Source organism: Tachyglossus aculeatus, chromosome 19 (genome assembly GCF_015852505.1).
Source record: "Tachyglossus aculeatus isolate mTacAcu1 chromosome 19, mTacAcu1.pri, whole genome shotgun sequence".
Lineage (NCBI taxonomy): Eukaryota > Metazoa > Chordata > Mammalia > Monotremata > Tachyglossidae > Tachyglossus > Tachyglossus aculeatus.
Window position 1 is genome coordinate 422,355 of NC_052084.1, and position 54,432 is coordinate 476,786.

At 50.6% G+C, this 54,432-nt stretch overlaps 2 protein-coding genes across 2 annotated transcripts; one reads left to right on the forward strand and one right to left on the reverse strand.

Annotated features, from left to right (window-relative positions):
- The first annotated feature begins 1,679 nt into the window (after window positions 1-1,679).
- Window positions 1,680-10,663, forward strand: LOC119940855 (centriole, cilia and spindle associated protein). Its single transcript, XM_038761206.1, has 3 exons — window positions 1,680-1,881; window positions 7,645-7,910; window positions 10,037-10,663. The coding sequence occupies exons 1-3, from the start codon at window positions 1,680-1,682 to the stop codon at window positions 10,214-10,216; spliced, it is 648 nt and encodes a 215-aa protein (XP_038617134.1). The 3' UTR covers window positions 10,217-10,663.
- Window positions 10,664-15,325: 4,662 nt separating this feature from the next.
- On the reverse strand, window positions 15,326-31,214 carry RAB4A (RAB4A, member RAS oncogene family). The gene is made up of 8 exons (XM_038761060.1): window positions 31,062-31,214; window positions 25,930-26,010; window positions 24,881-24,995; window positions 22,670-22,732; window positions 20,904-21,058; window positions 18,311-18,406; window positions 16,858-16,999; window positions 15,326-15,904 (listed from the first exon to the last, which is right to left on the reverse strand). Exons 1-7 carry the CDS (start codon window positions 31,090-31,092, stop codon window positions 16,884-16,886), a joined length of 657 nt encoding a protein of 218 aa, XP_038616988.1. The 5' UTR covers window positions 31,093-31,214; the 3' UTR covers window positions 15,326-15,904; window positions 16,858-16,883.
- Between the last annotated feature and the right edge of the window lie 23,218 nt (window positions 31,215-54,432).

A 54,432-nucleotide genomic window follows, 5' to 3' on the forward strand; every position in this document is an offset into this window, starting at 1 on the left:
TAGAACAGTGCTTGGCACATACTAGGCGCTTAGCAAATACCATCTTATTATTATTATTATTATTGCCCTGTATCTACCCCAGTGCTTAGAGCGATGCTTAGCACATAGTAAGCACTTAATAAATACCATCATTATTCTTATTATGACCCTGTATCTACCCCAGTGTTTAGAATGGTTCTTGGCACATATTAAGCGCTTAACAAATACCGTCCTAATTCTTATTACGACCTTGTATCCATCCCATCGCCTAGAATGGTGGTTGGCACATAGTAAGCGCTTAAAAAATACCGTCATTATTCCTATTATTATCCTGTATCTGCCCCGGCGCTTAGAACGGTGCTTGGCACATAGTAAGCGCTTAACAAATACCATCTTATTATTATTACTGCCCTGTATCTACCCCAGTGCTTACAGCGATGCTTAGCACATAGTAAGCACTTAACAAATACCATCATTATTCTTATTATTACCCTGTATCTACCCCAGCGCTTAGAACGGTTCTTGGCACATATTAAGCGCTTAACAAATACCGTCATAATTCTTATTACTACCTTGTATCCGTCCCAGCGCCTAGAATGGTGGTTGGCACATAGTAAGTGCCTAACAAATACCGTCATTATTCTTATTATTACCTTGTATCTGTCCTGGCGCTTAGAAAGGTGCTTGGCACATAGTAAGCGCTTAACAAATACTATGATTAGCAGAAGCAACGTGGCTTAGTGGAAAGAGCGCGGGCTTGGGAGTCAGAGGTCATGGGTTCGAATCCTGACTCCACCACTTGTCAGCTGTGTGACCTTGGGCAAGCCACTTAGCTTCTCTGTGCCCTGGTTACCTCATCTGTCAAAGGGGGGTGAAGACTGTGAGCCCCAAGTGGGACAACCTGATCATTTTGTATCCTCCCCAGTGCTTAGAACAGTGCTTTGTACATAGTAAGCGCTTAACAAATGCCATCATTATTATTATTATTGTCACGACTTCTCTGTGCCTCAGTTCCCTCACCTGTAAAATGGGGATGAAGACTGAGCCCCAAGTGGGACAACCTCATCACCTTGTATCCCCCCCCCAGCGCTTAGAACAGTGCTTTGCACATAGTAAGCGCTTAACCAATGCCATCATCATTATTATTAAGTCACTTGACTTCTCTGGGCCTCAGTTCCGTCATCTGTCAAATGGGGATGAAGACTGTGAGCCCCAAGTGGGACCTGATCATTTTGTATCCTCCGCGCTTAGAACAGTGCTTAGAACGTAAATACGACTGATGATGAACAGTGCTTCGCACGTAGTAAACGCTTAACCAATGCCATCATCATTATTATTATTAAGTCACTTGGCTTCTCTGGGCCTCAGTTCCGTCATCTGTCAAACGGGGATGAAGACTGTGAGCCCCAAGTGGGACAACCTCATCACCCTGCATCCCCCCCCCCCACTCCAGCGTTTAGAACAGTGCTTGGCACATAGTAAGCGCTTAACAGATGCCACCATTATTACTTATTACGATCAGAATAAAGGGACTGAGGTTATGATTATGATGCTGTTAACGTTGTGGTGTGGCAGGGAGGGCCCGGCCCCGCCGTCCCTCCCCTGGGGAGGGGCGCCCCGCCCGCCCCGCCCGTCCCGCCCCTGGCCCCGGGTGTCGTCGTGTGGGGGTTATTTGTTGGGTGGTGGTGGTGGCGGCGGAGATGGGCCCGGGGCGTCGTGTACGCAGCGAGTACATGAAGCGTTTCCAGGCCCCGCCGTGGGAGGCCTGCGGGCCCCGCTACCGGGAGCTGCTCCGCTACCGGCGGGCCCGGAGGCTGCTGGAGCAGGCCCACTGGCCCTGGCCCGCCGCGGGACCCCCGGAGCCTCCCCCGGGACCCCGAGGACCCGAACCCCAACCCAAAGGTACGGCAGACCCCACCCCCGGTTGTCGCCCCCCTCATCCGCCCCAGCGCTCAGTACAGTGCCGGCCGCATACGAGGCGCTCAGCAAATACCGTTATTATTGTAATGACTCTCTCCGGTCCCGCTAGAGCGGGGGAGTGGGAGGCCGCCGCCGCTGGCCTTCTCCTCCGCCTCTTCTTCCTCCTCCTCCTCCTCCTCCTCCTCCTCCGTGGGAGCCGTCAGAGAAGGGGGTGCGTGGGCGCTTGGGAGGGTGGGAGGGGGCTGCGCTCAGCCTCTGTTGCCTTGGTTCCCGGGAAAGGTTGCTGCTGCTTTTTATTTTCCCCCACCGCCCTCCCTTGCTTGGCCGTCTCTCCTCTCCCCTGCCTGTCTCTGTTTACCCTCCTACCTCCCCCATCCCTCCTCTGTCCGCCCGTCTCCCTCCCTCCTTCCCCTGCCTGGCTGTCTGTCTTCCTCCCTCCCCTGTCTATCATCTGTCTTCCTCCCTCCCTTTCTGTCCACCTGTCTTCCTTCCTTGCCGGCCTCCCTGCCTCTTATTGGCACAGAAAGTGAGGCCCAGACTGTCTTTCAGTTTCCCTTCCTGCCTCCCCCATCCCTCCCCTGTCTGTCTGTCTGTCTTCCTCCCTCCCCTGTCTATCATCTGTCTTCCTCCCTCCTTTTCTGTCCTCCCGTCTTCCTTCCTTGCCGGCCTTCCTGCCTCCCACCAACCCTTCCCTCCCTCCCTGCCTTTTATTAGCACAGAAAGTGAGGCCCAGACTGTCTTTGTGTTTCCCTTTCTGCTCCCCCATCCCTCCTCTGTCCGCCTGTCTTCCTCCCTCCCCTGTCTGTCTGTCTTCCCCCTTCCCCTGTCCACCGATCTTCCTCCCTCCCTCCCTTTCCGTCCCCCTGTCTTCCTTCCTTGCCGGCCTTCCTGCCTCCCACCAACCCGTCCCTCCCTCCCTGCCACTTATTAGCACAGAAAGTGAGGCCCAAACTGTCTTTCTGTTTCTCTTCCTGCCTCCCCCATCCCTCCTCTGTCCGCCCGTCTTCCTCCCTCCCCTGTCCACCCATCTTCCTCCCTCCCCTGTCCACCTGTCTTCCTTCCTTGCCGGCCTTCCTAGCTCTTATTAGCGCAGAAAGTGAGGCCCAGACTGTCTTTGTGTTTCCCTTCCTGCTCCCCCATCCCTCCTCTGTCCACCCGTCTTCCTCCCTCCCTCCCCTGTCCACCCATCTTCCTCCCTCCCCTGTCCACCTGTCTTCCTTCCTTGCCAGCCTCCCTGCCTCTTATTAGCGCAGAAAGTGAGGCCCAGACTGTCTTTGTGTTTCCCTTCCTGCTCCCCCATCCCTCTTCTGTCCACCCATCTTCCTCCCTCCCCTGTCTGTCTGTCTTCCTCCCTCCCCTGTCCACCCGTCTTTCTCCCTTCCTTGCCGGCCTTCCTACCTCCCTTTCCTGTCTCCCACCAATCCATCCCTCTCTCCCTTATTAGCTCAGAAAGTGAGGCCCAGCCTGTCTTTCTGCTTCCCTTCTGGCCTCCCCCATTTTTTTTTAAATTGGCATTTATTAAGCGCTTACTATGTGCAAAGCACTGTTCTAAGCGCTGGGGAGTTTACAAGGTGATCCAGTTGTCCCACGGGGGGCTCACAGTCTTAATCCCCATTTTACAGATGTGGGTACTGAGGCCCAGAAAAGTTAAGTGACTTGCCCAGTCACACAGCTGACAAGTGGAGGAGCTGGGATTTGAACCCCTGACCTCTGACTCCAAAGCCCGGGCTCTTTCCACTGAGCCACGCTGCTTCCCCATTCCTCTCCTGTCCACCTGTCTTCCTCCCTCTCCTGTCCACCCATCTTCCTTCCTTCCTTGCCGCCCTTCCTGCTTCCCATTCCTGTCTCCCACCAACCCCTTTTCCCTCCCTGCCTCTTATTAGCACAGAAAGTGAGGCCCAGCTCTTGCTCTGTTAACAATGCTGTGGTTGTTTAGACTGAGAGAAGCAGGGCATTCATTCAATCATATTTGAGCGCTTACTGTGTGCAGAGCATTGTACTAAGCGCTTGGAAAGTACAGTACAGCAATGGACAGTGACATTCCCTGCCCACAATGGGCTCACAGTCCAGAGAAGGGGACAGAAATCAGAACAAGTGAATAGGAATCAATATAAATACAATTTTATATAATGTGGGGATGAGAGGGAGGAAGAGCAAAGGGAGTGATTCTTGGTGATGCGGAAGGGAGTGGGAGGCGTGCGTGTGTGTAATATTGATTGTAGTGTTGTGTGTGCACATATTTATATGTGGGCATAATGCCGATTGTGGTGTTGTGTGTGCACATATTTATATGTGGGCATAATGCCGATTGTGGTGTTGTGTGTGCACATATTTATATGTGGGCATAATGCCGATTGTGGTGTTGTGTGTGTGCATATTTATATGTGGGCATAATGCTGATTGTGGTGTGTGTGTGTGCGTATTTATATGTAGGCATAATGCCGATTGTGATATTGTGTGTGTGCCTATTTATATGTGGACATAATGCCAATAGTGGTGTGCGTGTGCATGTTTATATGTGGGCATAATGCTGTTTGTGGTGTCATGTGTGTGCATGTTTATATGTGGGCATAATGCTAATTGTGGTGTCGTGTGCATGCATGTTTATATGTGGGCATAATACCGATTGTGGTATTAGGTGTTGACTATGTGCCAAGCACTGTGCTAAATCTTGGGGTAGATACGATCAGATCAGATTGGCACAGTCCCCTGTCCCTCAAAGGGTGAGGGAGAGGAGGGATCTGATCCTCATGTTACAGATGAGAAGCCTGAGGCCCAGAGAAGTTTAGGGACTTGCCTGAGGTCACCCAGCAGGCAAGTGGATGACCTGGGATTGGAACCCAGGTCTCCTGACCCCCAGGCCCTTGCCCTCAATGATTGCATTTATTAAGCGCTTACTACATGCAAAGCACTGTTCTAAGCGCTAGGGAGGTTACAAGGTGATCAGGTTGTCCCACGGGGGCCTCACAGTCATCATTCCCATTTTACAGATGAGGTAACTGAGGCTCAGAGAAGTGAAGCTCCCTTCCCCACAGCACCTGTATATATGTATATATGTTTGTACATATTTATTACTCTATTTTATTTCACTTATACATATCTATTCTATTGATTTTATTTTGTTAGTCTGTTTGGTTTTGTTCTCTGTCTCCCCCTTTTAGACTGTGAGCCCAATGTTGGGTAGGGACTGTCTCTATATGTTGCCAACTTGTATTTCCCAAGCGCTTAGTACAGTGCTCTGCACACAGTAAGCGCTCAATAAATACGATTGATGATGATGATGATGATGATGGAGGTAGGCTGAGGTCTAGCACAGTTGAAAATACTGCAGGGAGGAGCCGGGCAGAGGTCTCTAAGGAAGAACAGGACTCGTTTCCCAGCTGACGGAGACAGAGACCGAGAGCATCGTCACGCTCAGTCCAGTGCTCTCCACACAGAGTAAGCGTTCAATGAATACCATTGATTGATCGATCAATCACTGTGTGTGTGTCTGAGTGTCTATAGAGAGAGGCATCTTGGAAGAGGAGGAATCACCTTCCTTGTTGGGACAGGGCGGCCTGGCTGACATAATCTGATGCACGGTGACCTGAGCTCGACCAGAGTTGCCGGGAGGAGGAGGATTCAGTTGTATTTATTGAAGGCTTGCTGTGTGCAGAGCACTGTACTAAGCTCCTTGGGGGAGTACACTATAACAATAAATAGACACTTTCCCTGCCCACCACGAGCTTACAGTGTGCAGCAGGAGACAGACATTTATAAAAGTTAATTAATGACAGATATGGAGAGAAGTGCTGTGGGGCTGGGAGGGGCAATCAGGTCATGTTACTGAGAACACTTCTAGTGACAAATTTCTTTTGGGACAGATCTTAGTGGGTCTGCAAGGAGGCAAAGATGGTAGGGGTGTGAGTGCCAACTTCCCGGGTTGTGGGGCCTTCCAGTCAATCAATCAATCGGATTTATTGAGCACTTACTGTGTGCAGAGCACTGTACTAAGCGCTTGGGAAGTACAGGTTGGCAACATATAGAGACGGTGCCTACCCAACAGTGGGCTCACAGTCTAGAAGGGGGAGACAGAGAACAGAACAAAACATATTAACAAAATAAAATAAATAGGATATCAATCAATCAATCGTATTTATTGAGCACTTACTGTGTGCAGAGCACTGTACTAAGCGCTTGGGAAGTACAAGTCGGCAACATATAGAGACAGTCCCTACCCAACAGTGGGCTCACAGTCTAAAAATGTGTACAAGATTGTACACAAGATTCCAGATTCCCAGTTGTAAGGTTGATGGTAGCCATGGCTCCCCGATTCTCAGTGTTGGGGTGATGGAGAGGACGCTGGATTCCCAGCTGTGGGGGCCGTCATTGTCTCTCCCAGGGGGGTCTGAGTCTCTGACCGGCCTGTGACCCGCTGATGCTTCTCTGGGGCCCCCAGGGATGATGAGACAGACCCAGAGCTCTGTCTTCTTTGGTAGAACTGCTTGGACTTTATTCCTGCTGCGAGAAGCCGCAGCGTCAGGGGCAGCCCTGGGGGTGGTCCACCTCACCCCCCTGGAGCGAGCGGGTCTGGGCCCTGCTGGGACTGCGTGTCTCCTTATTTGTACATATTTATTACTCTATATATTTATTTTACTTGTACATATCTATTCTATTTATTTTATTTTGTTAGTATGTTTGGTTTTGTTCTCCGTCTCCCCCTTTTAGACTGTGAGCCCGCTGTTGGGTAGGGACTGTCTCTATATGTTGCCAACTTGTACTTCCCAAGAGCTTAGTACAGTGCTCTGCACATAGTAAGTGCTCAATAAATACGATTGATGATGATGATGATGACCGGCCTGTGACCCGCTGATTCTTCTCTGGGGCCACCAGGGATGATGAGACAGACCCAGAGCTCTGTCTTCTTTGGTAGAACTGCTTGGACTTTATTCCTGCTGCGAGAAGCTGCAGCGTCAGGGGCAGCCCTGGGGGTGGTCCACCTCACCCCCCTGGAACGAGCGGGTCTGGGCCCTGCTGGGACCGCGTGTCTCCTTATTTGTACATATTTATTACTCTATTTATTTATTTATTTTACTTGTACATATCTATTCTATTTATTTTATTTTGTTGGTATGTTTGGTTTTGTTCTCCGTCTCCCCCTTTTAGACCGTGAGCCCACTGTTGGGTAGGGACTGTCTCTAGATGTTGCCAACTTGGACTTCCCAAGCGCTTAGTACAGTGCTCTGCACATAGTAAGTGCTCAATAAATACGATTGATGATGATGATGATGACCGGCCTGTGACCCGCTGATTCTTCTCTGGGGCCACCAGGGATGATGAGACAGACCCAGAGCTCTGTCTTCTTTGGTAGAACTGCTTGGACTTTATTCCTGCTGCGAGAAGCCGCAGCGTCAGGGGCAGCCCTGGGGGTGGTCCACCTCACCCCCCTGGAACGAGCGGGTCTGGGCCCTGCTGGGACCGCGAGTCTCCTTATTTGTACATATTTATTACTCTATTTATTTATTTATTTTACTTGTACATATCTATTCTATTTATTTTATTTTGTTGGTATGTTTGGTTTTGTTCTCCGTCTCCCCCTTTTAGACCGTGAGCCCACTGTTGGGTAGGGACTGTCTCTAGATGTTGCCAATTTGTACTTCCCAAGAGCTTAGTACAGTGCTCTGCACATAGTAAGCGCTCAATAAATACGATTGATGATGATGATGATGATAACCTGTTCCTCTCTCCTCCCACCCCCTCCTAAAGAGTCTCTGGAACCGGGTGAGCAGCGCCAGTCTGAGGAGCCAGCCGAGAAGAATGAAGTCGACAAGCAGATGGGTCCCAGGGGAGCCCCCCGCCGCCCCAGTGCCTTGCCCGACCGAGGGGACCAGAAGCCTCCGGGCAGCCCCCAGAGAGCCGCCAGGGTCAGAGAGAACAAGCACCCTTTCGCTCTATACGGCTGGGGAGAAAAGCAGACTGACACGGGGGCTCAGAAGACACACAACGTCTGCGCTTCGGCCTCCACCCGCGAGGTGAGTTTCTCCGATAACTTGCGGGACCGAGGGGCTAGCACCTCGGGGTGTGCGCCGGCTGCCTGGGCGCTGCCTCTCGGCTTCCACCCCTTTGCCAGATTTGCTAAGATGTGGTTAATACTCATTGTGGTATTTAAGCGCCTACTATGTGCCGAGCATCGAACTAAGCGCCGGGTCACCTTCGGGCTTAGCGATCATCATCATCAATCGTATTTATTGAGCGCTTACTGTGTGCAGAGCACCGTACTAAGCCCTTGGGAAGTACAAATTGGCAACATATACAGTCCCTGCCCAACAGCGGGCTCACAGTCTAAAAGGGGGAGACGGAGAACAAAACCAAACATACTGACAAAATAAAATAAATAGAATAGATATGTACAAGTAAAATAAATAGAGTAATAAATATGTGCAAACATATATACATATATACATACATATATACATATATATATATAAACATATATACATGCGGAGAGGCAGCGTGACTCAGTGGAAAGAGCCCGGGCTTTGGAGTCAGAGGTCATGGGTTCAAATCCCAACTCCGCCAATTGCCAGCTGTGTGACTTTGGGCAAGTCACTTAACTTCTCCGTGCCTTAGTGACCTCATCTTTAAAATGGGGATGAAGACTGTGAGCCCCACATGGGGCAACCTGATCACCTTGTATCCCTCCAGCGCTTAGAACAGTGCTTTGCACATAGTAAGCACTTAACAAATACCATCATCATCATATACATATATACAGGTGCTGTGGGGAAGGGAAGGAGGTAAGATGGAGGTAAGGAGGTAAGAGGAGATGCCACCGCTGATGGCAGAGCTCGCCCGTGGGGGTATGTTAGACGGGAAGGGCTGGCGCCAGATCTGCAGTCCTGGCCTTCCCTAGAGAAGCAGCGTGGCTCAGTGGAAAAGAGCACGGGCTCTGGAGTCATGGGTCATGGGTTCAAATCCCGGCTCCACCGATTGTCAGCTGTGTGACTTTGGGGACGTCACTTAACTTCTCTGTGCCTCAGTTACCTCATCTGTAAAACGGGGATTAAGACTGTGAGCCCCCCGTGGGGCAACCTGATCACCTTGTAACCTCCCCAGTGCTTAGAGCACATAGTAAGCGCTTAATAAATGCCATCATTATTATTATTATTATTATGTGCACACGCCCGTGGGGGTATGTGAGACTGGAAGGGCTAGCGCCAGAACTGCAATCCTGGCCTTCCCTAGAGAAGCAGCGTGGCTCCGTGGAAAGAGCCCGGGCTTTGGAGTCAGAGGTCGTGGGTTCAAATGCCGGCTCTGCCACTTGTCAGCTGTGTGACTTTGGGCAAGTCACGTCACTTCTCTGGGCCTCAGTTCCCTCATCTGGAAAATGGGGATGAAGACTGTGAGCCCCTCGTGGGACAACCTGATTGCCTTGTATCTACCCCAGCGCTTAGAACAGTGCTTTGCACATAGTAAGCGCTTAACAAATACCAACATTATTATTATTATTATTATTATTGTTATGAATATACACACACAAAATCTGCCCCTTGCGGGGCTTTTGGGTTGCCTCTTGGCACCACGTTCACCTCCATTTCTCTGTCTCCCGACGAGCTTCGGTTCCCTGCTCAGCAGGAGCCACTCCTGCCCGGTCACAGCCCGTCGGGCTGGTCCACCCATGTCCGGCATCTCCCAGCTCCCGGCCGTGCCGCCGCTGGGGCTGGGCCTGCGTTGTCCGGGTCTTGGCCGCGTTGGTTTCTTCGGTCTCCTTGTTATCAGTCGCCCCATTTCAGTTCACCGCTCAGCAGCCGGTGGGGTTTCCTGTTGTCCATTTGTTCACGTGCCCCCACCGTGAAATAATTACAAATTGATCGTCCATTAGCTTCATTAGCATCGGTGGGTAGGTTTAAAATGCACCCAGTAGGCCACCAATATCCGAGTTTGGTGGGAGCAGGGCGTGGAGTTGCCGAGGCTGGGAAGGCGCCCAGATCTTCGCTCCGTATAGCGTCGGGGCTCTGGCCTGGGCAAGAAAAGATTCTAGAATAAAATCAGCAGTGTGCCTCGTTCCTGAACTGACTCCATCAACTGTTCTTAAAAATCTGTGGTGTGTTTATTTTTTTTTATTTGGTTTTGTTCGTGTGGGCGTGTGTGTTGGTAGATTCATGCTTCGGCAATCCGAGCAAAGAACCGAAATCAGGCGGAGAAGAGGAAAATGGGCAACGAGCGGCAGCGAAACCCTGCGGAGGACGGGGAGAAGCCCAGGAGGGCGAAGCCGCCGTCGGCCGAGAGCCCCTGGGTGACCGAGTACATGCGCTGCTACTCTGCTCGAGTGCGGTGATGGGCCGGGAGCGGGGCCAGCCTTGCGGGTTTTCCGGGGGCTCCGCAGGGTCGCCCAGGGGCAGGTGGTCCAAGGGCAGGTCGCTCGGCCTAGGTCCGGCTCGCTGGTTTGGCCGGCCCAAGCTGTGCGCTTGAGGCTGGTCCGGAGGGCTGCCCTCAACCTCGGCGGCTCGGCCTGCCGAGAAGAAGTCGAGGCCACCGGCCGGCCTTTTGGGCTGGCCTTCCGGGACCCCGCAGAGGCTAGCTGGCGCCAGGCCATCGGAGATCCTTAGGTAGGCTGGATCCTGCCGCGGGCCACTCCCTGTCCCTCAGCAGGAGCTGCGTCTGTGGCGTGCCGGAGGTACTGGGACGGGGAAAACTGCTCTCCGTCCAGCGCGTTGCATGGTTCGGGGGGTGGGCAGTGTGCCCTGCGCTGCATCGTCAGGGGTGGGGTGGCGTCCACCTGTATGGGAGGGGCACCGTCTGTGGCCTGTGGGGAGGGCACGCGGTTTGAGCTGAGCTTCAGATATTGCGGCGGCCGCGAGCGGCTGCAAGTAAGCAGTGTCGAGGGTCCTGTCTGGAGTCCGTGTTCCGGGCCCGGGCCACCTCGATTGTGTCTCTGGGTCCTTGGACCCCCCTGAGGTTTTCCCAGGAGCCGGGTTGGCTCCAGGACTGAGGGAAAGTGGGAAAGGGACACCGTTGCAAGCCATCCCTCCCCTGGCCTTGACCAAACCCCAAATCCAGCTTAGTGACCTGCCGGCCCACATTTTCCTACTTTCAATTTGATAAGTGACCAATGTTTCTTGTGCAGAGCAGAATGAAAGAGTGTGTGTGTGTGTGTGTGTGTGTGTGTGTGTGTGTACACACATATGTACACACAAGCGAGTACAATCTTCCTAAATTTAACAATTAGGGGATTTCTCCCTCCCAAATGAAGGATTTTATTTGGGAGGAAGAGCCAGGCAGAAACCTTCTTGTCCTCAGGGCCCACGTGTAGCGGGGGCCGGCCCAGCGGCCGGGAAGATCCTACCACGAACCTGGGGCACCGACTCCGCTGCGGGAGGGAGTGGGCCACGGGGCGAGGAGCGGCGGAAAAATCTCTCCATCTCAGGCCCTCGGGGGAGATGGTCAGCGCCGGCTTCTTGAGTAAGGGTTTCAGAAGCTGAGGCCCCAAGTTAGCCCACGGGGCTCACCCTGTGGATGGTTTGGACCACAATCACTATTGCACAGCGTGGCACAATCGGGTAGTGAGAAACTTTGGACTTCACTGCTCTTTCTAGGGACAGAGGGTGTCAACGGTAGGCCGTTGGATGGGGTTTCTTTGTCGTGACTGTGAAACCCCAGGAACACCCAGAGCCCCAGCTGGGGCCAGACACCAGCAACGGAGGCCTACAGTGGCACAGCTGTTTCCTCAAAGTGGTTCCCGCTGGGATCGGGGATGTTTCTCTGTTCCTGCGTCTTTGAGCACTGTGGTCACTTTAAATGTTGGGGGGGTGGGGAGGGGGAAATTGGGTGACAGAGCTTAGGTGAACACAGTCTTAAACTGACCACTGCCATTTCAGTCAGGTTTTTTACCCAACAGTCTGGGATTTTTTTTTAACCTTCTGTATCTTGATGTGCTGTGACCAAACCTACAAATGTGAATAAAATAGCTGAAAGCCAAATGTGAAGGGGCTTCTGTTCTTGTGGAAAATCCCGCTGGGTTTCGAGAGAGGGGAGAGTGTTCAGGGAGGCCCCGTCCCGCTAGCGTCCCACAGCAGGGCGTCAGCAGGAGACACCGCTGACACTTTCTGCAACGCTTTCTGCACCGCAGCAATGGCCTGTGGGCCCCTCCCCATCCCACCCCCACCACTGGTCCAGCATCAGCTCAGCCTTAGGGACCGGAGTGGGGCCTTCCCTGGATTTTCCCCGCTGCCTTCAGCCCTAGGCCCCAGTCCACGCTGAAGAACCGACTCTCTCGCTCCTTCCCGTCCGCCACGGAGGCCTAGGCATCGCCGGGGCCTGGCGTGGACCGAGCGGTGGCGGAGGGGAAGGCCAAGGTGGCCAGCTCCCAGGAGGCCAAAGCCCAATTGTGTGGGTGAGTACAATATTTTGTCTTTCCTGCTCCTATTGGCGTGTCTCTGCTCTTGGGACAGTGAGTGCTCACGAGGTCGAAGATGAGGGGTGGTGCCCAATAGGCCGGGCGGGTGTTTGCTAGCCCTAGTTCAACAACACGGCTCTGACGACACTCTCTGTATTTTGTTGTTGTGAAAGCGAAGGTCAAGATGGGAGTTAAAGGTTAAAATAGAAATGTCCTATAATAATAATTACAATGGTGGTACTTGTTAAAGCACTCATTATGTGCCGGGCATTGTACTAAGTGCTGGGGTAAATACAAGCTAATAGGGTGGAATGCAGTCCCTGTCCCACATAGGGCTCACAGTCTTAATCCCCATTTTACAGGTGAGGCAACTGAGGCCCAGAAAAGTGAGTTGCTCAAGGTACCAGGGCAGACACGTGGCGGTGCCGGGATTAGAACCTGGGGCCCTGATTCCCAGGCGCATGCTCTTTCCACACGGCCGCGCTGCTTCTATAAAACATACGATACTTATACCGCGTAGCTGTGGTGGAATAAATAAATAATAAATAAATAATGATGGCATTTGTTAAGCGCTTACTATGTGCAGAGCACTGTTCTAAGCGCTGGATATAAGAAGTGCTGAAATTTGAAGGGCAAGCTTAGTGTCAAAAGTTTCCATGTATGATGGGGAGAAGAAAGGGAGGTGACTTTCAAATACCTTCCTAGAGTTACCCCAATTTCTAGAGTTGTGGCCTGAAAAGTTATTTTAAAACTTCACCGTTACCTAATACGTTCTAAATGTTCTAATGTTCTGTAATCATCAGCTTCACCATTATCTAATATGTTTTAGACTGTGAGCCCACTATTGGGTAGGGACTGTCTCTATATGTTGCCAACTTGTACTTCCCAAGCGCTTAGTACAGTGCTCTGCACACAGTAAGCGCTCAATAAATGCGATTGATGATGATGATGTTCTAAAACGGCATTTGGCCAGGCCCTGGCCCGCTTGGGGGGATGGGGGTGGGAGGAGGATGGACGGGGCCACTTAGTCGACGCCCAGGCGGGACTGCAAGCCTCGTCATCAGTTTCCCCCTGCTCGGGGGCTCCGTCTGGCATTGGGGATGTTCCCTTAAAAGGAGCGAGAGGCTCGGCTGCTCAGGTCTCGCTCATTTCATTCATTCATTCAATCGTATTTATTGAGCGCTGACTGTGTGCAGAACACTGTACTAAGCGCTTGGGAAGTACACGTTGGCAACAGATAGAGACGGTCCCTACCCAACAGCGGGCTCACAGTCTGGAAGGGGGAGACAGACAACAAAACTTATTAACAAAATAAAATAAATAGAATAAATATGTACAAGTAAAATAGAGAAATATGTACAAACATATATACATATACAGGTGCTGTGGGGAGGTGAAGGAGGTAAGGCAAAGGGGAGGAGGGGGAGAGGAAAGGGGGGGGATGCTTTTTTATTTTTGCATTTCTTTTTTAATGGTACTTAGCTGTTGGGGAGGGACCATCTCTGTATGTTGCTAACTTGTACTTCCCAAGCGCTTAGTACGGTGCTCTGCACACAGTAAGCGCTCAGTAAATATGACAATGAATGAATGATGACATTCGTTAAGTGCTTAGCTTACTATGTGCATGAATGAATGATGGCACTTGTTAAACACTATGTGCAAAACACTGTTCTAGGTGCTGGAATAATAATAATAATTTAGTCTAGTGATCTTGTTTTATGCCTACTGGGTGCCTAGAGCGGGAGCAGAGGCACGGGGGGGAAGAGCGGGTGGCCCTGGGTCTCCCAGCAGGCAAAGGGTGGGACCACCACCCCGGGGCACTTGCCTGCCGTCTGGGCCCTGCCCCCCCACCACCTGGAGGCTAGGAAAGCCCCCAACTGTTCCCAGACCAGCTTGTTTGCCAAGGGGGTTCAACTGCGAAGGGTCATGGCAGATCGACTGCGGTTTCTGGCGTCCCTCCCCCATCGGCTCGGGTAAGCACTGAGCTGCAGCGACCACCCTCTAATAGGGTGGCGACAAGCAGCAGGAGGGCCGGCATGGGGCCTGGGGCCAGGTCTCTGCTAGGGCACAATTTCCTCCTTCCTCCTAGGGGGAAGAATAATAATGATGGTATTTGTTAAGCGCTTACTAGGTGCCAAGCACTGGTCTAACTCGCTAGGAAAGATACAAGGTTATCAAGTTGTCCCACTTGGGGCTCAGTCTTCATCCTCATTTTCCAGATGAGGTAACTGAGGCCCAGAGAAGTGAAGTGACTTGCCCCAAGTCACACAGCTGACAAGTGGCGGAGCCGGGATTAGAACCCACGACCACTGACTCCCAAACCCGTGCTCTTTCCACTAAGCCATGCTGCTTCTCCCCCAGAAGGCCCCCAATGCCTACTTGTACATATCGATTCTATTTATTTTATTTTGTTAGTATGTTTGGTTTTGTTCTCTGTCTCCCCCTTTTAGGCTGTGAGCCCACTGTTGGGTACGGACTGTCTCTAGATGTTGCCAATTTGTACTTCCCAAGCGCTTAGTACAGTGCTCTGCACACAGTAAGCGCTCAATAAATACGATTGATGATGAGGGTGACCGCTTACCTTTCTGAAATGCTTGCGGGCCTGGGGGAATTGCTGGCCGCTTAGAGAAAATGCAGTGGGCTCGTGAAAGGGTAAGAGGGGCACGGAGCGCTGCCCCCATATAACCTGCAGCAGCAGCAGATGGGTGCAATCCTCCCGTGGCCTGCCGTTGCTTCCCCGTTGGCTGCTTCATTTTTAAGGTCAGAGCAGTTCCTGGCTATTGGATACGGGCGACTGTAGGAGGGCACGAGTTCGAGTGCCCCTGGCTCCACCTCAGGGAGGGTCCAGGCCCGGCCACGATCACCCCGGGAGCACAGCCCAAATCCCAGCCAGGGGCCCGAGCGTCGGAGCGTCGGGAACTCACGATCAGAGGTCAGTGATGAGTCCATCACACCCGATTTACAACGGCTCACGAGAGTTTCACCAGGCAAGGGGGAACTGGAGTTTTTAAATAGCGGAAGACGGGACCGATTCATCTTCAATTGAAAAACAAAAATCATTTTCCACTTTATTTTTCCCACATTAATCACCGACTCCATCGCTGAGGCTTCAGCACAGGGCCGGGCCCGGCCCGGCTCGACACACCCAGAGACGCGCGGCGGGGGGGTGGCCGGGGTGGGGAGGGGACGGGGCCGCGGGCCGTCGGCTTTACCGGCCGCTCGGAACGAGCGCCCCGCGGGCAATGAACACACAGAGGGGAAGGACTGAGCCCACTTCACGATCAACAAGTTTTAGTCCATAGGATTAAAAAAAATAAAATATTAAACTGCATTTAGTGCAACATTCTCTTTCCGTCCATCAGGTATCATGCGCTGGCCCCTGACGCTGGGTGCTGCGCTACAGGTACAGGACGCAGCAGCGTCTGAAAGGCGAGGGGAGGGGGAAGACACGGGATGGGAGGTTTGTACATACATGAGTCTCGTCTTTCGGCGGCGTCCGGCGGGTGAGCTCGGTCTGCCCAGCCGGGGGAGGCCCCTCAGCTTTGCCAGCCACGGCTGAGTCTGGTCACGGCAGTGGAGAGGTGATGGCAAACCCGCAGGGCCGCCGGCCTGTCCCGGGTGGGCGTCCGGCTGCAAGACAGCGAAGCCCCCCCCACCCCATCACTACTGGCGCAGGGATCGAAGCTTCTGGGCCTCTCCTCCATCGCTGCCCCGCTGGCTCTGAGACAGGCAGGTATCACTGCTTAAGGCCCCACGCCCAGCCTGAGGTCCAGGCCGCCAGGTCCACCACCCCCTCCGCCCTGACCCAGGTCACTTGACAGGAAGACTGCTGCAAGCCGGGGAATGTTTTCGATGGACTGTCCCTTTTTGACTCAGTTTCCCCACCCTAGGGCTCACGGGAGCCCAGAGGGCCTGTAGCTTGGGGATGCTCGGCCACGTGACACCAGCCAGAGAGCTTCTCCAGGCCTCTTGGAACACAGATAATAATAATAATAATAATAATAATGGCATTTATTAAGCGCTTGCTATGTGCAAAGCACCGTTCTAAGCGCTGGGGAGGTTACAAGGTGATCAGGTTGTCCCACGGGGGGCTCACAGTCTTCACCCCCATTTTACAGAGGAGGGAACTGAGGCCCAGAGAAGTGAAGCGACTTGCCCAAAGTCGCACAGCCGACAAGTGGCGGAGCCGGGATTTGAACCCATGACCTCTGACTCCAAAGCCCGGGCTCTTTCCACTGAACCACGCTGCTTCCCCTAAGGGAAGATAAGGGAAGATAAGGACCACGGGCCTGCCTGGCCTCTCGCTCCCTTTCCTCAGAACCCACACATCGTGCCCGTGGCCAAGCCAGGGCAGAACCAGTCGGGGAAGGAGGTTTGTCGCCCGGCTCACGGCCTCGGTTTTCCCAGATGCACCAGGCCGCCAGGCCAGGAGTGAAGCCCATGTGTTCGGGGACCCACGGTCACCGTTTTCTCCCTGGCTCCGTAGTCCGGCTACAGAGAACTGGAATGGGCGGACTAGTTCCCAGCCCGGGCCGCCGGAGACGGGTCCGCGGGGCCAAGGGCTGCACGGGCGCCGTAGTTACCTCGGGTTTCCGTGGAGCCGGCGCCTCTAGCAGCCACAGTCCTGAACGCTCTGGGCCTGTGCTCGACGCGGGGACCTGAGCTGTCGCAGGGCAGCATCTCCGTACTGAATCCCGGAGCCCATTCGTTCTGGATCCAGCTCCCCTGGGGAGGAAAAAAGCCTCCTTTTCACTAGATGCCTCCACCACGAGTGGGGTGTCCTTGGAGAGCTCTCCCCGCCCCTTCCCCAGCTCCCTGGACTCCTTGCTCTCCCACCCCTCTGACCTTTCACCTGCCTGACCTTTCACCATCTTTACTCCAGAAACAGGATGGGCCACGGCCCAGCTGCAGAGGTCTTCCCCTAGACAACCCCAGACCACAGAATACAGCGATGTTCACAAGGCATGCCCGCAACAATCCCCTTCCTCTCACAGATGCTTAGAAAAGTCAGCTTTGAAAGTCTTTAATCACCAACTTTCAACCAAGAATGTTCAAGCGCCACAGACTGGTACTGCCCTTTGGTTAAATAATTCTGGTCGCTGCTCAACAGAGGTTTGAAAATAAAGCAACAGAATCAGAGGCATAGTTTTGATGGGTTTAGGGGTTAAGGCCTGGGTTCTTTCAATCAATCAATCAATCAATCAATCGTATTTATTGAGCGCTTACTGTGTGCAGAGCACTGTACTAAGCGCTTGGGAAGTACAAGCTGGCAACATATAGAGACAGTCCCTACCCAACAGTGGGCTCACAGTCTAGAAGGGGGAGACAGAGAACAAAACTAAACATACTAACAAAATAAAATAAATAGAATAGATAGGTACAAGTAAAATAAATAAATAAAAAAATAGAGTAATAAATCTGTCAGACATAGTTCCTTGTGTCCTTCGAATGACAACCTGAGCATCCCCCCCGCCCCCATCCGATTGGGAATCTTGCTTCCAATGTGATTTTTTTGGGCTGCCAAACGGAGGATCAGCTTTGGAGTCTACAACGTGGGAAAATGGACCACCCACAGTGCTTGGAAGTTGCCTCCAGGGCTAGTGCCCGCTGCCACCCCTCAGCTCCAGGTGACAACTTGGGCCAGAGAATCACTCAGACAGCGGGGGCGGGAGGGAGAGGGACCCGAGTCTGCTTCTGTTCACAGATCCAGAAAAGGCTGTGGCTTGCAGACGCGGGTTTTCCGTCACCACCCTGGCTCTCTCTTCTCCTCGGCCTACCCTCCGGGGGCTGCACAAGCAAGCGACACCAGGAGGGTGGAGGAGGAGGAGACGGGGGCTTCCGTTACGGTGCAGCCAATGCTCACGTTTCACATTTGGCAAAACACATCTCCCCAGAAGGCACAGGTTGTGCTGCCTAAGCCTCGGTGCCTGCCTGCCCTGTGGGCAACTAAAGAATCCGTTGGCCTCAGCCCCTGTGGCCCCTAACCCACACGTGGCAAAACTGCAAACTCTCTGGGCAAAGGGAAAACTTTCTTACCTGACTCAATTTTATTGAGTATTTTTCTTGCACACTGAACGAAGGCTTCTTCAACGTTTTCCCCCGTCAGCGCACTGGTTTCCAAGAACATGAGCTCTGAGTTTGGTGCCCGAAAGAAAAGAGTGCACAATTAGAACCCGGCATTTCAGAACCATCACGGACAATCCCTGGAGAAACTGTTTGCTTCTCTCACAGGGGCATGATGATAACTGGAGCCTTGGGGTCTCTTCTGGGATAGATACGAGTGAATCCCCGTCAGAGTCCTTGTCCCACATGAGGCTCCCAGTCTAAAGGAGAGGGAGAAGAGGGAGACCAGGTATTGAAACCCTATTTTAGAGATGAAGAAACAGGCTCAGAAATGTTAGGTGACTCCTCCAAGGTCATAGAGTGGGCAAACGCCAGAGCTGGGTTTAGAACCCAGGTTCCCAGACTCCCAGGCGTGGGTTCTTTCCACCTGACCACAGTGCTTTGAGGTCAAGTAAGTTAATGCCACGCTTGGCCTGAAACTTGGCTCCACACCTGACCCGGAAGAAGCTTCTGGCAGCCTGGGAGCCCAGCTTCAGGCTGGCTACCTCGAGTGGAACTAGTCTGACCCGTTTAACCGTCCATCTTGCTGACATCCGCCCCCCCACCTCCCCGCCCCCACGCCACCGCAGCCACAGACAGTGACAGACTCCAAGTCGCTTCACTGGGCCCGTCGTCACCAGAATAGAGAGAAATTTTCTCCAAGCCTCCTAAGGGTGGGAGCACTTTGTGGGACAGGAATGTGCATGTGTTTCTGCTGGACTTGCCCCAGTGCTCAGTGCGGTACATCACACTGCACCCTGCGGGTGTGCCGTCACCCCTTCTAAGCCTTCCAGAACCCGGATTTTAACAAATGCTTTTCTGAGCCGAAGCCGGAGTCCTTCTCCAGGAATGCAGCGGATCTACAGAACATTCAGTGGTGCCCCTGGCTCCCCTTCCGGTGGGCAGGCTGCGGGCCGCAGCTCTGGGAACCGTCGGGGAGACCCATAGAGATAGGTGCCTTGTTGGGATGCTCCTTGTGAGCACTGGGGAAGTTGTCCCTGGCTTATTCTGAGCTTCCCGAGCACCTAAGACACCGCACCGCACAACACCACACCAAGTGAGGGCTAAATAAACACGGCTACTGTGTGCTGTACCCACTGGCCAAGCTTTCAATCCTTTCCAAAGTACAGCTGGAACCAATGAGTCCTGCATATGCCCATGTGGGCTTTTGCTCCCAGGGGAGATAGATCCGGGGATTGGCGGGGTGCACTGTCACCATTCTCCAGGTTCCTCTTCCCACCCAACACACCTGCCCATGTCGCTCCCCTCAGCTCTCCATAAGGCTAAAAAATAACCATTTTCCACTGAGAACTAATTCTGGATCTGGGATTGATGGGTTGCCCATTTCAGCTTAATCCCAGAGGGCCGATTATCCCAACACTGGTAGGCGCTTAGTACGGTGCTCTGTGCACAGTAAGTGCTCAATAAATACGACTGAATGAATTTGACTCCTCAGGCTGAGCTTTAACCCCCACGGCCCCTGTTCCTCACCCGACTGGCTGAAAGGGCAGAAAGATACTGCCTTCAGCACAGTCCACACTTCATTCATTCCATCGTTTTTACTGTGCGCTTCCTGTGTGCAAATCACTGTACTAAGCGGTTGGGAGAGTACAACAGAACAATAAACAGACACATTCCCTGCCCACAATGAGCTTAGGGTTGCTGAGGTCTTGGACAGTTGGGTGGCTGATTCAGGCAGCTCCTGGCCCCTTCTCCTGCCTGGGCCTCTTCTCCCAGTGCCCCCCAGCAGCCCGCAAGTCCACCACAGTGACAACAAGAGAGTTGGAATGTGTCCTCTGGGAACAGGGAAGGGGGCTGGAATGACCAAGGTGCTCTCCACACACGCGCCACTTCCACAGGCAGCCGGGGCCCAGAGGCTTGGGAGAGTACAATCCAATAGGCTTGGTAGACCCTATCCCTGCCTCCAAGGAGCTTGCAATCCAGTGGGGGTGCTGGACATTAACATAAATGATAGGGGAAACGGCAGAGTAAAAGGATAAGGACATAAGTGCCTTGGGGTCTCAGAGTGCTTAACCAGATCCAAATCCCACTGGAAAAATCTCACACAAACCGGGTCTCTCCCCAGCTCCTACCAACCCCCACTGCTCACCTTCCCACTGTCCCTCCCTCCACCTTGACTCTCTGCCTCCCAGTCTTACTACTACTAATAATGATGATATTTGTTAAGCACTTACTATATGCCGACTACAAGATCTGACCGTCTGCCTGCCTCTCTTCCTCCCTTTCAGACTGTAAACTCCCTGGGGGGAAGGGGGGAAATGTTGTGTTTTGCTTCTGAGGCATTCTCCCGAGCCCTCGGTTTAGTGTTCTATGACCAATTCATTCATTCAATTGTATTTATTGAGCACTTACTGTGTGCACAGCACTGTACTAAGCACTTGGGAAGTACAAGTTGGCAACATATAGAGACGGTCCCTACTCAACAGTGGGACCAATCAATGACAACTGGCAGGGTGACGTCTGAATGCATCAAGAAAAATGAAATGTGCTCTTAAAAGCCACCTACCGTTTTCCTGAGCGAACCTGGAAGCTTCCAAGAAAGTAACTTCCCGATCTGCATCCAGGTCCTTCTTGTTGCCGCACAGTATGATGACGATATTTTGACTCGCTAGCATCCTGGCGTCCGTGAGCCAGTTGGTTAGCGCGTTGTAGGTTTCTCGGCTGGGCACCGCAAGAACACAGAAACGGGAGCCGACTGAAGCGACGGTTCTGGCCAGAGAGCCATAAACCTTCCGTGGTTCCGCCCCCCCACAACTGTGGGCTGGTGGACCAAGACTCCCCCAACCTTCCTCTCAGGCCGTGGGGGATGAACTGGGTGTCCACCATGATGCGGGGCCTGGGGACGGGGCTTCCCACACTCCAGAACTTTCTTTCCAGCTGTGGCTGGGGGGCTGAGCTCGAAGGCTCTGGAGGGGTCATCGCCCATTGGGGAGCACACAGAAAGCGAAAGTGCAAGCCCCAAACCAGTGCTCCCGAGGAGGGCCCAGGTGCAGGCAGGTGGCGGGGGGATCTGGGGGATTCCAGCTAGCCACTCCAAGTTCTCCACTGTTCCCCCAGCTTGGACCATCTTCATGGCATTCCTTTGTGGTGGAGAGGGGTTCTGGGCTGGTTGTGACTGATGGCACCCGAGTGACCAGTATCCCAGAAGGTCTGGAGGTCCCAAGGCCCTTGCCAGAACTTCACAGCTGCATCCCACCATCTCCAGGGCCTCCTGGGGCCCCCCAAAATTTCACACACATTTCCCCACTCCTTCCCTGGATCTCCAGTAAGTGGAGTGTGGTTCATCAGGCCTTTAAGATGCTAGAAAACCCAAGCAATAAGTGGCATCACTGAATTGGGACAAACAATCCACAGTAGTTGTAAATCCAGGAGCAAAACCTGGTTGGCCCCTTCTCCTTCTGTAGCCCTTCCCTGAGTTTGAGGACACTGGGCATTCCCAGGTGCCATTTTTCCTCAGCTCCAGCAGCAATCCCTTCCACTTCTTTTTCCAGGTGAAGCTCCAACCTCACCTGAGGCCCCCATCCCAATTCTATCCCCTGGGCTCCCCCGGACTTTCTCTAGCCCTTTGACAGTGAGATACCCCCAACTCCCAGTCCCCTGACAACGATGCCCACTGATACCCTGAATTTTACAGACTACTTGCTCATTACTCATCTCATTTTCATCCTTGTAAGATCCTTGGGGAAACAGGAAGAGGTCAATATTATTCCACCCCATTTCACAGATGAGGAAGCTGAGAGCGCAGAGATGTGAAGTGACTAGCCACAGGACCCACAGCAGGCCAGGGGCAGGGCTGGGACTAGAAGCCAAGTCCACCGATTCCCAGACCTACGCTCTTCCCTCCCAACTTCAAAAGCAAGCAGGCTGCTTTCTGGGGAACCTAGACCACTACCTCCTTGGCATTCTGCTGGTTCCCGACCGCCGGGTCTATTTCCGCTGTCCTAGGGCCTATCCCATTTGTCCCCCATCCCATATTTGTTGAGTGGAACCATTATTCCCGAGTACTTTGTGGCCCCTGAACCTCCAAGCTCTTTCCTCTGGGAACTAGTGTGGAAAGACGGAACTCCGGGAGACAGCCTGCACTGCTTTCTTTAGTGAGATGAGCCTGCTCCTGGGGGCTGAAGAGTCCAGAGAGAAAAAGCAGAGAGTCTCGGATGTCCTCGCTACGGCGTCCAGGTCCACTGTCCCATCTTACTGTAGGCTCCGGGCCCTGCGGCCTCCCACCAACCATCACTCCCCTCATTTCCCTCTGGGGAGATTTCCGGCCGTTACCTGGTGATGTCGTAGACGAGGAGGGCCCCCGCGGCCCCTCTGTAGTAACTTCTTGTCACAGACCTGAAAGAAGGATTCGGGCCAGGTTATTGGTTCTAAAAGTCATCTTTTCATTCTAGCTGTTCTGATGAAGGGGAAAAGAGCCTTTCCAGCTTCCTGAGACACCCCTAGGACCCACACTATGTGACTCGGCTTGACCTGACAGCCAGGTCCCACACTGTTAGGATTGGAACTACTAGGATGGGAAAAGCGGAGCCAGAGCGGGGGTCGGTTGGCCAGTTCCTGCCAGCAACCCCGGCTGACCAGCGTTTTTTGGGAATTCAGCAAAGAAGGAGATTTCCCTATAGAGCATTCTCGGCAGCCTCTACTTCCGGGATCTGACCGCCCTAGGTGAAAATTCTTCGCGTAGCACGAACACGGCAAGCAGAAGGGAAACCATTTGGCTCTATTTACATTTTCGCACAACACAATTAGCGGATTTGTGAAAAAAGCCAGGCCCTGGATAACAAGGAATAAATTGTGTTGACATCTGATTCTGTCCAAAGACCACTAGCATGCTAACTTCGGCAAACGAAAAGAGGTGAGGGAAAAGCTTTAACACTTAAGAAAAGAGTTCCTTCTGACTCTCCCTACTCCAATCCGTACGTCACTCTGCTGCCTGGACCATTTTTCTACAAAAATATTCAGTCCACGTTTCCCCACTCCTCAAGAACCTCCAGTGGTTGCCCACCCACTTCTGCATCCAACAAAAACTCCTTACCGTCGGCTTTAAAGCACTTAATCACCCTACCCCCTCCTACCTTATCTCCCTGGTCTCCTACAACAACATCTCGCCCTCACACTTTACTTCTCTAATGCCAGCCTACTCGCTATACCTCTATCTTGACTATCTCGCCACTGACCTCTCGCCCACGTCCTGCCTCTGGCCTGGAATATCCTCCCTCTTCACATCCGACAGACGATCACTCTCTCCACCTCCCAAACTTTAATGAAGACATATCCTCTCCCAAGAGGCCTTCCCCAACTAAGCTCTGATTTCCTCCTCTCCCACTCCCTTCTGCATCATCCTTACACTCAGATTTGCATCCTTTATTTACCCCTTCCTCAGCCCCCACAGCACTTACGTCCATAGCCATAATTTATTTATTTATAGTAATTTCTGTCTCCCCCACTAGACTAGAAGTTCGTCGTGGGCAGGGAACGTGTCCACTAAATCTGTTGCACTGTGTGCTCCTGTGTGTCTAGTACAGTGCTCTGCACACAGTAAGCACTCAATAAATATCATTGATTGGTTTTATTCCTGGGGAATTGTTTTGAAAAGGAACCTCTGGCATGCGGTCTGCTACATCAATGCCCAAAAGACAAGCATTTCCCAGTTGGCTTACGCAGTTTCTACTGCAGGACACGTGCCTTTTTCCAATTTAATTTGCCAAACAGATTTAGTCTCCTTGGTCCTGGACTCCACTGGACTTCAAAGATCTGACCTGGTCCAGTTTTCAGAAGCAAACTCTAAAGCCTCGCCCACCACTGGGACACTGTAGGAAAGAGACGGACACCGCTTCCTTTTTTTCCATTTCCAAATCTGACATGCCCAATGCTACCTTCAATTCCCCATCAATCAGAGGTGTCTGCCGCTTTTTCTGGGATCTCAGGTCCGGCTGTGACTTGGAAGCTCCTTGAAGGTGGGGATCGTGCCAGCTATCTCTCCGGTACTCTCCCAAACACTCAGTTCAGTGCTCTGCACACTCGGTGCTCAGTCAAGCACTTACAGACTGTGAAGCATTTACAGGGCTGAACTTTTGATCCGTGGGCCACCCGGCTTTGTATAAACTGAGACTGGAGGCTCACACAAGCAGCCTAAGAAACTCGGGATCGCCGGAGATGGAGTCACCCCGGTTTTCGCCCTTGCTTTTAACTGCTCCCTTTGAGATCCTCTCTTGCCCTGGCTCGCCTGGCCGGCTGAGCCTTCTCAACTCTGGCCGGGGGGATGAGCCACTGATTTTCAGACCACAAGTGAACCTCTGCAATATCTGAGGTGGAATGTCAGGAGGGCATTAACGCCTTCAGCGGGAGGGAAGGGCCTCATCTGCCGCAAGGCCTGTACCTGCTGGGCCGAGGAGGAGACCTGGAACTGCTGACTGAAGGAAAAGCAATGGCTACAGTCCTGATCTAACGTCAGCCGCTTGGGACAAATACAGATGAAAAGAATACCTGAACCTTTCTTGTCCTGCTGTATCCCATATCTGTAATTTGACGTATTTTCCACCGACATTAATTATTTTGGATCCGAACTCCACTCCTATGGTGTGATTGGAGTCGTCTTTAACTACAAAAGAAAAATTTTTTTAAAATGCAGTCTTTAGTCTGGGACTTGATGAAACAGGTTTTGCATGCTCTGCTCCTGGCCACCCATCCGAGAGAACCAGCCGTGGCCCGAGCTGGCGGGCTAGGGGCTCCTGGGTGCTCTACGGCATCCCTCTGACCTGGCTTCCTTGGAAAGCTCGGTGGAGGATGGTGAGGGGAACGTCAGGACGATGACAGGTACAGCGGCGGAGGGGATGGGAGTGCGGAAGGAGGACAAAAGGGGGGCAGGGGTGGGGGGGTGAGGGAAGGGAGATGAGAACTGGACAAGGACAGGCTTCAAAATGAGCTAACGGTGCCAAAAGGCCAATGCCCTGGGCCTCTTCACCTCCAATCTGAAGGACACTCTCAGCCCTCGTCCCCGGGGAGTTGGCACCTAATGGAATTGGATGCTTTACTCTCTGCCTAATGATGGTGGGCTAAGAGGGAAGAGGGGTGGCCGAGATGGATGGCCAGAAGGGAAGGGGAATGCAGGGGTGGGGAAGGGATGAAGGGGTTAAAGGGGGGGGGCTCATGCACATTTTGGGGGTCACAGACTACTTTGGTGGGACTAAGATTTTTGAAAACCAGCTCCAGACTGCTCCCCGCACTGATAGAATGCACCAGTGCAAGATCTACTGGCTATTTCAGAGCACTGGAGACACTTTCAGAATAAGCAGAAGAGACCCTTAACTCTAACCTGGGCTTGAGCCATTTTACCAAAGCCCAGGAACAAGGAGAAAAGAGCCTTACTGCAACTCTGATGCCTCAGAATACAGTTCATTCAACATCGGTGGAAAATGTCGGAGGCTTTCTTTCAAGCTTTAGTGACCCAGACCCAAACACCAGGCCGGGAGCCCGGTCGGCTTCCCGCCTGTTCAGGGAGGAAGGTCAGGAATGCCACTGGGGACATCACTTACATTTCTTCTCGATAAACTGATGAAGCAAACAGGACTTGCCGGTTCCTGCGTTTCCAATGACCAAGAACTTAAACAGAAAATCTGGAAAGAGGAGGGGAAACCCGGATGAGAAGGCGGAACTTGTGAAGAGGGCTTCAGACGGCACGACCAGACCAGAGCCTGAGGCCAAGGGATGGTGGAGGGAAGAAAATGGACTCTGGGCTCCTCCTGCCACCCGTCCATCCACGTACACATTGTGAGAAATCTGAGGAGAGGTCACTGCAACAGCAGTAAACCCGGCTTGGGTGGGAAGCAGCATAGTCTAGTGGAAAGAATGCGAGCCTAGGAGTCGGGAGACCTGGGTTTTAATAATAATAATAATAATGATGGCATTTATTAAGCGCTTACTATGTGCAAAGCACTGTTCTAAGCGCTGGGGAGGTTACAAGGTGATCAGGTCGTCCCACGGGGGGCTCACAGTCTTCATCCCCATTTTACAGATAAGGGAACTAAGGCCCAGAGAAGTGAAGTGACTTGCCCAAAGTCACACAGCTGACAATTGGCGGAGCCGGGATTTGAACCCATGACCTCTGACTCCAAAGCCTGTGCTCTTTCCCACTGAGCCACGCTGCTTCTCTACAATCCCTACAATCTCTTTAATCCTGGCACTGTCACTTGTTTGCTGTGTGACTTTGGTCAAATCACTTCACTTCCTCTCCGCCTCAGTTTGCCCTTCTGTAAGATGGGGATTAAATCCTACTCCCTCCTAGTTAGACCCTGAACCCCATGGGAATAGGAACTGGGTCCAGTCTGATTATCTTGTATTTACCCCAGTGGTTAGTACAATGCACGCAGTAAGCACTTAATAAGCACCATTATTATTATTATTATTATTACTATTATTAACAATAACAACCACAGCTGGTTGCCCACACAGAAGGGGGCTCCTGCCGGAACTTTAACTGCACCAGGACACTGCAATTTAACAAATGCCATCATCATCAGTGAGCGAAATACAACGGAATGACTGAATTTCTAGCCTTCGAGGCTGTTGTCGGGTAGGGACCGTCTCTAGATGTTGCCGACTTGGACTTCCCGAGCGCTTAGTCCAGTGCTCTGCACACAGAAAGCGCCCAATAAAGTCATGCTCAGTAGAAAGAGCCTGGGCTTGGGAGTTAGAAGTCCTGGGTTCAAATCCAGGCTCCGCCACTTGTCAGCTGGGTGACTTTGGGCAAGTCACTTCGCTTCTCTGGGCCTCAGTTACCTCATCTGTAAAATGGGGATTAAGATTGTGAGTCACCCTGTACCCTCCCCAGCACTTAGAACAGTGTTCTGCACACAGTAAGCACTCAATAAAGACATGGAAAGAGCATGGGCTTGGGAGTCAGAGGTCATGGGTTCAAATCCAGGCTCCGCCAATTGTCAGCTGTATGACTTTGGGGAAGTCCCAACTTGTACTTCCCAAGCGCTTAGTACAGTGCTCTGCACACAGTAAGCGCTCAATAAATACGATTGAATGAATGAATGAACTTAACTTCTCTGGGCTTCAGTTACCTCATCTGTAAAATGGGGATCAAGACTGTGAGCCCCCCGTGGGACAACCTGATCACCATGTAAACTCCCCAGTGCTTAAAACAGTGCTTTGCACATAGTAAGCGCTCAATAAATGCCATTATTATTATTATTCTCTGGGCCTCGGTTACTTCAACTGTAAAATGGGGATTAAGATTGTGAGTCACCTTGTATCCTCCCCAGCACTTAGAACAGTGCTTTGCACCTGGTAAGCGCTCAATAAATGACATTATTATTATTATTCTCTAGGCCTCAGTTACCTCAACTGTAAAACGGGGATTAAGATTGTGAGTCACCTTGTATCCTCCCCAGCACTTAGAACAGTGCTTTGCACATAGTAAGCACTCAATAAATGCCATTATTATTATTACTATTCTCTGGGTCTCAGTTACCTCAACTGTAAAATGGGGATTAAGATTGTGAGTCACCTTGTATCATCCCCAGTGCTTAGAACAGTGCTTTGCACATAGTCAGCACTCAATAAATGCCATTATTATTATTATTCTCTGGGCCTCAGTTACCTCAACTGTAAAACGGGGATTAAGATTGTGAGTCACCTTGTATCATCTCCAGTGCTTAGAACAGTGCTTTGCACATAGTCAGCACTCAATAAATGCCATTATTATTATTATAGTTACCTCAACTGTAAAACGGGGATTAAGATTGTGAGTCACCTTGTATCCTCCCCAGCGCTTCCAACAGTGCTTTGCACATAGTCAGCGCTCAATAAATGCCATCATTATTATAGTTACCTCAACCGTAAAACGGGGATTAAGATTGTGAGTCACCTTGTATACTCTCCAGCACTTCGAACACTGCTTTGCACATAGCGCTCAATAAATGCCATTATTATTATTATAGTTACCTCAACTGTAAAACGGGGATTAAGATTGAGTCACCTTGTATCATCCCCAGTGCTCAATAAATGCCATCATTATTATTATAGTTACCTCAACAGTAAAATGGGGATTAAGATTGTGAGTCACCTTATATCCTCCCCAGCGCTTCAAACAGTGCTTTGCACATAATACGCGTTCAATAAATGCCATCATTATTATTATAGTTACCTCAACTGTAAAACGGGGATTAGGATTGTGAGTCACCTTGTATCCTCCCCAGCACTTTGACCAGTGCTTTGCACATAATAAGCGCTCAATAAATGCCGTTATTATTATTATAGTTACCCCACCTGTAAAACGGGGATTAAGATTGTCAGTCACCTTGTATCATCCCCAGCGCTAAATAAATGCCATCATTATTATTATAGTTACTTCAACTGTAAAACGGGGATTAAGATTGTGAGTCACCTTGTATCCTCCCCAGCGCTTTGAACAGTGCTTTGCACATAATAAGCATTCAATAAACGCTATCATTATTATTATAGTTACCTCAACTGCAAAACGGGGATTAAGATTGTCAATTACCTTGTATCATCCCCAGCGCTAAATAAATGCCATCATCATTATTATAGTTACCTCAACTTTAAAACGGGGATTAAGATTGTGAGTCACCTTGTATCCTCCCCAGCGCTTGGAACAGTGCTTTGCACATAGCCAGAGCTCAATAAATGCCATCATTATTATTATAGTTACCTCAACTGTAAAACGGGGATTAAGATTGTCAGTCACCTTGTATCTGCCCCAGTGCTTCAAACAGTGTTTTGCACATAATTAGCGCTCAATAAATCCCATTATTATTATTATAGTTACCTCAACTGTAAAGCGGGGATTAAGATTGTGAGTCACCTTGTATCATCCCCAGCGCTCAATAAATGCCATCATTATTATTATGGTTACCTCAACTGTAAAACGGGGATTAAGATTGTGAGTCACCTTGTATCCTCCCCAGCGCTTCAAACAGTGCTTTGCACATAATAAGCGCTCAATAAATGCCATTATCATTATTATAGTTACCTCAACTGTAAGATTGTGAGTCACCTTGTATCCTCCCCAGCGCTTCGAACAGTGCTTCGCACATAATAAGCGCTCAATAAATGCCATCATTATTATTATAGTTATCTCAACTGTAAAACGGGAATTAAGATTGTGAGTCACCTTGTATCATCCCCAGCGCTCAATAAATGCCATCATCATTATTATAGTTACCTCAACTGTAAAACGGGGATTAAGATTATGAGTCACCTTGTATCCTCCCCAGCGCTTCGAACAGTGCTTTGCACATAGTCAGCGCTCAATAAATGCCCTCATTATTATTATAGTTACCTCAACTGTAAGATTGTGAGTCACCTTGTATCCTCCCCAGCGCTTTCAACAGTGCTTTGCACATAGTCAGCCCTCAATAAATGCCCTCATTATTATTATAGTTACCTCAACTGTAAGATTGTGAGTCACCTTGTATCCTCCCCAGCGCTTCCAACAGTGCTTTGCACATAGTCAGCGCTCAACAAATGCCCTCATTATTATTACTAGTTACCTCAACTGTAAGATTGTGAGTCACCTCGTATCCTCCCCAGCGCTTCGAACAGCGCTTTGCACATAGTCAGCGCTCAACAAATGCCCTCATTATTATTAGTTACCTCAACTATAAGATTGTGAGTCACCTTGTATCCTCCCCAGCGCTTCGAACAGTGCTTTGCACATAGTCAGCGCTCAACAAATGCCCTCATTATTATTACAGTTACCTCAACTGTAAGATTGTGAGTCACCTCGTATCCTCCCCAGCGCTTCCAACAGTGCTTTGCACATAGTCAGCGCTCAACAAATGCCCTCATTATTATTATTAGTCACCTCAACTGTAAGATTGTGAGTCACCTCGTATCCTCCCCAGCGCTTCCAACAGTGCTTTGCACATAGTCAGCGCTCAACAAATGCCCTCATTATTATTATTAGTCACCTCAACTGTAAGATTGTGAGTCACCTTGTATCCTCCCCAGCGCTTCGAACAGCGCTTTGCACATAGTCAGCGCTCAATAAATGCCCTCATTATTATTATAGTTACCTCAACTGTAAGATTGTGAGTCACCTCGTATCCTCCCCAGTGCTTCGAACAGTGCTTTGCACATAGTCAGCGCTCAACAAATGCCCTCATTATTATTATAGTTACCTCAACTGTAAGATTGTGAGTCACCTCGTATCCTCCCCAGCGCTTCGAACAGTGCTTTGCACATAGTCAGCGCTCAACAAATTCCCTCATTATTATTATTAGTTACCTCAACTGTAAGATTGTGAGTGACGCTGTATCCTCCCCAGCGCTTCCAACAGTGCTTTGCACATAGTCAGCGCTCAACAAATGCCATCTTTATTATTATAGTTACCTCAACTGTAAGATTGTGAGTCACCTTGTATCCTCCCCAGCGCTTCGAACAGTGCTTTGCACATAGTCAGCGCTTAACAGACACCAAAGTTATTATGATCATGAAAGACGACTGAATTGAATGATGAGGCGCTCAGTCAACAGGGCTGCGCCCCATCCCGCCCTCCTCCCTGTGGCTCCTCCCCCATGATGGCAGCACGGCTGGGGGAGGGAGAGGGGCTTTAACGGCCCCAACGGTGGGCGCCCCCGTCCTCCATCCCCTTCCCCTTCTTCTTCCTCGTCGTCGTCGCCTTCGTCGTCCTCCTCACCGTAGGTCTCGGACATGGCCGTCTGCGACATCTTGGGCCTGGGCCTGGGCCTGGTTCTCCTCACAGGGGCCCCTGGGCCTCCCCCGGGCGGATCGGACCGGATCGGGCCGGAAGTGGGGCAAACGAGGGGCGCGCGAGGGGCGCGGCCGGATCTCCAAGGCAACGGCCAGCCGCTCGGCGGGGCTTCCGCGCAGGCGCACTCCTCTCTCCGCCGAACCCCGTCCCCCCCCCCTCCCTTCCCTCGCGCCTGCGCACCGCGCCGCCGCCCTCCAAAACAAAACGCACGTGCGCGGAATTCCTCCCCGGCCGGAGCCCTTCGGGCCGCGCATGCGCCGCGCTCCCTCAGGACGGAAATAATCAATCAATCGTATCTATTGAGCGCTTACTGTGTGCAGAGCACTGGACTAAGCGCTACAAGTTGGCAACATCTAGAGACGGTCCCTACCCAACAGTGGGCTCACAGTCTAAAAGGGGGAGACGGAGAACAAAACCAAACGTACTAACAAAATAAAATAAATAGAATAGATAGGTACAAGTAAAATAAATAAGTAAATAGAGTAATAAATATGTACAAACATATATACATATATATATATCATCATCATCAATCGTATTTATTGAGCGCTTACTATGTGCAGAGCACTGTACTAAGCGCTTGGGAAGTACAAATTGGCAACATATAGAGACAGTCCCTACCCAACAGTGGGCTCACAGTCTAAAAGGGGGAGACGGAGAACAAAACCAAACATACTAACAAAATAAAATAAATAGAATAGATAGGTACAAGTAAAATAAATAAATAAATAAATAGAGTAATAAATATGTACAAACATATATACATATATACAGGTGCTGTGGGGAAGGGAAGGAGGTAAGATGGGGGATGGAGGGGGGACGAGGGGGAGAGGAAGGAAGGGGCTCAGTCTGGGAAGGCCTCCTGGAGGAGGTGAGCTCTCAGCAGGGCTGGGATCATTTCCCGAGGCAAAGGGCAGCTGCGTGTCTTTTATCTGACATCCGAAGCAGAATTAAGCCTCTATTCCTTGCCTGGAGCTGCACATAACTTGCCATTAGTAACATATATTAAATTAGGCTGGACACCATGGTGACGTTTTTATTTGGCCGACAAGCTAATTGGCAATCATCTTCAGCGCTGGGTTTGCTATCTGCCGGTCGCAGTCTCTTTCTGCTTTAGTTTTAATGGCCCCTGCTCCTCTGGCCATCACTGCACTTTAGCTGCAGCCCTGCCCAGAAATGATCTGATTCAAGTCATTTTTCCTGGGCTCGGCCTTCCCTGTTTAATTGCGCCTTACAATCACACAGTGCTTCTGGAGAGAGTGAAATAAAAGGCTCATTTTTTTTTCATGGACCTCCATTTGTTTCTGGGGAAGGATCAGGAGCAAGTACAGATTTTTATTCTTATTGCGGAGCAAGAATTACATAAATTTCCAATTTGAGGGAGTTTCCTTAAATGACTCTGCCTGCAAGGGCCTCTTGTCTGCTGTGTGAGTTTAGGCAAGTCACTTCACTTCTCTGTGCCTCAGTTCCCCTGAATGTAAAATGGGGATTAAGACCTTGTGGGACAGGGACTGTGTCCACCCTGATTTTCTTGTATCCACCCAGCGCTTAGTACAGTGCCTGGCACATAGTAAACGCTCCACAAATACCACAAATATTGTTATTATCTCCTCCAAGAGGCCTTCCCAGACAAAACCCCACTTTTCCTCATCTCCCACTCCCTTCTGCATCACTCTGACTTGCTCCCTTTGCTCTTCTCCACACCCCAGCCCCACAGCACCTAGGTATATATCTGTCATTTCATTTATTTGTATTGATGTCCATCTCATCTCCTTCTAATAATAATAATGATGGCATTTATTAAGTGCTTACTATGTGCCGAGCACTGATCTAAGCACTGGGGAGGTTACAAGGTGATCAGGTTGTCCCACGGGGGGCTCACGGTCTTAATCCCCATTTTACAGATGTGGTAACTGAGGCACAGAGAACTTGAGTGACCTGCCCAAAGTCACACAGCTGACAATTGGCGGAGCCGGCATTTGAACCCATGACCTCTGACTCCAAAGCCCGGGCTCCTTCCACTGAGCCATGCTGCTTCTAGACTATGAGCCTGTTGTGGGGTAGAGACCGTCTCTATATGTGGCCGATTTGTACTTCCCAAGCACTTAGTACAGTGCTCTGCACACAGTAAGCGCTCAATAAATACGATTGAATGAATAAAGGAATGAATAGAGGAGCAGCGTGGCTCAGTGGAAAGAGCACGGGCTTTGGCATCAGAGGTCATGGGTTCGAATCCCGACTCCGCCACATGTCTGCTGTGTGACCTTGGGCAAGTCACTTAACTTCTCGGAGCCTCAGTTCCCTCATCTGTAAAATGGGCATGATGACTGTGAGCCCCACGCGGGACAACCTGATCACCTTGTATCCCCCCAGCGCTTAGAACAGTGCTTTGCACATAGTAAGCGCTTAATAAAATGCCATTATTATTATTATTATTCTCGGAGCCTCAGTTACTTCATCTGTAAAATGGGGATGATGACTGTGAGCCCCACGCGGGACAACCTGCTCACCTTGTATCCCCCCAGCGCTTAGAACAGTGCTTTGCACATAGTAAGCGCTTAATAAATGCCATCATTATTATTATTATTATAAATACTGAGAGCTCACCTCCTCCAGGAAGCCCTCCCAGACTGAGCCCCCCTTATCCTCTGCTCCTGCTCCCCTCCCTATCGCCCCCACTCCCTCCCTCTGCCCTACCCCTTCCCCTCCTCACAGCACTTGTGTATATTTGTACATATTTATTACTCTATTTTCTTAATGAGATGTAGCTATCTGTAATTCTATTTATTTTGATGGTACTTGTTCTGTTGTGCTGTCTCCCCCTTCTAGACTGTGAGCCCGTTGTTGGGTAGGGACCGTCTCTATCTGTTGCCGAATTGGACTTCCCAAGCGCTTAGTACAGTGCTCTGCACACAGTAAGCGCTCAATAAATACAATTGAATGAATGAATGAATGAATGGCGCGGGGGGAAGCGACCCCTAGTGGCCGTAGGCAGTATGACGGCCCTGCGCCCCTCGCGCAGCAGGTCGCCCACTCGCCGGCAGGGGGCGACACCTCATCATCATCATCATCATCATCATCATCATCATCATCATCATCAATCGTATTTATTGAGCGCTTACTGTGTGCAGAGCACTGTACTAAGCGCTTGGGAAGTCCAAGTTGGCAACATCTAGAGACGGTCCCTACCCAACAGTGGGCTCCCAGTCTAAAAGGGGGAGACGGAGAACAAAACCAGACACACTAACAAAATAAAATAAATAGAATAGATATGTACAATTAAAATAAATAAATAAATAGAGTAATAAATATGTACAAACATATATACATATATACAGGGGCTGGGGGGAAGGGAAGGAGGTAAGATGGGGGGATGGAGAGGGGGACGAGGGGGAGAGGAAGGAAGGACACCTCCCCGCACCTGGAAACCACCTCCCCGGGCGGACCTCCAGGCTTTGTCTGGGAAGGCCTCTTGGAGGAGATAATAATAGTAATAATAATAATAATAATAATGGCATTTATTAAGCGCTTACTACGTGCAAAGCACTGTTCTAAAGAGCTGGGGAGGTTACAAGGCGATCAGGTTGTCCCATGGGGGGCTCACAGTCTTAACCCCCATTTTACAGATGAGGTAACTGAGGCACAGAGAAGCTAAGTGACTTGCCCAAAGTCACACAGCTGACACGTATCGGTGGTATTTGCTGAGCGTTTACTGTGTGCCAAGCGCTGGGATGGATACAAGCAGTGTCGCTCGGTGGAAAGAGCACGTTCTTGGGGGTCAGAGGTCATGGGTTCTATTCCCGGGTCTACCACTTCTCAGCTGTGTGACTTTGGGCAAGTCACTTACCTTCTCTGTGCCTCAGTTATGTTCATATCCATCATTTATTTATTTATCTTGATGTCTGTCTCCCCTTCTAGACTGTAAGTTCGTTGTGGGCAGGGAATGTGTTTGTTTATTGTTGTATTGTACTCTCCCAAGCGCTTAGTACAGTGCTCTGCAAACTGTAAGCGCTCAATAAATACCCACGATTGGGCTACTGAACGGTCCCGAGACAGGCCAGCAGGGGGAGCCAGAGGCCGCTCGAAGATTTTCATTCATTCAATCGTATTTATTCATTCATTCATTCAATCGCATTTATTGAGCGTTTACTGTGTGCAGAGCACTGTACTAAGCGCTTGGGAAGTACAAGTTATTGAGCACTTACTAAACGCTTAGGAGAATACAATATAACAATAAGCAGGCGCATTCCTGTCCAGAACTAGCTCCCGGTGTAGAGGGGGAGACAGACATTAATATAAATAAATAGATAAATACATAAATTACAAATATATACAGATACGTAAATAAGTTATTTGGGGATGGGAGGGAGGATGAATGAAGGAGCAAGTAAGAGCGGCACAGAAGGGAGTTGGAGAAGAGGAGAGGAGGGCTTAGGGAAGGCTTCTTGGAGGAGAAGGGCCTTCAATAAGGTTTTGAATTCCATACCATCTAGGGTATGGAACAGAATTGAGTGGGGAGGGGTATTTTTATCAGTCAAATTCATTCAATCGTATTTATGAGCAAATAATGGTGTAGGGCACTGTACTTAGCGCTTGGGAGAATACGATACAACAATAAACAGACGCAGTCCCTGCCCACAACGAACTTACAGTCTACAGGGTGAGAAATGTGTGTCACTTACACCCCCTCAGTGGCCTATGGTGTGACTTTGGGCTAAGTGACTTAACTCCTCTGTGCCTCGGTTCCCTCATCTGTAAAATGGGGATTAAGACTGTGAGCCCCACGTAGGACAACCTGATTACCTTGTATCCCCCCCCCCCCAACGCTTAGAACAGTGATTGGCACATAGTAAGAGCTTAATACCATTATTATTATTCCCTTCCTCCCGCCCTTCCTCTCTCTCTCTCTGTTCCTCTTAAACTGTGAGCCCCAAATAGGACAAGGGGAGAGTTTGAGCCAATTATCCTGCATCTACTCCAGCGCTTGACATATAAAAGAGAAGCAGCGTGGCTCAGTGGAAAGAGCACGGGCTTTGGAGGCAGTGGTCGTGGTTCAAATTCCGGCTCCACCACTTGTCAGCTGTGTGACCTTGGGCAAGTCACTTAACTTCTCTGGGCCACATTTCCCTCATCTGTAAAATGGGGGTTGACTGTGAGCCCCCCGTGGGACAACCTGATCACCTTGTATCCCCCTAGCGCTTAGAACAGTGCTTTGCTCATAGTAAGCGCTTAATAAATGCCATCATCATCATTATTATTATATAGTAAGTGCTAATAAAATTATTATTTTCATTATTATTAATAATGAGTACATCCTCTTCTTCATGTGCAGTGCTCTGCACACAGTAAGCGCTCAATAAATACGATTGATTGATTCTGTGTTCCCAAATATCCAGTATGGACACAATAAGTACTCAACCAATGCTGTGTATGGTAAATTATTTTAATCTAGTGAGGAAAGGCCTTTAATGTGAGGAATTGCAGAGGAGCTACATTCTGAAGAAGTCATTCTTCGGGGCAAAGGGATTAACATTTATTACCAGTGAGGATGAGCTGGCGGAGGGGCGGGGAGAGAAGGGGAAAGAGGAAAAAGAGGGGGGAGAATCAATCAATCAATCAATCAATCATATTTATTGAGTGCTTACTATGTGCAGAGCACTGTACTAAGCGCTTGGGAAGTACAAATTGGCAACATATAGAGACAGTTCCTACCCAACATTGGGCTCACAGTCTAAAAGGGGGAGGCAGAGAACAAAACCAAACACACTAACAAAATAAAATAAATAGAATAGATATGTACAGGTAAAATAAATAAATAGAGTAATAAATATGTACAAACATATATACATATATACAGGTGCTGTGGGGAAGGGAAGGAGGTAAGATGGGGGGGATGGAGAGGGGGACGAGGGGGAGAGGAAGGAAGGGGCTCAGTCTGGGGAAGGAAGGGGCTCAGTAAGAAGAAAAGGAGAAAGAAGAAGAAGGGAAGGGAAGGGAAAGGGGGAAGTAAAGAGAGAGTTTTGGGGTTTCTTTGGGCCAGTGACCCCCGACCCCTGGTCTCCAGTTTTTCATTGATTTCAGGTACCTCCCCCTATTTTCTTTGAAGGTTAGACCCTCACCTAGAATATTGACATTGGCAGAGCCTCTCATTGTTAAGCTAAACCCCTTATCTGAACTGCTCCATTCCCTTCCCGGCTTCATTAGCAATGCAGATAGGCCGCTTAGGTTTGTGCTTATATCTGAGCCCCAAATCTCCAGGGCTCCTTTTAAAAATTGAGAGGGACTTGGGGGGTGGCGGGGCGGACCCTTTTCCATTAACCCTAACTGCTGCAGGTGCGCCCGCAATTAGTGCTTTGAAATCCGCACCCTCAAGGGAGAAGCAGTGTGGCTCAATGGAAAGAGTGCGGGCTTTGGAGTCAGAGAGGCGATGGGTTCAAATCCCGACGCTGCCAATTGTCAGCTGTGTGACTTTGGGCAAGTCACTTCACTTCTTTGGGCCTCAGTTACCTCATCTGTAAAATGGGAATTAAGACTGTGAGCCCCCCGTGGGACAACCTGATCACTTTGTAACCTCCCCAGCGCTTAGAACAGTGCTTTGCACATAGTAAGCGCTTAATAAATGCTATTATATAAAAAAAGCCCATCGCACGCACACCCCTGCCTCCGTGCCCTAGGGAAGGACTCCTAATGAGTTAACCCAGACCCCGAATCCAAGGAGGAGGAAGGGGACTCACTTTATTAATAATAATAATAATAATGTTGGTATTTGTTAAGCACTTACTATGTGTCATTCATTCATTCAATGTATTTATTGAGCGCTTACTGTGTGCAGAGCACTGTACTGAGCGCTTGGGAAGTACAAGTTGGCAACATTTGGGACAGAGCTATCCCTGACCAGGTCGGGAGGGACAGAGGTCACCATTCATCCATTCGTTCATTCAATCATCAATCATCAATCGTATTTATTGAGCGCTTACTATGTGCAGAGCACTGTACTAAGCGCTTAGGAAGTACAAATTGGCAACATATAGAGACAGTCCCTACCCAACCGTGGGCATTCAATCGTATTTATTGAGCACTTACTGTGTGTAAAGCCCTGTACTAAGCACTCGGGAGAGTACAATATAACAATGAACCGACACATTCCCTGCCCACAAGGAGCTTACACCCAAGGGAACACCAGAGCAGCGACTCAATGGGCTGACCACATCCCCATCCAGAGGGGAGTTTCCAGACATTTCAGTGCCCAGAGCTAGTGGGGGGCAGTTAGTGGCGCAACCCCAGCAGTTCTCAGACACCCCCCACCACACCCACACCCACACACAGAACCACACAAACACACAGTCCACCATTTTTCTTGAAAGAGCCCGGGCTTTGGAGTCAGAGGTCATGGGTTCAAATCCCAGCTCCGCCAGTTGTCAGCTGTGTGACTTTGGGCAAGTCACTTAACTTCTCTGGGCCTCAGTGACCTCATCTGTAAAAATGGGGATTAAGACTGTGAGCCCCCCGTGGGACAACCTGATCACCTTGTAATCTCCCCAGCACGGTGCTTTGCACATAGTAAGCGCTTAGTAAATGCCATTATTATTATTATTATTACTGTGTGCAGAGCACTCCTAAGCCGTTGTGGGCTGGGAATGTGTCTGTTTATTGTTATATTGTAAGTACAGTGCTCTGCACTCATCATCATCATCATCATCATCGTCATCATCAATCGTATTTATTGAGCGCTTACTGTGTGCAGAGCACTGTACTAAGCGCTTGGGAAGTACAAGTTGGCAACATATAGAGACAGTCCCTACCCAACAGTGGGCTCACAGTCTAAAAGGGGGAGACAGAGAACAAAACCAAACATACTAACAAAATAAAATAGAATAGATATGTACAAGCAAAATAAATACTCAGTAAGCGTTCAATCAATACGATTAACTATTTGGGAGAGTACGATATAACAACAAACAGACACATTCCCTGCCCGTGGCCAGCTTACAGTCTAGAGGGGGAGACGGATATTAAGATAAATAAATAAATTACAAAAATGTACATAAATGCTGTGGGGCTGGAACACACGCACACACAAACACACACACTAAATCACAATCACACACGCCTGTTCTGACTCATACAGCGCTCTCTGGGGCGGGGACCCCAGCCCATTTGGCAGTAGAGGAGGAGAAGGGGAAGAAGGAGGAGAGGAAAGAGTTGGGGTAGGAGGGGGAGAGTCAACCCTGGATGTCGAGTTAAGGAGAAACTGGAAACTCTGGAAACTGTGGGAACAACCCCCAACCCGGTGTTGGGAACAGTCTGTTGTGAGAGAAGGGTCAGGGTGGTGACCTCAGTCTCTGGACCTCCTCACATCATTTACCCACTTTCAATAAACAGAGCAGAGACCCTCGGGGCAGTGACCTGTGAGCTCCCTGTTTTGCCCTGGATGTGAAATCTGTGGAAGTTTGTTTTCCCTGGGAGGAAGAAATTCAGGTTCCATTAGAGTGAACTCAGCAAGGGCAGTTACCTACTTTTTCTCTTAATAGTAATAATCGTGGTATTTGTTAAGCGCTTACTATGTGCCCAAACACTGTTCTAAACTCTGCAGTGGATACCAGGAGAGGACAGTGTCAGTGAAACCAAGGTTAGGTAATAATAACAATGATGGTATTTGTTAAGCACTTACTAAGTGTACAGATTTATTACTCTATTTTACTTGTACGTATTCACTATGCTGCTTCAGTACGGTGCTCTCTATCCAGTACAGTACCCTACACAAGATAGGTACACAAGATTGTGGGCTCTGTGGCTTAGTTGGTTGAAGTGCCTGCCTAATAAACAGGAGATCTTGTGTTCAAATCCCGGCGGGGCCTTTCATTTTTGGAGAAGCAGCGTGGCTCAATGGAAAGAGCCCGGGCTTTGGAGTCGGAGGCCATGGGTTCGAATTCCGGCTCCACCACTTATCAGCTGTGTGACTTTGGCCAAGTCACTTCACTTCTCCGGGCCTCAGTTACCTCATCTGTAAAATGGAGGTGAAGACTGTGAGCCCCATGTAGGACAACCTCATCACCTTGTATTCCCCCCAGCGCTTAGAACAGTGCTTTGCACATAGTAAGCGCTTAATAAATGCCATTATTATTATTATAGGTGCCCAGTAAACCCAGCGCTTAGAACAGTGCTTGGCACATAGTAAGGGCTTAATAAATACCATCATTATAATTACACTTTGAACACAACAGGCATCTAGTTCAGTGCTCTGCACACAGCCGTTGTCCAGTTCAGTGTTCTGCACACAGGAGTGCTCAATATACATAGCAACGAGTTCTCAGGTGATCTAACGGGGTAGACGAGCGGATTATTGTAACAAGCAGTGGGAACAGAGAGAAAACACAGCTACAACTAGTAACGGGAAAGGGAGCCAAAAATGGACACATAAAGCAATATACCAGGGTGGTTGGGGCAATGAAAGGACCAGCCTGGTACTCTCCAGAACCCCTGCTGCCCAGGCCCTCACTCCTGGCAAGCCCTGCACTTGCAGGGAATTTAAACAACAGCACACCACCTCCACAAACATCAGGGCACTGGGGAGTTTTGGGGGGGCCGGGACTGTGGGTTAATTCAATCGCTCACTCAGTTGTATTTATTGAGTGCTCACTGTGTGCAGAGTGCTGTACTGAGCACTTGGGAAAGTATAAAATAACAATAACAATAAATAACAACAACAATAAATAATCACAGGTCACATTTCCTGCCCACAACGGGGGCTTACAGTTTAGAGCGGGGAGATGAACGTTAATATAAATAAATGAATTACAGATCTGTGCATAAGTGCTGTGGCACTGGGAGGGGCAGTGAATAAAGGGAGAAAGTTAGGGTGTCAGAAGGGAGAAGAGGAAAGGGGAGCTTAGCCAGGGAAGGCCTCTTGGAGACCCCCAGGTCCCTTTACTAGACTGTGAGCCCACTGTTGGGTAGGGACCGTCTCTATATGTTGCCAACTTGTACTTCCCAAGCGCTTAGTACAGTGCTCTGTACACAGTAAGCGCTCAATAAATACAACTGATTTATTATTGATTTACTCCATGCTTGGATTCTGAGCTGGGTTTTATGTTGTTTTTGCATTTCTATCAGCATCTTCATCTGGACCTCTAGGGACCTCTCCCTGGCCCTTTATTCTTGGACTGTGAACCAGGGACCATATCCGATTCTCAGTGACATCATGGGGACGGGCTTCACGGGGCTCTGACTCCTGTACGGCTCAAACGATCAATCAAAGGTATTTACTGAGCATTTACTGTGTGCGGAGCACCGTATTAAGTGCCTGGGAGAGTACAATACAACAGAGTTGGTAGATGTTCTGTGCCCCCTAGAAGCTAACCCCACTGATCCGTCCCCGGAGCCTCTTCTTAGCCCTTGGGGGGTGGGGTGGAGGGCATCTCTGGGGGTGGGAGCCATTTCTGGGAGGCGGCACCATCCCTATGAGGCCGGAATCAATTAATAATAATAACTGTGATATTTGCTAAGTGCTTATTATGTGCCAGGTACTGTACTAAGCGCTGGGGTAGATACAAGGTAATTGGATCGGACAGAGTCCCTGTCCCACAGAGGGCTCACAGTCTTACTCCCCATTATCCGGTTGAGGAGATTGAGGCACAGAGAATAATAATAATAATATTGGCATTTATTAAGCGCTTCCTATGTGCAAAGCATTCATTCATTCATTCAATCGTATTTATTGAGCGGTTACTGTGTGCAGAGCACTGTACTAAGCGCTTGGGAAGTACAAGTTGGCAACATACAGAGACGGTCCCTACCCAACAGTGGGCTCACAGTCTAGAAGACTGTGAGCCTAAAAGTCTAAAAGCACTAAAGTCTAAAAGCACTGAAGTCTAAAAGCACTAAAGCACTAAAGTCTAAAAGCACAGTCTAAAAGCACTCTTCTAAGCGCTGTGGAGGTTACAAGGTGATCAGGTTGTCCCATGGGGGGCTCACAGTCTTAATCCCCATTTTACAGATGAGGGAACTGAGGCACAGAGATGTGAAGTGACTTGCCCAAAGTCACACAGCTGACAATTGGCAGAGCCAGGATTTGAACCCATGACCTCTGACTCCAAAGCCCGTGCTCTTTCCACTGAGCCACGCTGCTTCTCTAGGTGAAGTGAAGTGACTTGCCCAAGGTCACCCAGGAGGCAAGTGTCAGAGCTGGGATTTGAACCCCGGTTCTTCTGACTCTGAAGTCTGAGCTCTATTCACTAAGCCACACTGGATCTCTTCTGGGAAGCGGGGCCATTTCTGGGAAGCGGGGGTCATCTCTGGGAAGTGGGGGTCATTTTTTGGAAGCGGCGCCTTCTCTGGGAAGTTGGGGGGGGTCATTTCTGGGAGGCTGGACCATCTCTGGGAAGTGAGACTATCTCTGGGAGGTGGTGGGGTGGGATGGGGGGCAACACCAACTCTAGGTTGGGGGGAGCGGGGGTTCACTAAGCACTATCTCTGCGGGAGGTGGGCCATCTCTGAGAGGCTGGGCCATCTTTGGAAGACGGTGCCATCTCTGGCTCTAGCAGTCTGTCCTGTGAAACCCAAAATTCCCCAGCTGCTCCTGCTGCCTGACACAAATCCCTTAGCCTTTGTTCCTTATCTCTTAGCCGGTTTTCGTCAGGTTTTCGTCAGCGACAGAACATTCCCTCCAATCCCAGGATGTTTCTGTTTTTTGAGAAGCTTCAGTGTCCTTTTTCTGCTCTCCGGGCCCCTTCCCGCTTCTACCACCTCAGCCCTCCGACACGGACTCCTTTGACACTACGGCACTCATAACTCCCCTGGCACTAATTAAAACACGTGCCAAATTTTTCAGGCCACCAAGGGCAGCCGCTGGCTGAGAAGTCTAACCTCACCCTAGGCCCCACCAACCGCAAACCCTGGCAAGCTCAGAAGGGTTTTGGACAGATTCATAAAGGAGAATCTGTGCCGAATCACTAGGGGAGAGCCAAGGGGGTTGGATGGTCCATGCTGGGTCACTGGGGGTAAGTCAGGGATGATGGCATTTATTAAGCACTTACTGTGTGCAAAGCACTGTTCTAAGCGCTGGGGAGGTTACAAGGTGATCAGGTTGTCCCACGGGGGGCTCACAGTCTTAATCCCCATTTTACAGATGAGGTAACTGAGGCACAGTGAAGTGACTTGCCCAAAGTCACACAGCTGACAGTTGGTGGAGCCGAGATTTGAACCCATGACCTCTGACTCCAAAGCCCGTGCTCTTTCCACTGAGGCGGAGGGGTTGGATGGTCTGTGCTGGGTCACTGGGGGAGATTCGGGGACAGAGAGGGGAGGATCAAAGGGGCTGGATGATCTGTTCTGGGTCATTCTGGGGAGAGTCAAGGGACAGAAAGGGGAGAGTCATGGGTGTTGGATGGTCTGAGCTGGGTCTAGGTCTTCAGCGCTTAGAACAGTGCTTTGCACATAGAAAGTGCTTAATAATAATAATGATGGCATTTATTAAGTGCTTCCTATGTGCAAAGCACTGTTCTAAGTGCTGCAGAGGTTACAAGGTGATCAGGTTGTCCCATGGGGGCTCACAGCCTTAATCCCCATTTTACAGATAAGGTAACTGAGCCCCAGAGAAGTGAAGTGACTTGCCCGAAGTCACACAGCTGACAAGTGGCAGAGCTGGGATTTGAACCCATGGCCTCTGACTCCAAAGCCCGTGCTCTTTCCACTGAGCCACTCTGCTTGCTTCTTAACAACTGCCATCATCATTATTATTATTTAGGGGAGAGTCAGGAATGGAGAGGGGGAAGTCAGGGGCGTTGGATGGTCCACGCTGGGTCACTGGGGGAGAGTCAGAGGTGCGGGATGATCCGGGCTGAGTCACTGAAGGAAAGTCAGGATCGGAAAGGAGAGAGTCAGCTGTCTGCCGGTGCACTTTCTCTCTACTTCTGCAGCTTCCCGTAAGCGGGTGTTTGTGAGCTTCGGGCTGAGAGTTCGGGTGGGGGACGGCGGGAGGGGGCAACGATTGAGGAATTTGTTCCATTTGGGAATGTTCCACTGCAGAGGGTCAGCGGGGCTGTTATCCACCTCGAGGGATGACTCATGCCTTCCCACGGGCTGTCCCCTGATCCGGGAACAGGAAAGCTGGGGTCCCTGATAGGGAAACCCCACCGACCTCCCCCAGCATAGCCTGGCTGCTCCTCTTCAGCAGGCCAGTGACCGCACCCTGGCCAGCCTCTGTGTGCCGGGCACTGTTCTAAGAGCTGGGAGAGATACAAGATAGTCAGATTGGACACAGTCCGCGTCCTACATGGAGCTCATAGTTGTGATCCCCACCCTTTCTCAGATAAGGTGGCTGAGGCCCAGAGAATTGAAGTGATTTGCCCAGGGTCACCCAACAGACAAGTGGCGGAGCTGGGTCTAGAACCTAGGTCCTTCTGACTCCCAAGCCTGTGCTGTATCCACTAGGCCACACTGCTCGACCCTTATAATGCTTAGGACAGTGCTTTGCATGTAGTAAGCGCTTAATAAATGCCATTATTATTATTATTATTATTATTATGCATATAGTTGACTACATGCAGAGATCTGTACTGGTCACTTGGGAGAGTACCGCAGAGTTAGCAGACAAGATCCCAGTCCTCAGGGAGCTTTCCATCTTCCCTGTCGGCCCCCCTGACGTCCCTGGAAGGGGTAAGGAGAGTATACTGGGCCTCAACAGGCCAACCCACCTATCGGCAGTGATGCCAGTCAGCTTGGCCCCACCTGCCCTGTGCTCGGACACCCGCCGGCCGGTGAGGAGGGCAAGAGGGTGGCTCCCCATCCGTCCAACTCTCCCTCCCTTCCAGGCCCTTGCTGAAGGCCTGTCCAGCCGTGATCCCTGTGGACTGCTCAGGCTGGTGCGGGAAGGCCAGGGGTGTCTGCTCTGGAGGAACAGGCCGCCCTTTGTAATAATAATAATGAATAATGATGGTATTTGCTAAGCGCTTACTAAGTGCCAAGCACTGTTCTAAGCAATGGGATAGTTACAAGGTAATCAGGTTGTCCCATGTGGGGCTCACAGTCTTAATCCCCATTTTACAGATGAGGTAACTGAAGCACATAGAATAATAATAATAATAATGATAATAATGGCATTTATTAAGCGCTTACTATGTGCAAGGCACTGTTCTAAGAACTGTGGAGGTTACAAGGTGATCAGGTTGTCCCCCGGGGGGCTCAGTCTTCATCCCCATTTTACAGATGAAGTAACGGAGGCACAGAGAAGTTAATTGACTTGCCCAGAGTCCTACAGCTGACAAGTGGCAGAGGCGGGATTAGAACCCACATCCTCTGACTCCCACGCCCGTGCCGTTTCCACTAAGCCACGCCGCTTTGCTAATTCTCTTTGTCCCAGGAGACGGTGGAGAAGCGGGTGACATCAGAGTTCACCTTTATATTGTCCTCTCCCAAGTGCTTAGTGCAGTGCTCTGCACACAGTAAGCGCTCAATAAATATAAATGACTGACTGATGACTTGTTGCCAGACAAAACCCGCCATAGGGTGTCCGACACCCCCCTTTAACGCTGGAATGACCCGGCTGAGACCCCCGATCATCAATCATCATCAATCGTATTTATTGAGCGCTTACTGTGTGCAGAACACTGTACTAAGTGCTTGGGAAGTACAAGTTGGCAACATATAGAGACAGTCCCTACCCAACAGTGGGCTCACAGTCTAAAAGGGGGAGACAGAGAACAAAACCAAACATACTAACAAAATAAAATAAATAGAATAGATATGTACAAGTAAAATAAATAAATAAATAAATAGATAGAGTAAATAAATAAATAAATAAATAGAGTAATAAATATGTACAAACATATATACATATATACAGGTGCTGTGGGGAAGGGAAGGAGGTAAGATGGGGGGGATGGAGAGGGGGACGAGGGGGAGAGGAAGGAAGGGGCTCAGTCTGGGAAGGCCTCCTGGAGGAGGTGAGCTCTCAGACCCATGGACCGGTGTCCATGGTGGGTCCACGGGGGAGAGTCAGGGATGGAGAGGGGATACTCAAGGGGGTTGGATGGTCTGTGCTGGGTCACTGGGCAAGTCACTTAACCTCTCTGTGCCTGTTACCTCATCTGTAAAATGGGGATGAAGACTGTGAGCCCCCCGTGGGACAACCTGATCACCTTGTAACCTCCCCAGGGCTTAGAACAGTGCTTTGCACATAGTAAGCGCTTAATAAATGCCATTATTATTATTATTATTACTGGGGGAAAGTCAAGGATGGATGGATGGGAAGTCAGTCGTGTGGAATGGTCTGTTCTGGGTCACTGGAGGGAGAGTCAGGGATGGAGAGGAGCGATGTGGGGTTGGATGATCCCTTCTAGACTGTGAGCCTACTGTTGGGTAGGGACCATCTCTATATGTTGCCAACTTGTACTTCCCAAGCGCTTAGTCCAGTGCTCTGCACACAGTAAGCGCTCAATAAATACGATTGAATGAATGAATGAAATCCCTCCCTGACCCTGAGGGTGGGGCCCAGGAGAGCAATAATGATAATAATGATGATGGAATTTGTTAAGTGCTTACACTACAGGTCAAGCACTGTCCTTAGCCCTGGGGTAGATACAAGCTAATCAGATTGGACACAGTCCCTGTCCCCCATGGGGTTCACAGGCTTAATCCCCGCTGTACAGATGAGGTAGCTGAGGCCCAGAGAAGTTAAGTGGCTTGCCCAAGGTCACACAGCAGACAAGTGGCAGTGCCAGGTTTAGAACGCAGATCCTTCTGAATCCCAAGCTTGTGCTCTATCCACTGGACCACTTTGCTTCTCTTCTACTGCTACTACTTATAGGCCCTCACAAGGGTGGGCCACATCAACCCTTTAGGGCCCCCCCCCAGTGTGCACTAGCATAATTTGGGCTGGGGTCAACTGGGGTCAGAGGTCAGCTGCCTCCTTGATGCTCCAGAAATCACTCTGTTGCCTGGGCAACCTGGATGCTCCCTTTGTTCCCGCTTCATCCCCTCAGGCCCTGCTGGGGCCCCACTGAACCCGGCAATCTGGGTCAGGGAGCTGGGAAGGCGGAAGGGGAGGTGGAGGCTGCCGACTGAGTACATCTCCACGCCCCCCTCCCCCTCTGCATTTTCCTCCCTGGAGTTCCCTCCTCGGGACAGAGGGAAAGATTGGTCCCTCCAAGGCCCAACTGAGAGCTCACCTCCTCCAGGAGGCCTTCCAAGACTGAGCCCCCTTTTTCCTCTCCCCCTCCTCCCCCTCTCCATCCCTCCCGGCTTTCCTCCTTCCCCTCCCCGCAGCACCTGTATATATGTATATATGTTTGTACCTATTTATTACTCTATGTATTTAGTTTATTCGTACATATTTATTCGATTTGTTTTATTTTGTTAATATGTTAAGTTTTGTTGTCTGTCTCCCCCTTCTAGACTGTGAGCCCGCTGTTGGGTAGGGACTGTCTCTATATGTTGCCAACTTGTGCTTCCCAAGCGCTTAGTACAGTGCTCTGCACACAGCAAGTGCTCAATAAATACGATTGAATGAATGAATTGGGTTATTGGGAGCACTGTTGGACTGCTCTCACAAACGGGCTATCGAGGCCCCACTGGGAGCCCAGGAAAGGTGGTACCAGGCCTTGTGGAGAGTGCATCCCCCCCATCTTACCTCCTTCCCTTCCCCACAGCACCTGTATATATGTATATATGTTTGTACATATTTATTACTCTATTTATTTATTTTGCTTGTACATATCTATTCTATTTATTTTATTTTGTTAGTATGTTTGGTTTTGTTCTCTGTCTCCCCCTTTTAGACTGTGAGCCCACTGTTGGGTAGGGACTGTCTCTATATGTTGCCAACTTGTACTTCCCAAGTGCTTAGTACAGTGCTCTGCACAAAGTAAGTGCTCAATAAATATGATTGATTGATTGATTGATTGATTGCAGGGAAAGTGGCATCCAGACCCCGTGGGGACCACAGGGAAGGTGGCATCTGGGCCCTCCGGGGAGTACAGGGGAGGTGGCACCTGGTCCCATGGGTAATGCTGGAAAGGTGGCATCTGGACCTCGCTGGGAGCGCAGGGAAGGTGGCATTCGGGCTCTGCAGAGAACAGAGGGAAAGTGGCATTTGGGCCCCATGGAGAGTGCAGAGAAGTTGGCATCCAGGCCCCGTGGGGAGCACAGGGAAGGTGGCATCTGGGCCCTTTGGGGAGTGCAGGGGAGGGGGCACCAGATCCCGTGGGTAATGCTGGAAAGGTGGCAACTGGACCTCACTGGGAGCGCAGGAAAGGTGGCATTCGGGCTCTGCAGGGAACAGAGGGAAAGTGGCATTTGGGCCCCATGGAGCGTGCAGAGATGTTGGCATCCAGGCCCCGGGGGGAGCACAGAAAGGTAGCTCCGGCCAGTGCAGAAGGAGCAAGCTCTGCAGCCATGGAGCCAAAGGTGTGGTCAGCCCTGCCTGTGCATCCCACACCCCCACAGGGCAGCGTTGTTGGCCAAGCCTCTCGCCCATCGGCGGGGGTCAGGGAAGGGGGCCTGACCAGCCCCCGTGGGGCCTCCCAGATGATGAGACAGGGCAGTTAGCCGTACTCTCCGGGGCAGTGGCCCGGAGGGGTCAGCTCTGCCCGGCTTGGCCCCCCGGGAGCTCCTGGGGGCTGTGGGGGCTGTTGGGACTCCCGACCGGAAGACACAGGCAGACTTTCCCTAGTGTTTCCCCAGAGTTGTTTGGAAAGATGGAAAATAAATAAACGGATCCACTGAAACCCGCCCCCACGCACCCACCCCTGGCTGGGGTGGGGGAAATTCCTTCCACTCACTCATTCCTGGTGGAAGGGCCTTATCTTGCTCCGCACACAGCAGGCAACCCGGCCCTGTGCTCTGTACACAGCGGACACACAACACAGATCCCTGCACACAGAAGGAGACCAACACAGCGCTCTGCGTGCAGCCAGCGCTCATCACATGACTCTGCACACAACCGGTGCTCTTCGCAGCACTCCGCACGCAGCCAGCGCCTGACACCAGTATCTAAAACAGTGGGCGCCTAGTACAGCGTTCTGACACAATGGGCACCTGGTACAGCGTTCTGACAAACTTTATCTGTAAAATGGAGGTGAAGACTGTGAGCCCCATGTGGGACGGGGACCGTGTCCAACCCGATTAGTTTGTATCTACCCCAACGCTCAGAACAGTGCTTGGCACATAGTAAGCGCTTAACAAATACCACAATTATTACTATTTTTATAAAGCATGCCTGGCATGGTGCTCTGCGTATGAGCGCCCAACTCAGCACTCTGCACACAGCCGACACCTGGCAAATCTCTCTGACGAAGCGGGCATCCAGAATGGCCCTCTGTGCACAGCTGGTGACCAGCACAGTACCCTGACACAGCCGGTGCCTGGCACAGTTCTCGGGCACAGTGGGCACCCAGCCTGGGGCTCTGCACAAAGCTAGCTCTCAGTGCAATGCTGTGTCCCAGAATTTTTTGATCTAGGATCCTGCTCTTTTTTTTTTTTAATGGCACTTGTTAAGCACTCACTGTGTGCCAGGCTCCGTACTAAGCTCTGGGGTAGATACAAGCTAATCAGTTTGGACACAGTCCTTGTCCCCCATGGGGCTCACAATCTCAGTCATCATTTTACAGATGAAGTAACTGAGGCACAGAAAAGTGAAGTGACTTACCCAAGGTCACACAGCAGTGGAGCAGTGGCGGAGCTGGGATTAGAACCCGGTTCTCTCACTCCCAGGCCTGTGCTCTTTCCACTAAGTCACACTGCTTCCTGTTGCTGTGCTATCTGATGTGGAATGCCACCCATAAAGTCCTCTGGCAGAAGTGCTTATTTCTGTTAACGTCTGTCTCCCCCTCTAGACTATAAGCTTATTGTGGGCAGGGAATGTGTCTGTTTATTATTGCACTGTACTCTCCCAAGCATTTAGTACAACGCTCTGCACACAGTAAGTGCTCAATTAATAGTTGAATGAATGAATGAATGAGCAAGGCACAGGTCCTCCCAGTCTTTGAGTAGGCTGGAGGACACTCCAGTTCCGGAGACCTTTATGATTTGGTCTGGAGGCTGATACCCTGTCGCCACCCCCCTCTGCTTGACCATCTCTGCAGGGATTCAGGTTTTTCGAGGGGCCAGGAGTCCAAGGGGCAGAGCCAGGTCTCCCAGGGTGGCCACAGTGGACCCGAAAAAAGTCTTGGGACTTGCCGCCGGGGACCCGGTTGGAATCTCCCCCCATCTTCCCTCCCTCACCCTGGTCCCTGGCTCCTCCTAACCCTGGATCCACCAGGCTCTGCCCTTTGACCTCTGGTGGGAAGAGACTGGGGCCCCAACCTTTCCTCCCAACCCCTCCTAATCCTCCTCCCCCGACCCCCTCTCTCCCTCTCCCTCCCCATTCTTCCTCTCCGGGACCTCCTCCAGTCCTCTCCCCTCTGTTCCCATTTGCTTTCCTATCTCCTGTCTCTGTAGCCACACATTATCTAAATCCGCCTTTAGATAAACAGGAAAAGAAACTTAGGAGCTGGAGTGGAAAAGTCCTTGAACCTTTCAACTCTGCCTGGAAACAGGAGAGTTGCAGGGTGGCAGGGCTGTGGGGTGGCAGATTGGCAGGGTTGTGCAGCAGACAGGAGGCGAGGGGCAGGGCTGTGGGCAGCGGGGTGAGAGGGCATGGAGCAGCTGGGGGGCAGGGGCAGCAGGGATGGCTTTTTGGATGGCCAGGTGGCAGGTGGATGGGGACAGCTGGGGCAGTGGAGTGGCAGGAGTGGTATGGCAGTGAGGGTGGCAGGTGGCAGAGCAGAAGGGGCAGCAGGAACAGCGTGTGGCAAAGCGGCTGAGGGCAGCAGGGTGTCAGGGCAGCAGGGGATCGGCTACTGCCCAAGGACAGAAGGAACAGCCAGGCAGCCCAAAGGGCTTAGAGAAGCAGCGTGGCTCAGTGGAAAGAGCCCGGGCTTGGGAGTCGGAGGTCATGGCTTCGAATCCCAGCTCCGCCACTGATCAGCTGGGTGACTTTGGGCAAGTCACTTAACTTCTCTGGGCCTCAATCAATCAATCAATCGTATTTATTGAGCGCTTACTGTGTGCACAGCACTGTACTAAGCGCTTGGGAAGTACAAGTTGGCAACATATAGAGACAGTCCCTACCCAACAGTGGGCTCACAGCCTCAGGGACCTCATCTGTAAAATGGGGGTGAAGACTGTGAGCTCCACGTGGGACAACCTGATTCCCTTGTATCTCCCCCAGCGCTTAGGACAGTGCTTGGCACATAGTAAGCGCTTAACAAATACCAAAATTATTATTATTAATAAGATTTGACTGGGGTCTTGAAGCGGCTGCTTGTGGGGGGGGTGAGAGAGCGAGCGAACGAGAGAGAAAGAGAGAGAGAGTACCGCTCTGTGGGAGGGGGATGGAGGGGAGCAGATGGGGATCAGGGTGAATGGGGAAGCAGCATGGCTCAGTGGAAAGAGCCCGGGCTTTGGAGTCTGAGGTCATCGGTTCAAATCCAGGCTCCGCCACTTGTCAGCTATGTGACTTTGGGCATGTCACTTCACTTCTCTGGGCCTCAGTTCCCTCATCTGTAAAATGGGGATTAAGACTGTGAGCCCCCTGTGGGACAACCTGATCACTTTGTAAACTCCCCAGCGCTGAGAACAGTGCTTTGCACATAGTAAGCGCTTAATAAATGCCATTAAAAAAAAATGGGGCTGGGAATCCAGGGAGTGGGTTTCACCCCAACCGTGATGGCCATAAGCCCGAAGACCCAGGGAGAAGGACGGCGGGAGATAGTCCTCTAGGGTTTCCTGGATCCCAGTTCACTGGGGGACATTGAAGAGTTAAAACTCCTGCCAGCAAAGCAGGAAATGTGTCCATTATGGCTGACACATCACAAAGACATACATCACCACCACCCCTGCCACCACCACCACAATAATAATAATAATAATAATAATAATAATAATAATAATAATGGCATTTGTTAAGCGCTTACTATATGCACAGCACTGTTCTAAGCACTGGGGGGAAATACAAGGTGATCAGGTTGTCCCAACAAGGAAGGAGGCAGAGGCCTCCAGCAGGAACTAATGGAAAGAGCCCGGGCCTGAGAGTCAGAGGACCTGGACCTGCTGTTTGCCTGCTGGGTGACCTTGGATAAGTCACTTCACTTCTCCGAGCCTCGGTTTCCTCATCTACAAAATGGGGATTCGACACCTGCTCTCCCTTCTACATAGAGAAGCAGCGTGGCTCAGTGGAAAGAGCCCGGGCTTTGGAGTCAGTGGTCGTGGGTTCAAATCCCGGCTCTGCCAATTGTCAGCTGGGTGACTTTGGGCGAGTCACTTCACTTCTCTGGGCCTCAGTTACCTTATCTGTAAAATGAGGATGAAGACTGTGAGCCCCACGTGGGACAACCTGATCACCTTGTAACCTCCCCAGCGCTTAGAACAGTGCTTTGCACATAGTAAGCACTTAATCAATGCAATTATTATTATTATTATTACTATTAGACTGTGAGCCCTGTTTGGAATCGGGTCTGATCTGACTCTCCCGGATCGACTCCAGCACTTGGTACGGTGATTAACTCATAGCGCTTGACAAAGACCATAGTTATTATTATTTACCCGCGCTCATGGATCCTCTCACACAGCAGATTTATTCCTGTTAATAATAATTAATAATGATAGTACTTGTTAAGCACTTACTGTGTGCCAAGCACTCTTTGAAGCAACTACGGTAGATACATGTTAATCACGTTAGACAAAGTCCTTATCCCACATGGGGCTCCCACTCTTAATCCCCATTTGATGAATCTAATGAATGATGATTAAATAAATAATTAATAACCAATAATTAAACGATGAATTTAATGAGTCGAAGCCATTTAGCGCTTAGAACAGTGCTTTGCACATAGTAAGCGCTTAACAAATACCATCGTTAGTATTTTACAGGTGAGGGAACTGAGGCCCAGAGAAGTGAGGTGATTTGCCCAAGGTCAAACAGCAGACATACGGTGAAGCCGGGATTAGAACCCAGATACTTCTGCCTCCTTCTCAGGCACAAGCACTATCCACTGGGCAACATTGCTGTTCTCCCTCAGGGGTTGTGCCCTGATGCATAACTGACTGAATAGTTAATCTATTTATTTTATTTTATTTTATTTTGTTAATATGTTTGGTTTTGTTCTCTGTCTCCCCCTTCTAGACTGTGAGCCCACTGTTGGGTAGGGACTGTCTCTAGATGTTGCCAACTTGTACTTCCCAAGTGCTTAGTCCAGTGCTCTGCACACAGTAAGCGCTCAATAAATACAATTGATTGATTGATTGATTAATCACTGGTTCTGGGGTTTGAAAGCAGGGGTCACGGTCCCCCAGCCTGAGCCTTTGGGAGTGGGGGGGGCTTCGTAGCCAGACCCCACTGCCCCTGTTGCCCCCGTAATAAATACACTGGAGGACTGGCAGGCATTACAGTCCTCTAGACTGTAAGCTCACTGTGGGCAGGGAATGTGTCTGTTTATTGGTATATTGTACTCTTCCAAGAGCTTAGTACAGTGCTCTGCACACAGTAAGCGTTCAATAAATACAATTGAGTGAATGAATGAACATTATATTTCAACCGCAATGTCTCTGGGGAGAGAGGAGGGGGCCGAGGAATCGGGGAGCCAGAAGGGTTAGCACGATTCTCTGCACACAGTAAGTGCTCACTAAATAATAATAATAATAATAATGATAATGATGGCATTTGTTAAGCGCTTACTATGTGCGGAGCACTGTTCTAAGCGCTGGGGAGGGATACAAGGTGATCAAGTTTTCCCACGTGGGGCTCATGTGGACTGATCATCAGTCCACTGATGGACTGAACATTCATTCAATCGTATTTATTGAATGAATGAATAAACATCAGCTGATTAGAGAGCAGTTTTGTCACTGCCATCCCACCAGCCTGACAATGTGCCCCAGCAGGGGTTGCCCACAGGGATCCTGACAATGCGCCTGGAATGACTGCGGCATCTTAACACCCGGAGGCTGGAGGCCGGGAGGCCCAGCAGGCCTGGAGGGGAAGGGAGAGACCTTTGAAGGACTGGACGTTTTTATAGGAAATTTGGGGGGTCTTGAATCTTGTCCAGGGACCGGGAGGTGGGAGAGGACAGGGTGGAGGTGGGTCTCAGCCATCCAGGAGTAACACCAGCAGGACCAGTGGACGAGCCCCAGTTGGACTTCGAAGACTTCGAGACCCAGGCCAGGATTGGAATTGTGGATCGTAGGCCCGGTGGTCTCCCTCTCTAATCCCGCCCCCACATTCCCAGTAACAGCCACCACGGTCCCCTCCCGTCCCCTCCCT

Coding starts and splice junctions, on each gene's coding strand:
- LOC119940855 (XM_038761206.1), top strand. CDS start 1,680: ATGGGCCCGGGGCGTCGTGTACGCAGCGAGTACATGAAGCGTTTCCAG. Junction 1,882..7,644: donor ACCCGAACCCCAACCCAAAG/GTACGGCAGACC, acceptor CCCCTCCTAAAG/AGTCTCTGGAACCGGGTGAG. Junction 7,911..10,036: donor CTTCGGCCTCCACCCGCGAG/GTGAGTTTCTCC, acceptor GTGTGTTGGTAG/ATTCATGCTTCGGCAATCCG.
- RAB4A (XM_038761060.1), bottom strand. CDS start 31,092: ATGTCGCAGACGGCCATGTCCGAGACCTACG. Junction 24,996..25,929: donor TCAGTTTATCGAGAAGAAAT/GTAAGTGATGTC, acceptor TTTCTTTTGTAG/TTAAAGACGACTCCAATCAC. Junction 18,407..20,903: donor CAGGTTCGCTCAGGAAAACG/GTAGGTGGCTTT, acceptor CACCAAACTCAG/AGCTCATGTTCTTGGAAACC.